The 72089-nt window shown below is 40.1% G+C and overlaps 1 protein-coding gene across 11 annotated transcripts; it reads right to left on the reverse strand.

Moving 5' to 3' along the window:
• Positions 1–26769: 26769 nt before the first annotated feature.
• LOC138852597 (uncharacterized) lies at positions 26770–36983 on the reverse strand. 11 transcript variants are annotated; one of them, XM_070084256.1, is made up of 6 exons: positions 36857–36957; positions 32881–33236; positions 31069–31186; positions 30799–30851; positions 30415–30635; positions 26770–30152 (listed from the first exon to the last, which is right to left on the reverse strand). In XM_070084256.1, exons 2-5 carry the CDS (start codon positions 32920–32922, stop codon positions 30429–30431), a joined length of 420 nt encoding a protein of 139 aa, XP_069940357.1. In that variant the 5' UTR covers positions 32923–33236; positions 36857–36957; the 3' UTR covers positions 26770–30152; positions 30415–30428. The 11 variants fall into 11 exon arrangements, 4 of the variants coding, with proteins under 4 accessions (XP_069940357.1, XP_069940356.1, XP_069940360.1 ...); XM_070084255.1 differs by having other exon boundaries at positions 30415–30668; positions 36857–36951; XR_011391902.1 differs by lacking the exon at positions 32881–33236 and having other exon boundaries at positions 31073–31253; positions 36857–36983.
• Positions 36984–72089: the final 35106 nt, after the last annotated feature.

The raw sequence follows: 72089 nt of genomic DNA on the forward strand, positions 1-72089 counted from the left end.
GTGGGGTTGCTCTGCTAGTAAAAAACAGATGGAAATTCGAGAAAATGGAAGGCATAGATGAGATGGGAGAAAGAGACTACATAGTAGGTACACTTCAGTCTGGGGAACACAAGGTGGTCATTGCAGTGATGTATAATCCACCACAGAACTGCAGGAGGCCAAGAGAGGAATATGAAGAGAGCAACAGAGCAATGGTGAACACACTTGCTGAGGTGGCAAGAAGAGCTCACTCCAGCAGAGCAAAGTTGCTGGTTATGGGGGATTTCAACCACAGTGAGATTGACTGGGAAAACCTGGAGCCACATGGGGGTCCCGAAACATGGAGAGCCAAGATGATGGACGTAGTGCTGGAAAACCTCATGCACCAACATGTTAAGGACACTACCAGAGTGAGAGGGGAGGATGAACCAGCAAGATTGGACCTTGTGTTCACCCTGGGCAGTTCAGACATTGAGGACATCATGTATGAGAATCCCCTAGGAGCTGGCGACCACGTGGTTCTGTGCTTTGAATATATAGTAGAGCTGCAAGTGGAGAGAGTAACAGGAGTTGAATGGGAAAAGCCTGACTATAAAAGAGGGGACTACATAGGGTTGAGGAACTTCCTGCGGGAGGTCCCGTGGGACAGAGAGCTGGCAGGAAAGCCAGTAAATGAAATGATGGAATATGTAACAACAAAATGCAAGGAGGCAGTGGAAAGGTTAATTCCCATGGGCAACAGAAACAACGGGAAGACCAGAACGAGCCCCTGGTTAACCCGACGGTGTAAGGAGGCAAAAACAAAGTGCAATAGAGAATGGAAAAAGTATAGAAGGCAGAGAACACGCGAAAATAGGGAGATCAGTCGCAGAGCCAGGAACGAGTACGCACAGGTAAGGAGGGAGGCCCAGCGACAGTATGAAAATGACATAGCATCGAAAATCAAGACTGACCCGAAACTGTTGTATAGCCACATCAGGAGGAAGACAACAGTCAAAGACCAGGTGATCAGATTAAGGACAGAAGGGGGAGAACTCACAAGAAATGACCAGAAGGTATGTGAGGAGCTAAACAGGAGATTTAAGGAACTTTTTACAGTAGAGACAGGAAGAGCTGTGGGAAGTCAGCACAGAAGGGAACATCAAGAGGGAATATACCAACAAGTGTTGGATGACATTCGAACAACCGAGGAGGAGGTGAAGAAGCTGCTAAGTGACCTTGATACCTCAAAGGCGATGGGACCGGACAACATCTCCCCATGGGTCCTTAGAGAAGGAGCAGAGATGCTGTGCGTGCCTCTAACCACAATCTTCAACACATCCCTTGAAGCTCGGCAACTACCTGAGAAATGGAAGACAGCAAATGTAGTCCCTGTCAGGTATTCCCTGTCAGGGAATACCTGACAGGGAGGCAGCAACGAGTCATGGTAAGTGAAGAGGTATCACAGTGGGCGCCTGTGAAGAGCGGGGTCCCACAGGGGTCAGTTCTAGGACTAGTCCTATTTTTGATATATGCAAACGACATGATGGAAGGAATAGACTCTGAAGTGTCCCTATTCGCAGATGATGTGAAGTTGATGAGAAGAATTAAATCGGATGAGGATGAGGCAGATTGGGGAGGGGCAAAGAAGACCTTAGACAGAGTATAGGCTAGGTGGACAAAGACTACAGACCTCACTCAGGGAGAAAGAACTCGGGGTGACCATAACACCGAGCACGTCACCGGAGGCACACATCAACCAAATAACCGCTGCAGCATACGGGCGCCTGGCAAACCTGAGAATAGCGTTCCGATACCTTAATAAGGAATCGTTCAAGACACTGTACACTGTGTATGTTAGGCCCATACTGGAGTATGCAGCACCAGTCTGGAGCCCACACCTGGTCAAGCACGTCAAGAAGTTAGAGAAAGTACAAAGGTTTGCAACAAGGCTAGTCCCAGAGCTCAGGGGAATGTCGTACGAGGAAAGGTTGAGGGAAATCGGACTGACGACACTGGAGGACAGAAGGGTGAATAGTACTGATACTTCTGAATAGGAGTGATACTTCTGAATGGGACTGATACTTCTGAATAGTACAGATACTTCAGAATAGTACTGATACTTCTGAATAGGACTGAATAGTACTGATACTTCTGAATAGTACTGATACTTCTGAATAGTACTGATACTTCTGAATAGTACTGATACTTCTGAATAGTACTGATACTTCTGAATAGTACTGATACTTCTGAATAGGACTGATACTTCTGAATAGGACTGATACTTCTGAATAGGACTGATACTTCTGAATAGGACTGATACTTCTGAATAGTACTGATACTTCTGAATAGGACTGATACTTCTGAATAGGACTGATACTTCTGAATAGTACTGATACTTCTGAATAGGACTGATACTTCTGAATAGTACTGATACTTCTGAATAGTACTGATACTTCTGAATAGGACTGATACTTCTGAATAGTACTGATACTTCTGAATAGGACTGATACTTCTGAATAGTACTGATACTTCTGAATAGTACTGATACTTCTGAATAGTACTGATACTTCTGAATAGTACTGATACTTCTGAATAGGACTGATACTTCTGAATAATACTGATACTTCTGAATAGGACTGATACTTCTGAATAGTACTGATACTTCTGAATAGTACTGATACTTCTGAATAGGACTGATACTTCTGAATAGTACTGATACTTCTGAATAGTACTGATACTTCTGAATAGTACTGATACTTCTGAATAGTACTGATACTTCTGAATAGTACTGATACTTCTGAATAGTACTGATACTTCTGAATAGTACTGATACTTCTGAATAGGACTGATACTTCTGAATAGAATACTGATACTTCTGAATAGTACTGATACTGAATACTTCTGAATAGGACTGATACTTCTGAATAGTACTGATACTTCTGAATAGATACTTCTGACTGATACTTCTGAATAGGACTGATACTTCTGAAAAGTACTGATACTTCTGAATAGGACTGATACTTCTGAATAGGATACTGAATATAATAGGACTGATACTTCTGAATAGTACTGATACTTCTGAATAGGACTGACTGATACTTCTGAATAGGACTGATACTTCTGAATAGTACTGATACTGGACTGATACTTTTGAATAGTACTGATACTTCTGAATAGTACTGATTCTGATACTTCTGAATAGTACTGATACTTCTGAATAGGACTGATACTTCTGAATAGTACTGATACTTCTGAATAGGACTGATACTTCTGAATAGGACTGATACTTCTGAATAGTACTGATACTTCTGAATAGGACTGATACTTCTGAATAGTACTGATACTTCTGAATAGGACTGATACTTCTGAATAGGACTGATACTTCTGAATAGGACTGATACTTCTGAATAGGACTGATACTTCTGAATAGGACTGATACTTCTGAATAGTACTGATACTTCTGAATAGGACTGATACTGATACTTACTGAATAGGATACTGAATAGGACTGATACTTCTGAATAGGACTGATACTTCTGAATAGGACTGATACTTCTGAATAGTACTGATACTTCTGAATAGTACTGATACTTCTGAATAGTACTGATACTTCTGAATAGGACTGATACTTCTGAATAGTACTGATACTTCTGAATAGGACTGATACTTCTGAATAGTACTGATACTTCTGAATAGTACTGATACTTCTGAACAGTACTGATACTTCTGAATAGTACTGATACTTCTGAATACGACTGATACTTCTGAATAGTACTGATACTTCTGAATAGTGCTGATACTTCTGAATAGGACTGACACTTCTGAATAGTACTGATACCTCTGAATAGTACTGATACTTCTGAATAGTACTGATACTTCTGAATAGTACTGATACTTCTGAATAGTACTGATACTTCTGAATAGTACTGATACTTCTGAATAGGACTGATACTTCTGAATAGGACTGATACTTCTGAATAGGACTGATACTTCTGAATAGGACTGATACTTCTGAATAGGACTGATACTTCTGAATAGTACTGAATAGGACTTCTGAATAGGACTGATACTTCTGAATAGGACTGATACTTCTGAATAGGACTGATACTTCTGAATAGTACTGATACTTCTGAATAGTACTGATACTTCTGAATAGTACTGATACTTCTGAATAGGACTGATACTTCTGAATAGTACTGATACTTCTGAATAGGACTGAATAGGACTGATACTTCTGAATAGTACTGATACTTCTGAATAGTACTGATACTTCTGAATAGGACTGATACTTCTGAATAGTACTGATACTTCTGAATAGGACTGATACTTCTGAATAGGACTGATACTTCTGAATAGGACTGATACTTCTGAATAGTACTGATACTTCTGAATAGGACTGATACTTCTGAATAGGACTGATACTTCAGAATAAGACTGATACTTCTGAATAGTACTGATACTTCTGAATAGTACTGATACTTCTGAATAGGACTGATACTTCTGAATAGGACTGATACTTCTGAATAGGACTGATACTTCTCAATAGTACTGATACTTCTGAATAGGACTGATACTTCTCAATAGTACTGATACTTCTGAATAGGACTGATACTTCTGAATAGTACTGATACTTCTGAATAGGACTGATACTTCTGAACAGTACTGATACTTCTGAATAGGACTGATACTTCTCAATAGTACTGATACTTCTGAATAGGACTGATACTTCTGAATAGGACTGATACTTCTCAATAGTACTGATACTTCTGAATAGTGATACTGAATAGTACTGATACTTCTGAATAGTACTGATACTTCTGAATAGTACTGATACTTCTGAATAGGACTGATACTTCTGAATAGGACTGATACTTCTGGACTGATACTTCTGAATAGTACTGATACTTCTGAATAGGACTGATACTTCTGAATAGGACTGATACTTCTGAATAGGGACTGAATAGTACTGATACTGAATAGTACTGATACTTCTGAATAGTACTGATACTTCTGAATAGTACTGATACTTCTGAATAGTACTGATACTTCTGAATAGGACTGATACTTCTGAATAGTACTGATACTGATACTGATCTGAATAGGACTGATATTTCTGAATAGGACTGATATTTCTGAATAGGACTGATACTTCTGAATAGTGACTGATACTTCTGAATAGGACTGATACTTCTGAATAGGACTGATACTGATACTTCTGAATAGGACTGATACTTCTCAATAGTACTGATACTTCTGAATAGGACTATAATTCTCAAAAGTACTGATACTTCTGAATAGGACAGATACTTCTGAATAGGACTTACTTCTGAATAGTACTGATACTTCTGAATAGTACTGATACTTCTGAATAGTACTGATACTTCTGAATAGTACTGATACTTCTGAATAGTACTGATACTTCTGAATAGTACTGATACTTCTGAATAGTACTGATACTTCTGAATAGGACTGATACTTCTGAATAGGACTGATACTTCTGAATAGTACTGATACTTCTGAATAGGACTGATACTTCTGAATAGGACTGATACTTCTGAATAGTACTGATACTTCTGAATAGTACTGATACTTCTGAATAGGACTGATACTTCTGAATAGGACTGATACTTCTGAATAGGACTGATACTTCTGAATAGGACTGATACTTCTGAATAGGACTGATACTTCTGAATAGGACTGATACTTCTGAATAGTACTGATACTTCTGAATAGGACTGATACTTCTGAATAGTACTGATACTTCTGAATAGTACTGATACTTCTGAATAGTACTGATACTTCTGAATAGTACTGATACTTCTGAATAGTACTGATACTTCTGAATAGGACTGATACTTCTGAATAGTACTGATACTTCTGAATAGGACTGATACTTCTGAATAGTACTGATACTTCTGAATAGGACTGATACTTCTGAATAGGAATGATACTTCTGAATAGGACTGATACTTCTGAATAGTACTGATACTGATACTTCTGAATAGGACTGATACTTCTGAATAGTACTGAATAGGATACTTCTCAATAGTACTGATACTTCTGAATAGGACTGATACTTCTGAATAGGACTGATACTTCTGAATAGGACTCATACTTCTGAATAGGATACTTCTGACTGATACTTCTGAATAGGACTGATACTTCTGAATAGTACTGATACTTCTGAATAGGACTGATACTTCTGAATAGTACTGATACTTCTGAATAGTACTGATACTTCTGAATAGTACTGATACTTCTGAATAGTACTGATACTTCTGAATAGGACTGATACTTCTGAATAGTACTGATACTTCTGAATAGGACTGATACTTCTGAATAGTACTGATACTTCTGAATAGGACTGATACTTCTGAATAGTACTGATACTTCTGAATAGTACTGATACTTCTGAATAGGACTGATACTTCTGAATAGGACTGATACTTCTGAATAGTACTGATACTTCTGAATAGTACTGATACTTCTGAATAGTACTGATACTTCTGAATAGTACTGATACTTCTGAATAGTACTGATACTTCTGAATAGGACTGATACTTCTGAATAGTACTGATACTTCTGAATAGTACTGATACTTCTGAATAGGACTGATACTTCTGAATAGGACTGATACTTCTGAATAGTACTGATACTTCTGAATAGGACTGATACTTCTGAATAGTACTGATACTTCTGAATAGTACTGATACTTCTGAATAGGACTGATACTTCTGAATAGGACTGATACTTCTGAATAGTACTGATACTTCTGAATAGTACTGATACTTCTGAATAGGACTGATACTTCTGAATAGTACTGATACTTCTGAATAGTACTGATACTTCTGAATAGTACTGATACTTCTGAATAGGACTGATTTGAATCTTTAAGTTTCTATTATTTATATGGAAGTTTGTGTAGATGTTATGAATATGATTGCTCTAAATGTTTGATAAAGCGAGGATCTCTGCTCTTCCTGGTGTACATAGAGAAATTATGTTGGAGGAAATCGAATCAGTTGTACCACTGCTGCAGATGATGTAAAAAGTATGAAGCTATAACAATAACAATAACAATAACTATAACAATAACAAGCAAAGAGGCTGGATACTGTTGCATACCTTGAGTTAGAAAAAGTTTTTGCATCAGGAACATCCACCAGTAACGTACCAAGGACTTAAGTCTTTCTACACACGTTTGCGAGCCAACCAGTTCCGTCTGCTCCGCCAGCCTGGGAGCAGTGATGCGTAACTCCGAACACAGAACACGTCTTTCATTATAATCTAATCATTCCTGATAAACGACGTAACACTACCAGTCAACTTCGTCCGGCTCCTCCAGTAAAAACAAAACAAAAGGAGAGTCGAAAACTTATACTGTCCCAGAACTTCATGGAAACTTCTTGCTCTGAAGCTGCAAGGTAAGAGAGATGTAACATTCCACAGTTAAATTCTTTTGGTGTCCTAGATCTATTTATCTGTCATAATTAAACTCCCATTCAAGACAATTTTTTGTGTCACAAGTTTTATTACCTTGAATCTTAAAAATATTCGAGATCTGAGTTGTTAGACATGTAAGCAGACTTGAGGGTCATCAGATCTTCATTAGTTCGTTAGTATTCACAAATTGTATCACTGTATGTCTTGAGTTATTACACAGTGCATTAATAATATATTCATGATTAAAATCCTTCTAGAAACAAATATGCTTCCATATCATTTAGCATTTTATTTACCTATGAAAACGAGAAGTATTTTTCGTCACTCAAATCCACGATTAGAATTTTATCCATCTTCAGTCAAGCTAAGCCAGGGAAGGTGACGTCAGTCTTCCGGAACACGTACACAGCTGGAGATAAATGGATCAAAGCTGACGAGTAGTGAGAAGACACATCTGCAGACTTTAGTATTGATGACTTAAATCTGTTCCACAGGTTAAATATCTCGATAAAGTTTCCGAAATTGTCTTTTTCATCGTGCAATGATTAATGATACATAGAGTTTAGCGTTTGTTTTCGTAATAAAGTGATAATAATTCAGAGCTTGAGTCTGGTCAGGGTAAGTCATAGCTGGGCAAGATAAACACACTTGTGAAAGATAACATCGGAAACAAGCCAACGTAGACCCTCAATTAATTTCATTGTTCGAGTCCCACTTGTCGTGGTCTGGTGCCTATTCTCGCGGCTCTTGTTAGGACAGGCCAGAATCCAATACTAGGAACGGGAGTTCGAGTCTTCAAAAAACTTAATTGCTATCTTGGTGTGGTAGAGTCATCTTGAATATACTTTAACCGGCTTGATCAACAGCCGAAGGAACAGGGTTCAGTCTCAGAGCGAGTGAAGACGTTTTGGCATGTTTCATTAGGCCTACATTATATACACTGCATTACTCAAGATCAGTCCATTTATACCAGAAGTTTACATCTACGTAGACTTAGTAACAAATGATCAGGGAGATTTCTAACACAAACACGGTTTGTAAGTTGTTTCGTGTTTATTAATATTTTGCTTATATTTTGTTGATTTATATTTCAGTTATTTTAAATATAACTATTGCACTGAAGAACAGGTAGAAAATATGGCTGATCAAAATAGTTCTGGTGCCTGGGTTACCACGGGAATTATTGCAGGTACTTGTGTTATAAGTAAGTAAGTAAGTTTATTCAGGTATACACAAATACAGTTACATATGTGTAGAGAACCTAGGATAACCCAAAAAAGTCAGACGAGTGACTTATTTCCATTGGGGTCCTTTTACCTTATTATTATAATGTAAAGGTTATAATATTTTCTTATTATTCTATAATGAAGATAACATCTTATTATCATACTAAAAAGACTATCTACTACACGAGGGTCATTAAGACTATCTACAATACGAGGGTCATTACTAGGAATAAGGTAAAATTTACACGTATGTTAGCTAAAAAATAGAAAATCATTCCCCTCCCTTTCTGTAGCTACATTCATCAGACACCTTTCGGCACTCTTCTTGAACTGGTTCATGTTATGACTGGCTTTGACATGTGCGGGTAGTCTGTTCCATTCCTTTATTGCTGTACAGTAAAAGGTGTTTGAAGCCTGGCCAATGACTGTGGATACTACAAAGTTGTGCTCTCTCCCCCTAGTACGTACTATGATTGCTTTGGTTTCCAGCCTTGACAGAATTGACAGCAAGATATTCTGGACACTGTTTGTGAGCAATTTTATAAACATGATTTAGCTTCAGTTGTTTTACTCTGTCTTCAATATTCAGCATATCCAACTGCTGTAATTCATCCTGGCCTACATGTTCTCTTGGTCCCAGCCCCAGGATGAATCTTACGATTTTGTTCTGGGTGATTTGCAGTCTATCTTTCAGTTTTTTTTGCCAAGGCAGAGTACCATGAAGAGCAAGCGTAATCCATATGGCATTGTATAAGGGCTAGACATAGGGTCCTGCGAGCCTCAGTAGGTAGACACTGCTTGTCTTTACAGGAATTTCAGTCTGGCATTCGCTTTCTTTACTACACTGTTCCCTATCAATTCTCCTGACATACATGGGTCAAAGGGGATTCCCAGATATTTTACTGATAAAACCAAAGTGATGGGCTCCCCATTACGCTGGACATTAAAATTATTTACCCTTCTCAGTTTATGCTTCGTGCCAAAGAGAATGACTTCAGTTTTCCCGAGGTGTAATGATAGTTTGTTGTCTACTAACCATTTGCTGCAGGACTCCAGTTCCAGTGTTAATACATTAGCTACATCTTGTGGGTCTTTACCTGACACTAACAGAGCACTGTCATCTGCATACAGTAGGAGTTTGCACTTGACACTGATAGGCATGTCATTGACATAACATAAGAATAATAAGGGACCCAGAATACTACCTTGGGGAACTCCACATGTTATCGGCAGGGGTTCTGATTCCGTTTTGTTGATTTTGACTATTTGTCTTCTGTTGCTAAGGTAGGACTTAAACCAGTCTACAGAACCTATACCGATAGCTTGAAGTTTCATACATAATATATTGTGGTTGACAGTATCGAAGGCCTTTTGCAGGTCTAAGGTTACCATACCTATGAGGTTCACCTTTGACATTTCAGTTCTCAGGTAATCCTTCAGATTAATTAGGGAGGTGTCGGTTGAGTAAGATCTTCTAAAACCCGATTGATAGCTATGGAGAATATTGTTGTCATTAAGGTACTTAACTACTTGAGAGTACACCGCCCTCTCTAGAATTTTAGATATTATACTGAGTATACTAACAGGCCTATAATTGCTGACATCAAGCCTACTATTTTTCTTGAAGATAGGAGTAACTCTGGCCTCCTTGAACCCCTCCGGTACGGTATTAGTGGTGATTTTTTTTTATATTTTTATTAAAAACCTTACATAAGTACAAAGGATACATAATAATAGTACAGGAATACAAAAACAGTCTTTTGCGCTACTAGTACCAGGTTATTCCTGGAGGTAACAAGTATTATAACAATATCCTGTTATAGCAAACAATACACGCTGAGACAAACCTCACTAAAGTATAACAGTCATTAATAGCTGCCGCCACGCCATTGTAACCAAAGAAAACACACCAAAATGAAACATTACATGGTTTAACAATATAAAATGAGTACCTGTCATGACCTATTACAACAAAAATATCGTACAAATGTACAGCATCACAAGATTACTAAAGTTGAAATTATCACACATGACTAAAACCATAACCACCTTTAACACACAATATATGTACTACACATATCATGTCAGTAAAGTAAAAAGACCCTAACCAAAGCTACCATAACAACTATAAAACAAGGTACAGAGTATTGGTTATGTTACATTATATCCTAACCAATAGGAATTCGGAAGGAACGAATGATTCCTTATGCACAATAACCATAGAGGAACAGTATTTTAATATTATTAATATGTTAAACCCTCAAGTACAATAATTCAGGTACAGAAAACAGAACAACATACATGTAACATACAATAATAAAATAACCCAAAACAAGGTTTTATAACAAAAACCTCGGCACATCAAAAGGGTTTAAAACCAAACCTTACACATAAATTAAACCTCCCACATATGTATGTTAACCGAAAATCTTGTCCACAAGACTTTTTTGGTATAACCCAGTAATAAACATGGTATAAACCCAAGACCTATACATACACTTAAAAATTACCACATAGAACCTCCAGTAGACAATAGAGGTTAAACATAATACAAGAAAAGTAGTAAGTATAAGGGCCGCTGTATTTTGCCGGTCCCAAAACAATAGACATGTACCTCAGAAATTTTTGTTTGTTGAAACCAACTTGCCATTCTGATTGCTTAAAAACGAGATCCTAAGGGCTCGGTATCCTGGCTATCAAGGAAATTTTTTAACACAGTGATCATAACCATCAGGTTTAAAAAAAATAATTTTGTAAGCTACACTTACATCTCACTATGACAAACATTCTCGTGAAACAGCGTACCATCCATACCAAACTGTTACTACCTTCCTCTTACACACCACAAACTCCAGAGGAAAACAAAAAAAACCATTCCCCCTTTACATCCGCCCATAAGGAGACCACCCCTTTGTCCATCCTAAGGGACCCCGACAAAGGGAACCCATAGTGAGGTTCCTATAACCTTCCGGGAAACTTTTTTCCCTGGACGCCCCATAAACCAGCATATTCCTACACTTCGTCCTATAGAATCTAGCCGCCAACGCTTTAATCCTCGTTTCACCCCTTAATCCCCTCATTCCCCATGAGATATCCAAATAATCTACTATGATATACATTATAGCCCTTCCCACATCCCTAGGCACTCCCTTTACATCTAGTAGTAAAGCCCTTAAAAGCGGCAAACGACCCCTCCCCAAACAATCTGATAACCCCAGCCATCCATGATCTCACCCCCTCCAAGGAGGTACAAAAGAACACCACATGAAACGCCGTTTCAACATCACCACAAAACTGACAAAAAGCCTCTTCCACAAACCCCATACAACGTAACACCTCCTTGGAAGCCAGAATCCCCATGATGAAACGATACACTAATTCTCTTACTCTAGCCGGTATCCTAAGCTTACTAAAATATTTCCAAATAACCCCCCAATCATACGTTGGATACACGGCTACCCCTTGCATAATTCCCTGACCTCTCACTAGCCTCACCAACCTTTTCACTTTGATGTTATCCACCTGTTACACTGTCAATAAAAATCTCAACATATCTTCACAAAACCTCAATTCCTTCCCACTCCACCATTTACGTGCCTCCTCCATAACTCTTCCTACTTTTGCTCCCCTCACACCCCCTTCCCTAATATACCTCCGCTTGATATATATAGTCATTACTCTCAGTCCTAAAGGCAACAAACCTAAACCCCCTCTTCGAACATCTGTCATAACTACCTCCTTACTTAACCATGCCCTCCCAAATCCCCACACAAACTTTAGCACCCTCCTCTGCATTTCCACAATGTCCTGTACCTCTAAGGGAAAAATCTCTGCCACCCCCCCATACCTTGCTATAGACAAGTGAATTTACCACCACTACCCTCTGATGTAAAGCTAAGTCCCTCGCACTTAAACCTCCTAGTCTACCTAACACCTTACCCATGACAGACTCCGAATTTACCCTTCTGCATGCCTGCACCTCCGCCATATACCATATCCCACATACCCTGATTCTGTCAACCACTATCCATCCTAACCTCATCCTCAAGCCCCCCCTTCCTTCCAATTTCCCACCTCTAGTAACCTTGATTTCACCGTATTAACCCGCATCCCCGTATTCATCCCAAGCATCTGAATCACTCTACCCACCCTCCTTAACTCCTCCTTACCCCGTAGCAAAACAGTAGTATCATCCACATACCCAACAATGCCCCCTTTGCACCCCTCCTCCATCTCCTGTTTGTCCATCACCCTCTCAACAGACTCATAAAAAGGATTCTGCACACATGCAAAGAGCAGCTGCGACAGGGGGCAGCCCTGCCTCAAACCTCTCTCCATCGGTACACTTTCACCCAACCTCCCATTGACCTGTACCCTCACCTCCGTCTCAGCATACAGTGTTCACCCACCTCACTACCCCCTCCCGAAACCCCAACCTCTCTAAGCAAACTCCTAAGAAATCTCTGTCCACGCAATCATATGCGTTCTCCCAATCTAAACCTAGTATTCCCCCTCCTGTACAACTCTCTAGAAAATCCCTAATAAAACCAAGTCCATCCCTCATCCTTCTCCCCGGAATTCCCAACTGCCCCCTATGTAACACTAAACCCAACACTTTCCTCATTCTGTTGCCCAAAATCTTAGCAAAAATCTTGTAATCCGAGCACATTAACGTAATTGCACGGTAATCATTCAAAATTCGGCATTCCTTCTTTTTGGGCACTAAAACTGTGACACCCGTTCTTTGCGATTTTCCCATCCTCCCACTACTTAACATAATATTCAAAACCCCCACCAGACAATGCTGTACACTCCCCCAATGACACCTATAAAAATCATTTGGTATGCCGTCTATGCCTGGGGTTTTACCCTGGCACAGCCCAAAAACTGCCTCCTCCACCTCCGCTACACTAATACTACTCTCGAGTCTGTCACTGTCCTGCTCACTTGTACCCTATTAAACCCTTCATCCCCAAAACGTCCCTCACCCACTCCCCTGCCAACCCTCCCCCATTTCTCCCTAAACCAAAAATCGGCATACAAACTAATATTTTCCATGGTGGATAGGCCTTGACCCTCCTCAAACCCCCTCCCCCTGTACCTGCCTCAATATACGCCAAGGTGGTTTTCGCCTGCCGTTCCTTAAACCTTCTTAGTACAAAACCCGATGGCCTATCCACCCTTAAAACATCCTCCAACCCCGCCCTAACTTTAATTGCCTCAAACTTTTCATTGTGAATTTCCGCCAACCTATTTCGCAAGCGTTCCATGTCCTCACTCCGCCCCACCCGTTCCCCTGCATAACAGTCATTTAACTGACCTTCAAGATAATTTTGTAGACCATAACTCCACCTCGCCATCTCCTTACCCCGTACTTTAAAAAAAATCCGTGATTCCAACTTTACCCCTCATTTCCCACCAATCCAGCAAATCCATCTCCATATTCCTAGTCTCCCAAAAGGATTTCCACCAATCTTCAAATCCTGTAGCGTCACCCTCGTCCCTAAGTAGCCTCACATTCAATTTCCAGTATCCCGCATAAACTCTCACTATACCATCTACCCTCAAATCTGCTATAACAGCACGATGATCAGAAAAACCCACATCTATAGTCCTCACCCTCTCCACATCTATTCCCTGCCTAACATAAATCCTATCTAACCGTGCCTCATATCCCCTACGAATAAAAGTGTGCTCTACTCCATATCCCCTACTCCCCACCACATCTACCAATCCTACATCTCGCAAAACATCTCTCAGAACCCCCAAAACACAACCCACCCCCCTCGGAACCACATCACCGTTCCTAATTACGCAGTTCCAATCCCCACCAATCACCGTTAAAGCAGGTAAACCTCTCAAGTGATATACCAAAACATCGCATACAAAATCCACTTTCACTCTAGCGTTACTAGTTGCTGTCATGTACACACCTACAAAACAAACCCTCCCGGCCCCCCAAAACCCATCCACCCTGACAACCCTCCCACCCACCCTCCTTCCAACCCAGGATACGCAAAGGACTGGTCTCCTTTACTGCCACAGCCACACCTCCTTTCAATCTCAAAGCATCACTGGTAAACAACCATAACCTTTCAACAACAACTCACATCCTAACCTATGGTTATGTTCCTGCAAAAAAACAAACATCAATAATAAATCTCCTCAAAACCCACTCTAACCATATCCTCTTGACCTCGGTTTTAAGACTGTTTACATTGAAAGTTACACACCTGAATTTTACTAGAAAGGCGGCTTACCCCTGTGCCGCTGAGGCTTACTTGGTCCTCCTTTCATAGGTCTCGGTCCATCTCTATCAATCCCTCGTTCCTGCCCTCCAACCCCTCCCTGTCCCTTCCTGCCGGTCTTCCCATTGCCCCCCCCCCCTCCTCCCGGTCTCGCCGTTTCCACCACAGCTGCCCAAATCTTCTTCCCAGGCCTCTGCGCTGGTGTGAGGACCTCGTCCATGTCTGATGCCCCCGCTTATCTCTTGCCGGAGCTTCCCTCTACACACACACATCTTCTTCAACCACATATTCTTGATGGACCTCCACCACCACATTGCTCTCCATTCGAACCTCACTCAAGTCTTCCTTACCCCGTTTCTGTTCGTCCATCACCTTGACATCACCTAACCTCACGTCACCTTCCACACCATGCTCCGACTCTTCCAAAAAATCCTTCAGCATAGCCTCCAACATCCCTTCTTGGGCTGAATCTGTAGTACCTAACGGTCTTTCTGGCAGCGATATTCCCTCCCCTTCCCCCCCGTTTCCACTGGTAGTGTAACACACATCTCCAAAACCACCTCTGCTCTTTCGACCTCCTCACTCCACAGGCCCTTACCCCGGCTTTCCACTCCACCCGTCACAACGCCCAAGGTTTCTAACTGCGTGTCTTCAGAAGGTTTCTCTTGACCCCTAGGGCCCTGTCTCCTGGGGCATTGTGCCGCCATGTGCTCATAAGAGTCACATAAACGGCACGTCTTCCTCTGCCCCGCATAGTGTACAAAAACCTGAGTTCTATGGCTATGCAATGTGACATATGATGGTATCGGCCTCCTCAGGGTCATTTTCAGTGTGAAGGATCCTTCCGGCATCCCCTCGTAAGGGCCGTCCCTCCACATTCCCATGCTCGCCGAGTGTACAGTCCCATAACCACTGAACACATCTTGTAGGCTGTATGCTGTTGCTTCAAAAGGTACATTCCGTACCTTCACCCAAGTAAAATACTTAGACACATCATGCAAGAATACTTCCACTGCTGAATTGATACTCATCCTCCTTTCTTGAAATTCGTCGACGATGGTAGAGTAGAAGTCAGCCCTCATGAACTTCAGGAAGACCCTTGACATACCATTCAGCGCCACCCCATACAACTCTTCATTGGGGATGCCATGACCATCCCTGATAATGCTTGGCAGGAGAACGTTTACTACCTTGGGGAACTCCACATGTTATCGGCAGGGGTTCTGATTCCGTTTTGTTGATTTTGACTATTTGTCTCCTGTTGCTAAGGTAGGACTTAAACCAGTCTACAGAACCTATACCGATAGCTTGAAGTTTCTTACATAATATATTGTGGTTGACAGTATCGAAGGCCTTTTGCAGGTCTAAGGTTACCATACCTATGAGGTTCCCCTTTGACATTTCAGTTCTCAGGTAATCCATCAGATTAATAAGGGAGGTGTCGGTTGAGTAGGATCTTCTAAAGCCCGATTGATAGCTATGGAGAATGCTGTTGTCATTAAGGTACTTAACTACTTGAGAATACACCGCCCTCTCCAGAATTTTAGATATTATACTGAGTATACTAACAGGCCTATAGTTGCTTACATCAGACCTATTATTTTTCTTGAAGATAGGAGTAACTCTGGCCTCCTTGAACCCCTCCGGTACGGTATTAGTGGTGATTGATAGATTTATTATGTGAGCAATAGGGATTGACAGTTCAGAAGCACCATCTTTTAGGAACTTAGACGGGATGTTATCAGGGCCTGTGCTCTTAGGTGGGTTTAACCTGCTTAGTTCTTTTTGAATGAAGTCATGAGATACACTTACTAGTTGACAACTGTTTGGGGTTACCCCTTTATTGGTATAGTATGTTTGAAACTTATCAGAGTCTGTGTTAAAGGTATTTGATGCAGCTGGTAGTTTACTTACTAGTGTTGATGCAACAGATGTGTAGTAGGAATTAAAGCAATTTGCCACCTTAGATGTTTCGTGGCATACCTCATTATCGATAGTGAGTACTATGTTAGACCTATCTACTGGCTTATCGCTATACCCCAACTGTTTTAGTTGTTGCCAGAGCTTTCTGGGGTTATGCTTATACTCTTCAATTTTTGAGCAATAGTGCTTTGCCTTTGCTCCTTTTATAAGTCTCTGTACTCTGTTCCTCACCCTTTGGAATTCATTTAGTGCTGCAATATCCTGTCTGCTTGCTTTAAATCTTTTTAGCAGCTGGTCTCTGAATTTCATATTATCTAATATCTCAGTAGTCATCCAGGGTTCAGTTCTTCGTTTAATCCTAGCCTCTTTAACTGGTGCAATATTATCAAGGATGGTAGTGAACATTGTTTTGATTTTTTCCCAGGCATCGTTTACGTCCGTGCAACTTGTTATCTCTGTCCAGTCACAATTGTGTAGCCTATTTACCAGTGTTTCTTTACTGTAGTTTCTAGTTGACCTCATTTTTATTGTCCTGTGTAGGCCTATCCTATCCCTAGTGATTTTCCTGGTGCAGTAAATGATGAAATGATCACTAAGACCTGTGGTAATGACGCCTGACTGACTAATGTTCTCAGCGCGGTTACAAAGTATGTGGTCAATTAGGGTGGCTGAGAACTGTGTGATCCAGGTTGGTGTATTAATTAGTTGAGTGTAACTATTTAAACCTAGAATTTGCTTATACCTTTTGCATAGCCCGTTATTTTGCTGCTGAAAACAGATATTGAAGTCGCCCAGTATTATTGTCTCGCAATTGTTTTCAACTCCGGACAAGACTCTGGAAAAGTCTTCTAAGAACTGGTCCTGGGTAGGAGGGCGATAACTAGTTCCTACTAAGATGGGTTTGGTCTTGGGCAGCAGCACTTCAAACCATAGAATCTCCAGTTTAATGTTATTTAAATCAGGTCTTGGGTTGTAAGCTAAGTCATTTCTAATGTAGGCACATACTCCACCACCCTTTCTGTTCCTATCTAAGCGTTTTATATTGTAACCTTCTATTTTGACCTCGTCGTCAGTCACCGTATCATCCAACCAAGATTCAGAGATGGTTATAACTGCCGCCTTAATTTTGTTAGCTAGAATCCTAATCTCTGCCAATTTAGGAAGAAGTGATCTTGCGTTGACATGAATAAAGTGAAGGCCTGTTTTCATAAAACAATCATAATCATCAATATATGGCAATGGGTCATTTGTATTAAAATTAGGTAAATCAATGTCATCATTGCTAAAGGGTAACTGTGCCAAAGTGCATTTGTTACACACAAAATGAATTCTGGCACCGTTACTATAATTGTACATACACCCATCATGCACCCACCCCTTACACATTTTACATAAGGTGCCTTTTCTGTTTTTCATGCGTACTTTACCTGGAGTTTACCTGGAGAGAGTTCCGGGGGTCAACGCCCCCGCGGCCCGGTCTGAGACCAGGCCTCCTGGTGGATCAGAGCCTGATCAACCAGGCTGTTGCTGCTGGCTGCACGCAAACCAACATACGAGCCACAGCCCGGCTGATCCGGAACTGACTTTAGGTGCTTGTCCAGTGCCAGCTTGAAGACTGCCAGGGGTCTGTTGGTAATCCCCCTTATGTGTGCTGGGAGGCAGTTGAACAGTCTCGGGCCCCTGACACTTATTGTATGGTCTCTTAACGTGCTAGTGACACCCCTGCTTTTCATTGGGGGGATGGTGCATCGTCTGCCAAGTCTTTTGCTTTCGTAGTGGGTGATTTTCGTGTGCAAGTTCGGTACTAGTCCCTCTAGGATTTTCCAGGTGTATATAATCATGTATCTCTCCCTCCTGCGTTCCAGGGAATACAGGTTTAGGAACCTCAAGCGCTCCCAATAATTGAGGTGTTTTATCTCCGTTATGCGCGCCGTGAAAGTTCTCTGTACATTTTCTAGGTCGGCAATTTCACCTGCCTTGAAAGGTGCTGTTAGTGTGCAGCAATATTCCAGCCTAGATAGAACAAGTGACCTGAAGAGTGTCATCATGGGCTTGGCCTCCCTAGTTTTGAAGGTTCTCATTATCCATCCTGTCATTTTTCTAGCAGATGCGATTGATACAATGTTATGGTCCTTGAAGGTGAGATCCTCCGACATGATCACTCCCAGGTCTTTGACGTTGGTGTTTCGCTCTATTTTGTGGCCAGAATTTGTTTTGTACTCTGATGAAGATTTAATTTCCTCATGTTTACCATATCTGAGTAATTGAAATTTCTCATCGTTGAACTTCATATTGTTTTCTGCAGCCCACTGAAAGATTTGGTTGATGTCTGCCTGGAGCTTTGCAGTGTCTGCAATGGAAGACACTGTCATGCAGATTCGGGTGTCATCTGCAAAGGAAGACACGGTGCTGTGGCTGACATCCTTGTCTATGTCGGATATAAGGATGAGGAACAAGATGGGAGCGAGTACTGTGCCTTGTGGAACAGAGCTTTTCACCGTAGCTGCCTCGGACTTTACTCTGTTGACGACTACTCTCTGTGTTCTGTTAGTGAGGAAATTATAGATCCATCGACCGACTTTTCCTGTTATTCCTTTAGCACGCATTTTGTGCGCTATTACGCCATGGTCACACTTGTCGAAGGCTTTTGCAAAGTCTGTATATATTACATCTGCATTCTTTTTGTCTTCTAGTGCATTTAGGACCTTGTCGTAGTGGTCCAATAGTTGAGACAGACAGGAGCGACCTGTTCTAAACCCATGGGGAGGGGGGAAGAAGGAGGGGAAGGGATAGCGGGAGCTAGACTGACCCTACCTTAACAAGCAGCCGGCAGTCAAACTATCACTTTCGGGGAGGGGAAAAAAGGCGGGAATAGTGGGAGTTTGACTTACCCTACCTTAACAAGTAGCCGGCAATGAAACTATTGTTACTATATACTCCCTCTCTACTCCTATCTATTGAACTTTTCCCTCACACCCATGTTGCCCTGGGTTGTGTAATTGATGGGTTTCTAGATGGGTGGTGATCTTGCTTCTTAGGACCCTTTCAAAGATTTTTATGATATGGGATGTTAGTGCTATCGGTCTGTAGTTCTTTGCTGTTGCTTTACTGCCCCCTTTGTGGAGTGGGACTATGTCTGTTGTTTTTAGTAACTGTGGGACGACCCCCATGTCCATGCTCCCTCTCCACAGGATGGAAAAGGCTCGTGATAGGGGCTTCTTGCAGTTCTTGATGAACACGGAGTTCCATGAGTCTGGCCCTGGGGCAGAGTGCATGGGCATGTCATTTATCGCCTGTTCGAAGTCATTTGGCGTCAGGATAACATCGGATAGGCTTGTGTTAACCAAATTCTGTGGCTCTCTCATAAAAAATTCATTTTGATCTTCGACTCTCAGTCTGGTTAGCGGCTTGCTAAAAACTGAGTCATATTGGGACTTGAGTAGCTCACTCATTTCCTTGCTGTCATCTGTGTAGGACCCATCTTGTTTAAGTAGGGGCCCAATACTGGACGTTGTTCTCGACTTTGATTTGGCATAGGAGAAGAAATACTTTGGGTTTCTTTCGATTTCGTTTATGGCTTTTAGTTCTTCCCGCGATTCCTGACTCCTATAAGATTCCTTTAGCTTAAGTTCGATGCTTGCTATTTCTCTGACCAGTGTCTTACACATTTTACATAGGGTGCCTTTTCTGTTTTTCATGCATGCTTTAGTACAGTGTATGTACCTGTTGGTAGTGTTTGAGATAATAATGGCTGTATTGTCTCACATTGACCTATGTATGCATTACATATGGAGTTAAGGTTATCATTCCTAGCTACTAGACCGTCATTATAAGAACATAAGAACATAAGAATGGAGGAACACTGCAGAAGGCCTACTGGCTCATGTGAGGCAGGTCCTTATCAAAACGACTATTGTGCCTCTGCACAATAGTTTGAGGTCCTGGATTAATTTGGATATCCCCACTTAAGAGCGCTACAATAAGAGCTGTGTGCCACTGTTTTTGTTTGGGTATGCAGTGTTGCCATACCTTGCAGTGATAGTGACATTTACTTTTCTGGTAGGATAGCAACTGTTGGGCTTTTACTGTCCAGGGCGCTGTTACTCCATTCACCTTTTCCAGCCCCCATGACTGATTTCCTTCTTCATGGAAATGAAGAAGAAAGATAAATATAATTATGGCAGCCTGTACCCCCCTAATGCCTGCCATTTTCACTCTTCCCTCTTTTACTCATATACAATAATATTTATTTCTCTTTTCCAGTCCCTAGTACACTTAGTATCTGCTTTAGCAATCACCACTGAATTACTAGTAAATTTTCTTCTTCAAAACCCTCTTCACTGCTCACTTTTCCCTTAACTTAACACACCCCTTTCAGTTAACCCCTTATTACACATTCCCCTTCTCACCTCACTTCACAGTCCGGCTTCACCAATTAACTTCTAACTCCTTTCCATTCTGGTAGACCAGAAAGGTTTAATTAATGGTTTTATCCTTCCAAATCCACCTCAATTCCATTTATCGGGGGTTGTGTCGTGTTGTTGACTCCTGACCTGGTCTGCTGACTTGGCCATTTTTAAAACACTGAGGGAAGTAAACGCCACCTACAACCTGACTTTCCTTGAGTTTATAGATATATTTGGCGTTTTCTGCTATGATTCTCTTACTGTACACTGGTCAGCTGAATATAGGTCAGCTGAATATAGGTCAGCTACTAAAACATTGACCTTGACTGTTTAACTATTCACTTCTTCCCCACGACTGGCACTGAGGGATAACCGTCCTATAACCTTGGAGATTTGTACTGTTGATTTGACGATGTCTCCTGTGTTTCCCTCTCGTTAGCACTGGTACAGGTGATATGATGGTGGTACAGATATGATGCTACTGTCAAGAGATGAACGTCAGTAAAGATGAAAATTTCATTTCGCTAGTTGTACGTCTGGCAGTAGCTGCTGTTTGGATGCCGGTCAGCCATGTTGAAATGCTCAATTCTTTCCCTCGTTTGGCACTGAGGAAAAAAGTCCTACAGACCTGTCATTTCTTGGAGTTTTGTTGATCAGGTTTTCTGCCATGTTGTCTTCCCGTTGAACACTGGTGCAGCTGATATGAAGGTCAGTTATTTCATTGTAGTGGAAAACGTCTCATGTCTGGTTCACGTCTGGCAGCAGGTCTGGTACTTGAATGCCGGTCTCTCTTTTGTCGGTGTACATGATAAAAGCTTCGTGTTGCTATTAACCTCGTGGCTGAAACACTTTATACAATACAAAGAAGGTACAGAATGTAAAACAATATAATGTTTATTTCACTGGAAATTAGACGATTAACCATTTATGCCACTAGAAAAAAACGCCTTTATCAGAATACAGTGTATCGACACAGCTATCCGTTGCATCATTCTTGTCATCCTTGATAATTGTAATGCATTACCTACATATCGAGTTATCAGCTTATATGTTTGTGCTACGCTATATACAAAGTTTACTCGTCTCTCACATCGCAAATTTATTGTTTTGTCTTCACTTGAGCTTGTATCTACTTGATAATTCAAAAATTTCTTTCTTATATCAGTGAGAAACTTTGTTTGGATATTAGCTGTTAACTGGTACCTCAACAGACTTTCTTAATATAAACCCAGAGTTCAGGATGCATCATCATTGTCCTCCACGATATTTTGTTGGTTAAGACAAACCCTCTAACCTCAGACAAGTCAAGACAGTCACCTTCACTCAAGACAGCAGTCAAGACACGTTAGTGTGTATTCTGGTGTTAAAGTTATATCCGTCAATTCTTCCATAAGATTATTAGTATTACAGTCATAACTAAAAGCTAAACCCATTTTTACTTAAAAGTGACGAAACTTTCATAAAATTTATAACATATTTAGTCAACCTTAGTGTGAAATTATTGTGATTTTCAAGCATTATATGTGACCCCATTTTTTGCTATAAGCAAGTGATCACTCTCAGCAGGTTATACTGAGCTCAGGCAACTGCAGCAGAACACAGCGATGAACATCAAACCTGTTATATTTACTCGTGAATATTTCTTAAATGGTGAGGTCGCAGCATTCCCAAACGTCGCTGCACCTGTTCCACCATCCTATTCGAATTATTGACGCTTGCAGCACTCAGGTCAGCCTCATATATGACCCCACAGATTTTTTAGACTCCCAGTCCGACGCTGCACGACATCACACCCCCATTCTAATCTCCCTGCCCACTCTCCCAGCCCCATTATCATTGACTTCTCCAGATTTACCTTCATCCCAGTAGCTCTCCCAAACATATGTACAACTTCCCCTAAAACTTCTAACTGTGTCTCCTCACACACCAAAATAGTTGTATCGTCAACATAGCCCACCAAGCCAGGCCAAGGCTTCTGCACACCGTCCCCCCCCCCATTCTGTAGACGATCCTCCACCATCCTATAAAAAGGATCCTGAACACATGCAAATAAAAGTTGCGATACTGGACAACCCTGTCGAAGCCCCCGCTCCATGTTGACTCCCTCCCTCACACACCCATTGATTTGCACCCTTACCTTCGCTCCTAAGTACAACGTATCCACCCACCCCACTATTTCTTCGCCAAACCCCTGACTGAGGAGAATATCCCGCAAAGCCCCTCTTTCCACCCTGTCATAACCCCTTTGCCAATCCAATGCCAACAACGCCCCTCTGCTCCCTTCCACGTCCTCCAGGAACCCCTTTATGATCCCGTGGCCCTCAACCATTTACCTACCCGGCAACCCAAACTGAGACTCAAACACCACCCTCCCCACAACACATTTAAGCCTATTCCCAAGAATTTTCGCGAACAGCTTATAATCAGCACAAAGCAACGAAATGGCTCGGTAATCCTGAAGGGTACTCTGCTTTTTACCCTTCGGGACCAACACCACCACCGCCGTTGCCTGCGATTCTCCCATCTTACCTCCGTCTTTCATGGCATTCATTAACCTTACTAGGAAACCCCTTAGCAGACCCCAGTGTTGCACATAAAATTCGCTTGGTAAACCATCTATCCCAGGCGCCTTTCCTTCCTCATGTCCATAAGGGCTCTCCATACTTCCTCCTCCTCAATGACCCCAGCCAGTGCCTCCCGATCACTCCTCCCTAGTTTGCATGGCACATACTCACATACCTGCCCAAGAACCTCGCCATCCACGGCACTACTTTTCCTGTACTCCTCAAACCATCTATCTGCATACACACTCATCCCCGTTGTTTCCCATAATACCTCGCCCTCTCGAAAACCCCCCCACCGAAGAAATGACTTGCAATCCCGGTATTGTAGTTGTTTGCTGTCGTACCTCGCAGCACGAAAGCCGATGGCTTGTCGCCCCAGAGTACTTCGTCCAGCCCCACTTGTACTCGTACCACTGCAAAACGCTCTTCTTGCAAATTCTTTATCCTCTCCTTCAACATTTGTATTTCCTCCACAGGGTACACCCCCGCCACCGCCCCCCCCCCCCCGGGTAGCAATCCCGTAATCTAGATTCTAAATAATTTGACAAACCACACCGCAATTGATTAATGCGTTTGCCCTACCTCACATAAAATTGACGTATTCTTACCTTAGCCACACTATCCCACCAGCCAACCACATCCTCCTCAGTCCTTCTCTCTGCACAAAGCTGTTCCCAAAATACTACAAAACCTTCCACTCCCTCCCCATCCCCCAAAACCATCGTATGCAGTTTCCAATAGCTTCCCTGCCTACAAGCCAAAGCATCCCACCCCACCTTCACTATTACCGCCCTATGATCGGAAGACACCATCTCAATAGATTTAAAAGACTCTACCAAAACCCTCTGAGATAAATACAACCTGTCCAAACGAACCGCGTATCCCCGCCTTATAAAAGTATGTTCCACCTCCCACAGACCTCCCCCAAAAGCATCACGTAACTGAAGATCTCTAAACAGGCCCCCTAAGACTGAGGAAAAATATCCCGCTCCTCTGGGTTCCACGTCTACCCTCTTAACTACACAATTCCAATCCCCCCCCCACACACAATCGCCACAGACGGTAACGTGCTTAGGAAGTACACAAGTTCCTCCCACACAAAATCCGTCTTTACTTTCATGTCACTTTCTGCTGGGGCATACACACACACAAACGCCACTCTCTCTCCCATCCACCATCCTTCCACATGTAATACTCTCCCCCTCCCCCCCTTCTTTCCTGTCCAATACAAATGGGCTCACCTCCTTGATCAACACACCCAATCCTCCTTTTAAACGCTCAGACGGCAATGCATAAGCCTGGTACCCAGGCACCACTAATTCACGACCAAGTTTAAAATTGGTTCCTGCACAAAAGCTACGTCAACCTTGTATCTATTCAAAAACATCCGGAAACACTCACGTTTAACACCATCACACAGAACATTAATATTTATTGTTACACACCTGAGGCCGGTTTAAGGTTTCCCTCTCCGCCTCATTTCAAGACTCTTCCCTTTCTGACCATTCCCCTGGGCATTGCCTTTGCCACGTACTCCGCCCTCCTTCCCAACCATCCCCCCGCCTTCTGTTGTGGCCCTCTCTTAGAGTCACTCTGGGTACCATAACCCCATGCCTTTTTCCCAGGCCTTTGCGCCGGCGTCAGAACATCGTCCGAATCTGACGCCGTCGCCCTTTTCCTCATAGCTCCCTCAGTCTCCATATCTGTGTCCTGGGAGTCCTCACAATGGATTTCCACCTCTACCACCCTTAAGTCGCCTCCATGTCCTTCCATGGCACTCGCACTGCCCATCACAGGTGCCACCTGGTCCTCCCTCCTCCCGCACACACCTCCTTCCGCCCTGATCCCAGGTACCTGCTCACTGCGACTCTCCACCTCCGTAGACTGTAACATAGCCTGTATCACCGTCTCCAACTCCTCCTCCATAGCTTTCACTTCTGCGCCCACTTGCACCTCCTCACTCGACAACTGTACTGTTAATGGGCTGGTTGATTCATGAATCACCACTTCTCCTTCAGATTCCACAGGAGGAGCCACCACCTCTTCACTATTCGTGCCACCATGCCCTCCTCCTTTCCCTCATTCTTCCTCAGGCATCGTTTTCTCATGCGCAGGTGCTCCGCCCCTTGCTGGCCCAGGAGCCATATTCTGCTTGCCACAATCTGCCGCTATATGGTCATATTCGCCACACAGTCGGCACGTACGCCTCTGCCCAGCATACGCCACCATTACCTGGGTTTTAAACTCTTCGAGATATACATACGAGGGTATAGGATGTCTCAGCGTCATCTTGAGATTGAAAGTACCCTCAGGAAATCCTGCGTAAGCTCCTTTTACCCATTTTTCAGGTTGGGCTAGATGTACAGTCCCATATCTTTCGAAAACATTTCTAATATCTGCTTCATCAGCCTCAAAAGGCACGTTGCGGAGCTTGACCCACGAATAATGTCTTGATACATCCGTCAACCTGACTATCACTGCCGGTGTTACGTTAATACTGACATCTGGGAAACGATCCATCAACGCCTCGTACAGTTGAGCAGTTAGCACTTTCACGGATATTCTATAAACACCATTCAGTGCCACTCCATACAAATCCTCGTCTCTGATGCCGTATGTCTCTCTTATAATTTTGAGCAATAACACATCGACTGACGTAGGCGTTAAAGCCCCACTAGTGAGCTCAATGCCCACATTATTCACTCTCCGGCGCACACCTAGCGCCGTTGTCTGAGTAGCTCGTCTGGGAAAACAGTAGAGGGGTGCAAAGCACAACCGCACTCTACCTCATCCAGGCAGCGAATGATGATATGATGTAAGTGTAATGAAACATGCCAAAAGACTTCACCTGCCCCCGGATTGAACCCGGGTCCTTCGGCTGTTGATCATGTCAGGTAAACTCTGCACTAGATGACCAAGTTAGCAAAAGATCCACAACAACAACATCACACCACAAAACATTTCCATTCCTGGATGTTAAAAAAAAAAAACTAAAATATATATCTTGGGACATTGTTAATATTTTACATAAAACAGCTATACAATACATCCTAAAATAATACCTTAAAATAACCTAAAATAATGCCCTAAAGTGTATTTTATACTATGACTTTTAACAACCCTAAATCTTTTCATCATAAATTTACTTTTTATAGTAAGGTAATTAAGGTTGTGGTGACTTTCTGGTTTTCAAGGGTTCTTGGTCCATGGAACTGGAGCTATTGTCCCCTTCCTCGGATCAAAACTGACTACCTTCTATTTTATAAGTACTTTGTGGCTCCTATGAGTTTAGTACTTCACAAAATTAATAATAATAATAATAATAATGCTATAATAATAATAATAATAATAACAAAAACATTAATAATAATAATAATAATAATAATAATAATAATAATAATAATAATAATAATAATAATAATAATAATAATAATATTAATAATAATAATAATATTAATAATAATAATAATATAACAAAAACAACAACAATAATAATAATAATAATAATAATAATAATAATAATAATAATAATAATAATAATAATAATAATAATAATAATAGTAACTATACGTTCTCTCCACTTAAACAACAGTTCGATTTTTGACATAAATTGCAGCAGAATGTACGTCATTTTATATTCCAGTACGTCGTATTACAATCCGGTATATTATTTTCTAATCCAGTACATCATTTTTTAGTCCAGTACATCATTTTTAAATTCAGTACATCATATTTTAGTTCAGTACATCATTTTTTAATCCAGTACATCATTTTTTAGTTCAGTACATCATTTTTTAAATCCAGTACATCATTTTTAAATCCAGTACATCATTTTTAAATCCAATACATCATTTTTTAGTTCAGTACATCATTTTTTAGTCCAGTACATCATTTTTTAGTCCAGTACATCATTTTTTAGTCCAGTACATCATTTTTTAATCCAGTACATCATTTTTTAGTTCAGTACATCATTTTTTAAATCCAGTACATCATTTTTAAATCCAGTACATCATTTTTAAATCCAATACATCATTTTTTAGTCCAGTACATCATTTTTTAGTTCAGTACATCATTTTTAGTCCTGTACATTATTTTTTAGTCCAGTACATTATTTTTTAGTCCAGTACATCATTTTTAGTCCAGTACATCATTTTTAGTCCAGTACATCATTTTTAGTCCAGTACATCATATTTTAATCCAGTACATCATTTTTTTAGTCCAGTACATTATTTTTTAGTCCAGTACATCATTTTTAGTCCAGTACATCATTTTTTAGTCCAGTACATTTTTAGTCCAGTACATCATTTTTTAGTCCAGTACATCCTTTTTAGTCCAGTACATAATTTTTTTTAGTCCAGTACATCATTTTTAGTCCAGTATATCATTTTTAATCCAGTATATCATTTTTTAGTCCAGTACATCATTTTTAGTCCAGTACATCATTTTCTTAGTCCAGTACATCATTTTTTTAGTTCAGTACATCATTTTTTAGTCCAGTATATAATTTTTTTAGTCCAGTACATCATTTTTTAGTCCAGTACATCATTTTTTTAGTCCAGTACATCATTTTTAGTCCAGTACATCATTTTTAGTCCAGTACATCATTTTTTAGTTGAGTACATCATTTTTTAGTCCAGTGCATCATTTTTAGTCCAGTACATTATTTTTTAGTCCAGTACATCATTTTTAGTCCAGTACATCATTTTTAGTCCAGTACATCATTTTTTTAGTCCAGTACATCATTTTTAGTCCAGTACATCATTTTTAGTCCAGTACATCATTTTTTAGTCCAGTACATCATTTTCAGTCCAGTACATCTTTTTTTTAGTCCAGTACATCATTTTTAGTCCAGTACATCATTTTTTAGTCCAGTACATCATTTTTTTAGTCCAGTAGATCAATTTTTAGTCCAGTACATTATTTTTTTAGTTCAGTAGATCAATTTTTAGTCCAGTACATCATTTTTTTAGTCCAGTACATCATTTTTTTAGTCCAGTACATTATTTATTAGTCCAGTACATCATTTTTTAGTCCGGTATATCATTTTTTTAGTCCAGTGCATCATTTTTTAGTCCAGTACATCATTTTTTTAGTCCAGTACATCATTTTTAGTCCAGTACATCATTTTTAGTCCAGTACATCATTTTTTAGTCCAGTACATCATTTTTTAGTCCAGTACATCATTTTTAGTCCAGTACATTATTTTTTAGTCCAGTACATCATTTTTAGTCCAGTACATCATTTTTTAGTCCTGTACATCATTTTTAGTCCAGTACATCATTTTTTAGTCCAGTACATCATTTTTAGTCCAGTACATCATTTTTTAGTCCAGTACATCATTTTTAGTCCAGTACATCATTTTTTTAGCCCAGTACATTATTTTTAGTCCAGTACATAATTTTTTTAGTCCAGTACATCATCTTTTTAGTCCAGTAGATCAATTTTTAGTCCAGTACATCATTTTATTAGTCCAGTAGACCAATTTTTAGTCCAGTACATCATTTTTTTAGTCCAGTACATCATTTTTTTAGTCCAGTACATCATTTTTTAGTCCAGTACATTATTTTTTAGTCCAGTACATTATTTTTTAGTCCAGTACATTATTTTTTAGTCCAGTACATCATTTTTAGTCCAGTACATTATTTTTTAGTCCAGTACATTATTTTTTAGTCCAGTACATCATTTTTAGTCCAGTACATTATTTTTTAGTCCAGTACATTATTTTTTAGTCCAGTACATTATTTTTTAGTTCAGTACATTATTTTTTAGTCCAGTACATTATTTTTTTAGTCCAGTACATCATTTTTTTAGACCAGTACATCATTTTTTAGTCCAGTACATTATTTTTTAGTCCAGTACATTATTTTTTAGTCCAGTACATTATTTTTTAGTCCAGTACATTATTTTTTAGTCCAGTACATCATTTTTTTAGACCAGTACATCATTTTTTTAGACCAGTACATCATTTTTTTAGACCAGTACATCATTTTTTTAGTCCAGTACATCATTTTTTTAGTCCAGTACATCATTTTTTAGTCCAGTACATTATTTTTTAGTCCAGTACATTATTTTTTAGTCCAGTACATTATTTTAGGTCCTATTCCTAATTTTCTTACATTCTACATCATTTTCTTGTTTTACATCATTTTCTTGTTTTACATCATTTTGTTTTTGTTTACCTGAGCTACAGCTGTGAGTGAAGGTCCTCAGGTCAGCCGATGTTTACTGAAACATTCTTTCACTGTCAGTTTATTCATCTTCATTGTTGTCATATTCCTCGTCTGCTTATTCTTCCTCGTCTCTGTCATGTTCCTCGTCATCTTCATTTTCGTCTCCCTCATAATGATCGTCATTTAATTCATCTTCATCGCCGTCACATTCCTGTGAACATAAACATGAGAAACGTGTACCGAATGGGACTTTTAAGCAATTTATTAGTCAAACCCTGAGTTAAGGTTAGCGAGAGAAAGTGTGTGTGTGTGTGTGAGAGAGAGAGAGAGAGAGAGAGAGAGAGAGAGAGAGAGAGAGAGAGAGAGAGAGAGAGAGAGAGAGAGAGAGAGAGAGAGACAGACAGACAGACAGACAGACAGACAGACAGACAGAGAGAGACAGAGACAGAGAGAGAGAAATGTGTGTTACTCACCTGCGTAAGATATACTACTGAGGTGTTTCCAGGGCAGCGTGTGGGTGGGAATGATGGCGAGGAAGGCCGTCATAAGCAATATGGAATCCTGTCTTTCCAAAGTCGTGTAAACGATAATGTGTGGCACCGTAGTGCCTCTCACCGGGATAATGCCTATGCCATGCAGTCCCCTGCGGTGCCGCCGACACCATTCCCAACACCAACACTATCACCAACAACACCTGCCATTGTAGGAAAGAGTTCCAGATAGCAAACTGTGATAGGTGGAAAGCAATAATTGAATTTATTTTAATAACAAAAATTAGAACAAACATTTTGCCTCTAACTTATATTCTGAAATATTCACGAGTAATAAAACATTTTGGAACTTGAGAGATAACTTACAGGTTTGATGTTCATCGCTGTGTTCCGCTGCAGTTGCCTGAGCTCAGTATAACCTGTTGAGAGTGATCACTGCTAATAACAAAAAATGGGGTCACATATAATGCTTGAAAATCACAATAATTTCATACTAAGGTTGACTCAACATGTTATAAATTTTATGAAAGTTTAGTTACTTTTAAGTAAGAATGGGTTTAGCTTTTAGTTATGACTGTTATACTAATAATCTTATGGAAGAATCGACGGATATAACTATAACACCAGAATACATACTAACGTGTCTTGACTGCTGTCTTGAGTGAAGGTGACTGTCTTGACTCTTGTCTGAGGTTAGAGGGTTTGTCTTAACCAACAAAATATCGTGGAGGACAATGATGATGCATCCTGAACTCTGGGTTTATATTAAGAAAGTCTGTTGAGGTACCAGTTAACAGCTAATATCCAAACAAAGTTTCTCACTGATATAAGAAAGAAATTTTTGAATTATCAAGTAGATACAAGCTCAAGTGAAGACAAAACAACAATAAATTTGCGATGTGAGAGACGAGTAAACTTTGTATATAGCGTAGCACAAAAATATAAGCTGATAACTCAATGTGTAGGTAACGCATTACAATTATCAAGGATGACAAGAATGATGCAACGGATAGCTGTGTCGATACACTGTATTCTGATAAAGGCGTTTTTTTCTAACGGCATAAATGGTTAATCGTCTAATTTCCAGTGAAATAAATATTATATTGTTTTACATTCTGCACCTTCTTTGTATTGTATAGAGTGTTTCAGCCACGAGGTTAATACCAACACGAAGCTTTCATCATGTACACCGTGAACACAAGTACCTGCAATAATTCCCGTGGTAACCCAGGCACCAGAACTATTGTGATCAGCCATATTTTCTACCTGTTCTTCAGTGCAATAGTTATATTTAAAATAACTGAAATATAAATCAACAAAATATAAGCAAAATATTAATAAACACGAAACAACTACAAACCGTGTTTGTGTTAGAAATCTCCCTGATCATTTGTTACTAAGTCTACGTAGATGTAAACTTCTGGTATAAATGGACTGATCTTGAGTAATTTACAGAAAATCCTAGTACAGACATAATAAAACTTTCTGAAGACTCGAACTCCCCTTCCTAATATTGGATCCTGGCCTCTCCTGACATGAGCCGCGAGTATAGCCACCAGACCACGTCAAGTGAGACTCGAGCAATGATTTAATTGAGGGTCTGAGTTGTTTCGATAAATTAGGCTGTGATGGATATGTGGGGCTTCGGGTCACCACCACCAGCAGCCTGGTTGAAAAGGCTAGCACCAAACGAGCCTGGCCCATGGCCGGGATCCGGGAGTAGAAATACTCTTGAAACTCATAAAAGGTATATCAAAGGTATCAAAGTGTGTTTATCCTGCCCAGCTATGACTTATCCTGACCAGACTCAAGCACTGTAAGGGAGCAACATATATACCTGAATCATTATCACTTTATTACGAGAACAAACACTAAACTCTATGGATCATTAATCGTTGCACGATGAAAAAGACAATTTCAGAAACTTTATCGAGATGTTTCATCTGTGGAACAGATTTAAGTCATCAATACTAAAGTCTGCAGTTGTGTTTTCTCACCACTTATCAGCTTTGAGCTTTTTGTCTCCAGCTGTGTACGTGTACCTGAAGACTGAGGTCACCTTCCCTTGACTGAGGATGAATAAAGTTCTAATCCTGGATTTGAGTGATGAAAAATACTTCTCGTTTTCATAGGTAAATAAAATACTAAATATTGTGGAAGCATATTTGTTTCTAGAAGGATTTTAATCACATATACGTTATTAATACACTGTGTAATAACTTAAGACATACAGTGATACGTTACGTGAATACTAACGAACTAATGAAGATCTGATGACCCTCAAGTCTGCTTTGATGTCTAACGACTCAGATCTCGAATATTAATAATCTTCTAGGCAAGAAAACTTGTGACACAAAAACTGTCTTGAATGGAAGTTTAATCTGACATAAATAAAAAGATCTAGGGCCCCCAAAGAGAATTAGCTGTAGAACATTCTATCTCTCTTACCTTGCAGCCGCAGAGCTGCCATGAACTTCCGGGACGGTACATGTTTTCGACTCTTTCCGTTTTTTGTTTTTACTGGACTAGCCGGACAAAGCTGACTGGTAGTGTTACGTCGTTTATCAGGAATGATTAGGTTATAAGGAAAGACGTGTTCTGTGTTCCTAGTTACGCATCACTGCACCCATGCTGGCGGAGCGAACATTACTGGTTGGCTCGGAAGCGTGTGAAGAAGACTGAAGGAAGTCCTTGGTACGTTACTGGTGGATGTTTCTGGTGCAAAACGGTTCTCCAGGAACAGGTATGCAACACTCTCGAGTCTCGAGCTTCCTTTGTTATATTCCTCCACTTTTTTACATCATCTGCAAGCAGTGATACAATTGATTTGATTTCCTCCAACATTTCACATACTGTATGTACATCAGGAAAAGCAGAGGTCCTCGTGTTGATTGTTGGGGTCTTCACTAGTGACCGACTGGGACTGCTGTCTTCTCATGTGCACGTGAAAATAAATGTGAATACCCAATAAAAAGAAGGCTGAGGGGCAAATGTAAGAAATGAATTATCTAAGTAGTCATGGGTGACGAACGAAGTCCTAAAAATCATTGATTGCACCTCTGCCATTTCTTTATACGCATAAATGACCTGTTGAAGGAAATTGAATTCTATATATCACCGTTTGCGAGTAATGTAAGAAAATGAAGATTGTATCAAGTGGAGAGGACAGTGGGAGGTTCAAAGATGAACTGAGCGGTCTGCTACCGTGTTCACAAGATAACTGCTTGAGTTCGACCCTGAAAATTGTAACGTAATTAAAAAGGACAAGTATTAAGAGAATTTTTTTTTTTTTTATTATCACACCGGCCGATTCCCACCAAGGCAGGGTGGCCCGAAAAAGAAAAACTTTCACCATCATTCACTCCATCACTGTCTTGCCAGAAGGGTGCTTTACACTACAGTTTTTAAACTGCAACATTAACACCCCTCCTTCAGAGTGCAGGCACTGTACTTCCCATCTCCAGGACTCAAGTCCGGCCTGCCGGTTTCCCTGAATCCCTTCATAAATGTTACTTTGCTCACACTCCAACAGCACGTCAAGTATTAAAAACCATTTGTCTCCATTCACTCCTATCAAACACGCTCACGCATGCCTGCTGGAAGTCCAAGCCCCTCGCACACAAAACCTCCTTTACCCCCTCCCTCCAACCCTTCCTAGGCCGACCCCTACCCCGCCTTCCTTCCACTACAGACTGATACACTCTTGAAGTCATTCTGTTTCGCTCCATTCTCTCTACATGTCCGAACCACCTCAACAACCCTTCCTCAGCCCTCTGGACAACAGTTTTGGTAATCCCGCACCTCCTCCTAACTTCCAAACTACGAATTCTCTGCATTATATTCACACCACACATTGCCCTCAGACATGACATCTCCACTGCCTCCAGCCTTCTCCTCGCTGCAACATTCATCACCCACGCTTCACACCCATATAAGAGCGTTGGTAAAACTATACTCTCATACATTCCCCTCTTTGCCTCCAAGGACAAAGTTCTTTGTCTCCACAGACTCCTAAGTGCACCACTCACTCTTTTTCCCTCATCAATTCTATGATTCACCTCATCTTTCATAGACCCATCCGCTGACACGTCCACTCCCAAATATCTGAATACGTTCACCTCCTCCATACTCTCTCCCTCCAATCTGATATTCAATCTTTCATCACCTAATCTTTTTGTTATCCTCATAACCTTACTCTTTCCTGTATTCACCTTTAATTTTCTTCTTTTGCACACAATACCAAATTCATCCACCAATCTCTGCAACTTCTCTTCAGAATCTCCCAAGAGCACAGTGTCATCAGCAAAGAGCAGCTGTGACAACTCCCACTTTGTGTGTGATTCTTTATCTTTTAACTCCACGCCTCTTGCCAAGACCCTCGCATTTACTTCTCTTACAACCCCATCTATAAATATATTAAACAACCACGGTGACATCACACATCCTTGTCTAAGGCCTACTTTTACTGGGAAAAAATTTCCTTCTTTCCTACATACTCTAACTTGAGCCTCACTATCCTCGTAAAAACTCTTCACTGTTTTCAGTAACCTACCTCCTACACCATACACTTGCAACATCTGCCACATTGCCCCCCTATCCACCCTGTCATACGCCTTTTCCAAATCCATAAATGCCACAAAGACCTCTTTAGCCTTATCTAAATACTGTTCACTTATATGTTTCACTGTAAACACCTGGTCCACACACCCCCTACCTTTCCTAAAGCCTCCTTGTTCATCTGCTATCCTATTCTCCGTCTTACTCTTAATTCTTTCAATTATAACTCTACCATACACTTTACCAGGTACACTCAACAGACTTATCCCCCTATAATTTTTGCACTCTCTTTTATCCCCTTTGCCTTTATACAAAGGAACTATGCATGCTCTCTGCCAATCCCTAGGTACCTTATTCTCTTCCATACATTTATTAAATAATTGCACCAACCACTCCAAAACTATATCCCCACCTGCTTTTAACATTTCTATCTTTATCCCATCAATCCCGGCTGCCTTACCCCCTTTCATTTTACCTACTGCCTCACGAACTTCCCCCACACTCACAACTGGCTCTTCCTCACTCCTACAAGATGTTATTCCTCCTTGCCCTATACACGAAATCACAGCTTCCCTATCTTCATCAACATTTAACAATTCCTCAAAATATTCCTTCCATCTTCCCAATACCTCTAACTCTCCATTTAATAACTCTCCTCTTCTATTTTTAACTGACAAATCCATTTGTTCTCTAGGCTTTCTTAACTTGTTAATCTCACTCCAAAACTTTTTCTTATTTTCAACAAAATTTGTTGATAACATCTCACCCACTCTCTCATTTGCTCTCTTTTTACATTGCTTCACCACTCTCTTAACTTCTCTCTTTTTCTCCATATACTCTTCCCTCCTTGCATCACTTCTACTTTGTAAAAACTTCTCATATGCTAACTTTTTCTCCCTTACTACTCTCTTTACATCATCATTCCACCAATCGCTCCTCTTCCCTCCTGCACCCACTTTCCTGTAACCACAAACTTCTGCTGAACACTCTAACACTACATTTTTAAACCTACCCCATACCTCTTCGACCCCATTGCCTATGCTCTCATTAGCCCATCTATCCTCCAATAGCTGTTTATATCTTACCCTAACTGCCTCCTCTTTTAGTTTATAAACCTTCACCTCTCTCTTCCCTGATGCTTCTATTCTCCTTGTATCCCATCTACCTTTTACTCTCAGTGTAGCTACAACTAGAAAGTGATCTGATATATCTGTGGCCCCTCTATAAACATGTACATCCTGAAGTCTACTCAACAGTCTTTTATCTACCAATACATAATCCAACAAACTACTGTCATTTCGCCCTACATCATATCGTGTATACTTATTTATCCTCTTTTTCTTAAAATATGTATTACCTATAACTAAACCCCTTTCTATACAAAGTTCAATCAAAGGGCTCCCATTATCATTTACACCTGGCACCCCAAACTTACCTACCACACCCTCTCTAAAAGTTTCTCCTACTTTAGCATTCAAGTCCCCTACCACAATTACTCTCTCACTTGGTTCAAAGGCTCCTATACATTCACTTAACATCTCCCAAAATCTCTCTCTCTCCTCTGCATTCCTCTCTTCTCCAGGTGCATACACGCTTATTATGACCCACTTCTCGCATCCAACCTTTACTTTAATCCACATAATTCTTGAATTTACACATTCATATTCTCTTTTCTCCTTCCATAACTGATCATTTAACATTACTGCTACCCCTTCCTTTGCTCTAACTCTCTCAGATACTCCAGATTTAATCCCATTTATTTTCCCCCACTGAAACTCTCCTACCCCCTTCAGCTTTGTTTCGCTTAGGGCCAGGACATCCAACTTCTTTTCATTCATAAGAGAAGTGGACATGAAATATATATAACCTTGGAAATGTGATGCTTCAGACACCAATCATAAAGAAAGACTTTGAAGTAAGCATCACATCAAGCTCATCACTAGAAGATGAGTAAAACACATGTGCAACACGCCTCGTCCATCTAGGATACACTCATTAACGCACGACCACCACCAGTCCACGAAATATATAGCAGCGACCCCCTCCTATCCACCATCAAATCCCGAACCCAATCCCCCGTCCACCCACCTACTCACCACTCATCTCCACACCAAACTAGTTCATTTTCTCTCCCTCCTAGCCCCGTGTGGGCGGGGAATGGGGCTAGGCCTGAGGACAGCTGGTCCCAGAAGACGAGGAGGTACTTGTACCGCCTCCCATGGCAGACATTGGTCTGAGACACTCCCTCGACAGGGAGCCAAGGCCGAACTACCTCCTGGAAAAGGCTCGCACCGGGCGATTATACCGGCGAATCTACAACAGAACAACGTTTACTTGCTGATGTATCCAGTTTTGATAAATGCACAAAAAAAAATTCTTCGAGGCCAGCCTACATGGAATGGTTATTGTGTAGGACTAAAGCAGTTTGTGTCAAGATCTAGAGGCTGACTGTGACCAGGCTTGTGCAACCATGAATTGACGCTCTTGGTGTATAAAGTAGTATAATGTCTAGAGGTTATTTCAACAATGAGATTCCATCGTTGCTCCATGCATGTATTCTCAGATATGTGACGTATTCTTTCTCTGGGAGGTCCACCTCTAGTGATAAATGGGGGTCCAATAAGCTCGGAGAAAAGGATAAAAAGACTTCAAGGGAAAAATGTTTGGATTTCTTCCTGAAGCCATTTCAATATTTCACTTCCCATACCACTCCATCTTTAATTTTTTTTTACCCATAGGTATATTTTATTACTTAATATGGTACACAAGATTTAAAAGATACATTACTGGTACAAAAGATAGCATATACAGCACATGAGGTTTGAGGAATACATTTCAAGTGCTTAATGGAAAAATCACATCCAGATCTTCAGAGCTGGGGCACGTACCCAGATTACAGCGGACATTACCCCTCTGAACCGCAGCGCTGTGCTTAAAACATCTTAAAAAACAATATTTACAGTTCGTAGGGGTCTGGAACGAATTAATCGTATTTACATTCAATCCAATGGGAAAATTAGGTTCAGGTCACAACCAAATCGGGTTGCAACCAGAGTTTTGGAACGAATTATGGTCGTGACCAGAGGTTCCACTGTACATATATATATATATATATATATATATATATATATATATATATATATATATATATATATATATATATATATATATATATATATATATATATATATATATATATATATATATATGTATTATATATATATATATTATATGTTTGTGATTGTGATATCTTCACAAAAATTCTGTTTCTTCTGTATATAGTATAGGCAATCTTGTGACATAGTAATTCTAGGTGATTGTGACTCCAGCTTTCCTGGAAGGAAACCTATGAAACTCCTGTAGCCGATGAACTTTTAATGGAATACTTGACGATATCCTCTTTGCTCTTCTGCAGTCTACCAGCGCAGGTTGACAGATTTCAACACCGTGTACGTAACCCATCCTGAGTGATGGAATATGACAAGAATATGGCAGTTTAGCTGTCATATAAAAATAGTGTAGCAGCAGCACACTGTGGATGCATCCAGTTTCGTTAAAAGAATAAAATTTCTGCCTCGAAGAAGTCACCAACACAGTCCTTCTCCTCCTCGTTATCATTCTTCTTCCTTTTCATCATCATCATCAACATCTTTTCTTAGTTTTCATTATTCTTCTTTGTCACTCTTATTCATGACTTCGGCCTCTTATACGAGGCAAAAGGGACTCCACTACTCTGAGACTATGCTATCGGAGCCTATAATCCTTGGAAGAAAGAAACACTAGTAGTACCCCGGGCATCAGTTGTTGACACGGTAAAAAAAAAAAAACCCTGAGTGCTTGTTGTAACTCCTGGGCCACGCTATGAACCTCCGGGTATCTAAGGGCTTGTTGTAACACCTGGGCCACGCTATGAACCTCCGGGTATCTAAGGGCTTGTTGTAACACCTGGGCCACGCTATGAACCTCCAGGAGCCTTAATTATTCCTTTGAGAACCTACTCAGTAGCTCGGTTATTTCTTTTAATTGCGTTTAATCAGTCTTAGTGAATTTCTTCAGGTGATTTTCACTCATAATGTTTTGGAACTACTTCGTGTAATCCAGATACTTCCTGGTAGAGCGGACATATACACTACGTCCAGCTGCATGAACAATGGGATTCCTCTCCGTGACAGCATACAGATAGAGCTCCTGGCCACCAGTACTCTCGGCACGATCATGGACACCACCACGATGCAAAGGAATTCGACTGCCTAAATAATTTGGCTCTTGCTTCCCACGGTACAAACAATGTTTGACTGTACAGCATTTGTTCCATCACAACTATCTTTCTACCCTACTCTCTTTTTAACTATGGACCGAGCTTCGGACCGAAACGTCGTGGTCAGCTCCTCCTCTCTGCTACGTGCGGGTTATTTGTGTATTGTATCAGTCAGTATTGTGCCCTTTTGTTATTTAAAGAGGAAAACACTTAACCGGCATTTATTCAATCACTGTTTTGTCAGAAGAACGCTGACATTACAGTTCCGAGGATGCTCCTAGCCGCAACATCCCTACCGCTCCTACAGTCCAGGCACTGTACTTCCCACTTCCCCAGTGGAAATAAGTCACTCTGACTTTTCTGGGTTATCCCAGGTTCTCTACACAAATTCTTCTATGTATGATAATTCTATGTAACTGTATTTGTGTATACCTGAATAAACTTACTTACTTACTAGGACTCAAGTCCGACTAACCAGTTTCTCTGAACTCCTTGATAAATGTTATATTGCTCACACGCCAACAGAACGTCAAATTATAAAAACCACTTTCCTCCACTCACTCTTATCTAACACGTTCACACAAGGCTGTTGGATGCCCAAGCCTCAAGGTCTCCTCCCTCTAACCTTTCCTAGGACTACTCCTACCTTTCTTTGTTTCAACCCCAGATTTATACACCCTCCTAGTCATCCTATTTTTCTCCATCTCTGTAAATGTCTAAATCATAATAATACTTTTGATAACCCAGCACTTACTTCTAATCCGAATTCTCATACATGATAGTCACGCCACAAATTACCCCCAAACACATCTCCACTGCCTCTAGCCTCCTCCTCGCTACAACGTTTAAAACTCATGCTTTACACCCATATAACAGTGTTGATATATTTTCCGTTTTTTTTTTATACATGGATAAAGTTCTTGGTCTCTACGGACGCCTCAATACACCACCCACCTTTTCCCCTTCGTCAGTTCTATACTTCACCTTATATCTAACACATCCATCAGTCCACTCCCAAATATATGAACACATTCACTTCCTCCATACTCCCTCCCTCCGATCTGATATCCAGTGTCTCATTGCTAGATTTTTTTTTGTTACCCTCATCAGCTTGCTCTTTCCTATGTTCACTTATAATTTCTTTCACACACCTTCACAAATTCGTCCACCAGCCTCCGCAACTTCTCTTCAGAATCTCCCGCCAAGAACATTACCAACATTATAACTGCCACGTAGCAAGCGCTCTCAGCTCATACAAATAACTGATTAAAGAAAATCTTTATACGTCGTGGCGTCGTATGTAAATAAATGTTGCATCAGTAAACCGTGGTGTAGTATACCAGTGTTGCACCAACACACCCTGGTGTAGTATACCAGTGTTGCATCAACACACAGTGGTGTAGTATACCAGTGTTGCATCAACACACAGTGGTGTAGTATACCAGTGTTGCATCAACACACAGTGGTGTAGTATACCAGTGTTGCATCAACACACAGTGGTGTAGTATACCAGTGTTGCACCAACACACCCTAGTGTAGTATACCAGTGTTGCACCAACACACCCTGGTGTAGTATACCAGTGTTGCACCAACACACCCTGGTGTAGTATACCAGTGTTACATCAGCACACCCTGGTGTAGTATACCAGTGTTGCATCAACACACAGTGGTGTAGTGTACCAGTGTTGCGTCAACACACCCTAGTGTAGTATACCAGTGTTGCATCAGCACACCCTGGTGTAGTATACCAGTGTTGCACCAACACACCCTAGTGTAGTATATCAGTGTTGCACCAACACACCCTGGTGTAGTATACCAGTGTTACATCAACACACCGTGGTGTAGTATACCAGTGTACCATCAACACACCCTAGTGTAGTATACCAGTGTTGCATCAGCACACCCTGGTGTAGTATACCAGTGTAGCATCAACACACTGTGGTGTAGTATACCAGAGTTGCATCAACACACCGTGGTGTAGTATACCAGTGTACCATCAACACACCCTAGTGTAGTATACCAGTGTTGCATCAGCACACCCTGGTGTAGTATACCAGTGTAGCATCAACACACTGTGGTGTAGTGTATCAGTTTTGCATCAACACACCGTGGTGTAGTATACCAGTGTTGCATCAACACACCGTGGTGTAGTATACCAGTGTTGCATTAACACACCCTGGTGTAGTATACCAGTGTTGCATCAACACACCCTCGTGTAATATACCAGTGTTGCATCATCACACCGTGGTGAAGTATACCGGTGTAGCATCAACACACTGTGGTGTAGTATATCAGTGTTGCATCAACACACACCCTGATGTAGTATACCAGTGTTGCATCAACACACACCCTGGTGTAGTATACCAGTGTTGCATCAACACACCCTGGTGTAGTATATCAGTGTAGCATCAGCACACACCCTTGTGTAGTATACCAGTGTTGCATCAACATACTGTGGTGTAGTATACAGGTGTTGCATCAACACACTGTGATGTAGTATACCAGTGTTGTATCAACACACTGTGGTGTAGTATACATGTGTTGCATCAAGACACCTTGGTGTAGTATCCCAGTGTTGCATCAACACTCCCTGGTATAGTATACCAGTGTTGCATCAACACACACCCTGATGTAGTATACCAGTGCTGCATCAACACACCGTGATGTAGTGTACCTGTGTTGCATCAACACACCGTGGTGTAGTGTACCAGTGTTGCATCAATATACCGGGGTGTAGTATACCAGTGTTGTATAACATACCATGGTGTAGTATACCGGTGTTGCATCAACACACCGTAGTGTAGCATACCAGTGTTGCATCAACATACCGTGTGTAGTATACCAGTGTTTCATCAACACACCATGGCGTAATATACCAGTGTTGCATCAACACACCATGGTGTAATATACCAGTGTTGCATCAACATATCGTGTGTAATATACCAGTGTTGCATCAACACACCATGGTGTATTATACCAGTGTTGCATCAACACACCATGGTGTATTATACCAGTGTTGCATCAACACACCGTAGTATAGTATACCAGTGTTGCATCAACACACCGTAGTGTAGTATACCAGTGTTGCATCAACACACCATGGTGTAGTATACCAGTGTTGCATCAACACACCGTAGTGTAGTATACCAGTGTTGCATCAACACACCATGGTGTATTATACCAGTGTTGCATCAACACGCCGTAGTGTAGTATACCAGTGTTGCATCAACACACCATGGTGTAGTATACCAGTGTTGCATCAACACACCATGGTGTATTATACCAGTGTTGCATCAACACACCGTAGTGTAATATACCAGTGTTGCATCAACACACCGTAGTGTAGTATACCAGTGTTGCATCAACACACCGTAGTGTAGTATACCAGTGTTGCATCAACACACCATGGTGTAGTATACCAGTGTTGCATCAACACACCATGGTGTGGTACACCAGTGTTGCATCAGTCTAGTATCAACGCAAATCGTTGTGTAGTACACAAATATTGCAACAGTGTTGCGTCAACACACATATCGGGATTGTATGTTGAGACTCACCTCTTGGCCCCGCCCCTCCGCTGGGTTCTCTCTGCCGTGTCTGCGTGAATCTTGTTGCACCTATTCCTGAAACTACATATGTTTTCTGCCTCTACCACTTAGTTGTCGAGGTTATTCCACTTCCTGACTACTCGAAGGCTAAAGAAGTATTTCCTAACATCCGCATCTCTCATCTGTTTTCTTTTTTTCCTTGCTGTGCTCGTGTCCCTGAAACCCGTCTCTGAAACAGACTCACAGAGGCCCGGGAGCCAGAGTGTTACACGTCACAGGCTGGTACTCAGGAACCAGAGTGTTGCACGTCACAGGCTGGTACTCAGGAACCAGAGTGTTGCACGTCACAGGCTGGTACTCAGGAACCAGAGTGTTGCACGTCACAGGCTGGTACTCAGGAACCAGAGTGTTGCACGTCACAGGCTGGTACTCAGAAACCAGAGTGTTGCACGTCACAGGCTGGTACTCAAGAAACAGAGTATTGCACGTCACAGGCTGGTACTTAGGAACCAGAGCATTGCACGTCACAGGCTGGTACTCAGGAACCAGAGTGTTGCACGTCACAGGCTGGTACTCAGGAACCAGAGTGTTGCACGTCACAGGCTGGTACTCAGGAACCAGAGTGTTGCACGTCACAGGCTGGTACTCAGGAACCAGAGTGTTGCACGTCACAGGCTGGTACTCAGGAACCAGAGTGATTGGCTGGTACGTCACACAGGCTGGTACTCAGGAACCAGAGTGTTGCACGTCACAGGCTGGTACTCAGGAACCAGAGTGCTGCACGTCACAGGCTGGTACTCAAGAACCAGAGCGTTGCACGTCACAGGCTGGTACTCAGGAACCAGAGTGTTGCACGTCACAGGCTGGTACTCAGGAACCAGAGTGATTCCTCTCAAGGGAGGTTCCATGATGCTGCTGAGGATGGGTTCTTCATCTTGGGAACTGGACCTGTGCTCCAGCTCCTTAAATCGAGCCCGAATACCTTGTTTTCCGACAGATGCTATATGACCCGTACGGGTTTACCTATCCCCCATTAATGTAGAAGTAGTATTAGTAGTGGGAGTAGTAGTAGTAGTACCACTAGTATTACTGTTACTACTACTACTACTACAAATAATAATAATAATAATAATAATAATAATAATAATAATAATAATAATAATAATAATAATAATAATAATAATAATAATAATAATAATAATTATTATTATTATTATTATTATTATTATTATTATTATTATTATTATAATCATAATAATAATAATAATAATAATAATAATAATAATAATAATAAGAAGAATAATAATAATAATAATAATAATCCACCGACCACCATGCTACTACCCAAGGCAGGTACGGGAAGGTCGACACGCGTAGGTTAATAGAATTACACTTACCCAGCTCACATACTGAGTGTCGACGTTTCGATCCCTGGCACGGGTGGAAACGCTGGGAAAGTTTCGCTGCCCCTGTTCACCAAGCAGTAAGTAGGTACCTGGGTGTTAGTCGACTGCTGTGGATGACATCCTGGGGGTGGTAATATACCTTGGATAGGGCTAAGCATTGAAGTGAGCTGAGGTTGGATAACAGCTCTTGGCCTTGAAAACTGATTTGCTTAATAAAGGCGTATTATTCGCATATTAAAATTTATAAAGTTGATTATTCTTCTATTAAAATTCTAAAACCACTTTATTTCGTGTTTATAACACCCCCAGTTGAAATATAACAGAGATTTATTTAAATGTATAACATACAATTATACTTAACGATTAAAATATAACATCCACAGATATGTAAGGCGAGTCATTGACTACGTCATGCACAATGTTACACTCACCCCTGAGCCAGACCAGTCTCCAGCACCAGGGTTAGAGCTCCGAGCTTAGAGTGTGCGCTTTGTAAGCTCCCTGGTCCACAGCAGCGGTTATCTTATTTCCTCAGCTTCATCAGCCTAATATATCCTCTGGGTACTGGTCTGTATTAGCTTGATGAAGCTCCTGTTTCTTTTGACCTAAGGCTTTACCTGATTTTTTTTAATTCATTGAGATAGAAAGAGAAGCCCCATGACGAGGTTTCGGTCAGACCTGGACCATTGTCAGGTCAGAAATGGATCGAGAAAATTAGAGATGGGTCAGGATAACACAGTAGGGGGCGGAGGAGGGAGCTGGAGTAATAGTAGTTGTAGAAATGCAGTAGTAGTAATAGTAGCAGTAGAAATACGTAAGAGGAAAAGAACAAAAAGAGAGAGAGAGAGAGAGAGAGAGAGAGAGACAGAGAGAGAGAGAGAGAGAGAGAGAGAGAGAGAGAGAGAGAGAGAGAGAGAGAGAGAGAGAGAGAGAGAGAGAGAGAGAAAGAGAGAAAGCCGAGAGAGACAGTCATGGGATGTTCTCATAGTACCAAGTACTATGAGAACATTTTGAGTTGTTAGAGTGAAATCTTCCATCACAGTATACGTGAAAACATACGTTGAAGAACGGAATCTGTGACATTTTGTTTTGGCTTGAAATAATTCTGAGATCTATCGGATTATTTCCCATGTCTCCAAATTAACGGAAATTATTTCTGTTGTTTGCATTGATCTCAGTTAGTGATGAGTCTTATCAACATTTTCCAGCGAAGAGATGAGGTAAGATTCAGATATTATTACAATGCTTCAAGGATATATACACTGAGAGGTGCATTTATCGTATATGTGCCGAGAGTTCACTTTAATCCTTATTTTAGGGATAAAAGTATTCTCGTCTGGTGGTGAGCAGCTGATACGCCGCCATAATGACCTTCGTGCAGTCGACACGCTTTGAACCAAATTAACCAGCCATCGTACACAACTTTTATACTGATGAACGCTGGACAATATAGTTATCACTAGACCTGCTTCTAAAACTTTACACTCTGGCTTTCTAAAATGAACACGGCTTTAAGAATTAGTTGGCTTACAAATGTCTTCCCATAAGAATATATTATTTTCCATACCAGATAATATGTATCAACACAAACTGTTACTCCTGTTTATCAGTCCTGGCGGCCACTGTACATCATATATGGCTGGATGTACATTACTGGTTGTAACACCGTCGGTGCACACAAAAACACACAAAATGCACAAGTTTTTTATTGCTACTACGTTTTGCTCTTTATTTAGATTTATCATATGATGACTTAAGAATACACTACCCTGAGCGAAACATAATACCAATAAAAGCTTTTTCCTATATATAATCATTATAGCTGAATAGGATGCGAGTAGTTAATTATATAACATAAAGTACTCCATGTGTACCTCCTGCCGTGGCCTGGTAGGCAACGATTTTGCTTCACACGCTGAGTGTCCGTGGTTCGATTCCCGGCAAGGGTGAAAACATTGGGAGTGTTTCCTTACACCTGCTGTCTCGTTCATATAGCAAACAAGTAGGTTACCTGGGTATCAGTCGACTGGTGTGGGTCGCATCCTGGGAGACAAGATTGAGGACGCCAATGGAAATAAGACAGTCCCTCGTTGACACACTGCCTTTCTTGGGTTATCCGGGTCGGCTTACCCTCCGGGGTTAAAAATCCGATCAAAATTTTATCTTCTATCCGCTTAACTTAGCCAGAGGCGGTGAGTGCTGGAGAGGTTAACTGCCCGACTGCAGTCCTTCTGTTAACTAAAAATAATGGTGGAATTACCCAGAAAATGTATGCTAAAAGGACACAGATGCAACTAATGTAACATTTTATTGTGGTAAAGCTCCTGGAGAGCGAAACGTTGCAACAATAATATATTACATTAGTTACTCTTACATCCTTTTATCTTCTAGGAATTGTGGATGTGCAATTGTCGGGAATTATCCGGGAAAATTCCCCATGAATGACACAAAAACGCATCCTGTCCTGGAAGAGTATTTAATATGACTGCAGTAACGAACAAGTGTCTTCAGACCAAAACTATAAATATATACTTAGGAGACAGAGGAAAGAGAGTGGATAAGTGAAAAGGAATCGGGATGTTATAATGTCTAGACGGTGATCGCCGGAGAGTTTACTGCGCGACTGGAATCCATCCAAAAACTGTGGATACGCAAGTGTCGGGAATTAACCCAAAGAACTGAAAGTGAGTAACGCAACACCTGCACACACCTACCTACCCTGGGAAAATATTTGGTATGTGTGCCGCCACCTGTGGCGTTGAACTCCTGAATACAATACTCAAGTGTCGATTCATATTCCTGTAATTCATTGTAATTCATTGTTACACCGTAGATGCTCAGTATCGTTCAGTGATACACTAAGAAGTTATCGACAACAACTGTATTCCTTTATCTGCCTTATCAGTTTTCCCAGCGAGGTGAACTGCTATGTTTAGTAAAACATAAAGAATTTCATTTATAATATTAATCTAGCTCTGGAGACGGCGACACTTTCATGCAGCCGCCTACGAGACATCACCTGACACCAGACAATGTGAGACATGGTAATAGTCACGTTGATATATTCAGGATTGTTTACCATATATTTTATGGAATATTTAAATAACTTAATAGTTCAGAAAACAAGTGTTAAACTGAAACTTTTAATACTTCCCTTCTCACACACACACACACACACACGCACACACACACACACACACACACACACACACACACACACACACACACACACACACACACACACACACACACACACAACACAAACACAAACACACACACACACACACACACACACACACACACACACACACACACACACACACACACACACACACACACAAACAAACACAAACACACTCACACACACTCACACACACACACACACACATATATGCAAAACAACCACTCTTTCACAGTGCTTGTTTTGCATATTCTAAAATAAATAAATATATATATATATATATATATATATATATATATATATATATATATATATATATATATATATATATATATATATATATATATATATATATGCAATAAGATCACAGTAAACAGGTGATTTCAGAATATGCAAAACAACCACTGTGAAAGAATAGAGAAATTCCAAGCGCTTTCTTGACTACTCACATTATCAAGGAACTATGAAAGTAAAGCATCAAAGGAAGGTATATAAGGCGTCTAGCGAACACCTCACTATCAGATCCCACAACACCAGTCGCGCGTCAGGTGTTTAACTGTTGTGGGATCTGATAGTGAGGTGTTGGCTAGACGCCTTATGTACCTTCCTTTGATGCTTTACTTTCATAGTTCCTTGATAATGTGAGTAATCACGAAAGCGCTTGGAATTTCTATATATATATATATATATATATATATATATATATAAATATATATATATATATATATATATATATATATATATATTGATAAGCATCCCTCTTGAAGAGAATTCCTTCACCAGCATCACAGTAACTTTCCCTTGAAAGGAGCCAATCTATGTTATATTTACCCAAATATAAAAACATGATAGTTAAAACCTATCTAACTATTAGTGAACCACCCACCAACACTGGCTTACATTATTAAACACAAGATTGTGAAGCCAAACCACCAACAGACACAAATCAGTTTGTTTTTTACACACTTCAAATACACGGTACACAAACCAAAACTTTATCTGCTGCCACCATAAAGTGGCTGAATTAAATACGAAAAATTCTTGCATTATTAAATTCAAGATGGGAACATTATTTAACACTTTTTTGTGGTTCATGGTTCATTAGTAAGAAGTCTGAACTAATTGCAAAGTGAAAGAGCAATAATCACCGGTTATATACACTTACCAGTGAAGTAAACTTGTGTGACCAACAACTTCAAGATACGTGCTACATGCCATGGACACATCCAGTGTTTGCCAAGCAGATCAACGTACGCTAATCGAAGTGCGCAGTGTGCCATGAGCTGTACTCGTGTTGCAACACAGCCAACCTACACAGATGCATAGTGACACTAGATGAAGTTGGCACACAAAATCTCACACACACACACACAGCTCAAATACGTACGACACAAAATACACTCAAACACAAAGCACATCCAAACACAAAACAATATAATTGTTGTTATACAATCTGGTAATATAACAGATTACCATAGGTACTGAAACATAAGATACGGACCCATAATGCTGCTAGTACTACGTCATCATCAAACAGTACTCGAAAGATTACGTAACATTAAAAAAAAGGTCAGGCGACGTACAATTATTGCTAATTAACATTATCAGGTTTATGCTCAAAAATTATGTCATTTGCATATAAATCAATGCTAAATATATATATATATATATATATATATATATATATATATATATATATATATATATATATATATATATATATATATATATATATATATATATATATATATATATATATATATATATATATATATATATATATATATATATGTATATATATATATATGCAAAACAACCACTCTGAAAGAATAGAGAAATTCCAAGCGCTTTCGTGACTACTCACATTACCTTGATAATGTGATTAGTCACGAAAGCGCTTGGAATTTCTCTATTCTTTCAGAGTGGTTGTTTTGCATATTTTGAAATCACCTGTTTACTGTGATCTTAATGCATATATATATATATATATATATATAAATATATATATATATATATATATATATATATATATATATATATATATATATATATATATATATATATATATATATATATAGAACCATAAATGAAAACTGAAAGAAATCAGGTACCCCCCCCCACCTTACTGAACCAGCCACACTAGACACTGTTCACAGGCACATTTCAGTACCCATGCTACCCAAAACTGTGCCACATTCCAGTTCCCCCTCCCACCCACCCTCCACCTGAGCCCCCCCACCATTAACGCTGATTTTCAAATACCCTGTCATGTAACAACACTTAAATGACCCACTTGGTAGGGGCTTATTCCTACAGATCTTCCTATAAATCTTCGCTGCAAGATACGACACCTGATGCCCGAATCAAACACAGCATCCCTTAACACGTGTATTATGTTAATATAGTCAACAGCTTTATACGATGCTGATCGCTCCTTTACGTCCAATAGTCCTTATAGTAGTCCATTCTCAAGGTTCTTAACACTCCTACTTCCCGTCACTACTACTAATATTAACTGAGCCAGCCACTTACGCAACTCGTGTCTGCCTCTTCACAGGCCCTTTAAAAACCATCAAGCACCACCTTCCGAAGCAATAGCACTTCTCTAACCCAGAGAATATCGTGCATCCTTCCGAGGGACCTCTCATTCCCTTGGAGTGATGCGCAACCTGACAAATTCTCCCAAATGCACCCCGGTCATACAAGGAGTATATAGACTACATTTGGGCCATGACACATTCTAATAAAAAATTATACATATCCAGGATCTCGTTTGTGTACATAATCCCACAAATACGTAAATACTTCTCCACCTGCGTGGTGATTCGGCTACCCCAATCCTCACGTTAAACCCACTCCCCAAGTTTCAAAAGTCTGGATTTGTGCACATTGACTCTCATCCCTATCGTCCTTCCAAACACCCCTACCAGCCCTTCCAGCTCTTTCAGTCTACTCTGCTCATTCATCAAGATCGTTGTATCGTCTACACAACACTACTAAAATACCCCTCCATCCTGTGTTTATCGTCCTACAGGAAACTCTGTCACTCAGAAATCTACAGAACACGTGGTGCACACATGCGAATAGCCACTGAGACAAGGGACCAACTGATTTAATCCTCTACACATGGGAACTGCATTCTCCACTCTTCCTGGACGCTAGCCACAGTCCTCCGACACAATGTTTCTAACTATACCTGGAGAGCATTCCGAAGGTCAACGCCCCTGCGACCGGGTCCATGACCATGCCTCACGGTGGATCAGGGCCTGATCAATTAGGCTATTACTACTGAACACACGTAAACCAACGTACGAACCATAACCCAGTTGGTCTGGTACTAACTTTAAGTGTCTGTCCGGCTCCCTCTTGAAAGCAGCCAGGGGTCTATTGGTAATCTCCCTTATGTATCCTGGGACGCAGATAAACCCTCTTGAGCCCAAGACACCACTTATTGTGTTGTCTCTTAGCGTACTCATGGCGCCCCTGCTTTTCATTGGGGGAATGTTGCACCGCCTGCGGGGTCTTTTGCTTTCGTAGGGAGTGATTTCGGTGTGTAGATTTGGATTAATCCCTTTTGGATTTTTCAAGTGTATATTATCCTGTGTCTCCTTGCATTCCAAGGAGAACAGTCGAGGGCCTTCAACCGTTCCCAGAAATTTAGGTGCTTCATGGTACTATTACGTGCAGTAAAGGTTCTCAGTATATTCTCCAGGTCTGCAGTTTCGCCCGCCTTGAAAGAGGCCGTTAGCATACAGCACTATTCCAACCTAGAGAGAACAAACAATTTGAAGAGAATCATTTGCTTGGCATCCCTAGTTCTGAATCTTCTAATTATCCATCCTATCATTTTCCTAGCAGATGTGGTAGATACATTGCTATGATGTTTGAAAGCGAGATTTTTCTGACATTGCTACTCCCAGGTCTTTCACATTCGTTTCTCGCTCTATTGTGTGATTAAAATTTGTATTATACTTCGATACAGTTTTTGCTTCCTCGAGTTTTCCATAGCGGAGTAAGTGAAATTTATCTTCATTGAACTATATATTGTTTTCTGAGCCCCATTTAAAGATTTGATTAATGTCTGCTTGGAGATTTGCAGTGTCCTCGATGGATGACACTGCCATGCAAATTTGGGTATCGTTATGCAAATTCTGGTATCTCACAGTTTACTCCGCAAATTCTTGCAGAAGGAGACTACAACTGACGGTTCCCGCTCTACCGAACAATCAAGGGAGAAGAAAGCACATCTCTACCTCCCTCTCCTTCATCGGCTCTACATAATCATCAATACGGGAATGACCGACTATCATAGATCATCTCGGAATATACTAGAGTGGTGCGACCATCAAACTCACGACATACTTTAACCGGTTACGTAACACCTTAGCAAAAAAATTTATAATCTGCATTTAAGAGCGACATGGACTGATAATCACGAATCCCCAAATGCATATTATCCTTCGGGGCAACGACCGTCTCTGTTGTCGATTGAGCTGGTCCGTCGGATCTTTCCCCCTCCTTCACAGCGTTCATAAGGCGCACCAAAAATTCGTTCGATAAACCCTAATGCCTCCTCAAAATCCCCTCACAACGTCAATATATCACTCGGATTACAACGAATCCCCGTACAGACCTGAAACCCTTACCACTGTAACTGTCATACCACCTGCACGCATACAGTCACAGTGCACCTCAAGACATGAAACAGTAGTCTCCCGCCTACGCTGCGCTCTGGTCACCACACATACACAGGTTATTAGCACAAATGAGAACCTAATGGATGGTGTATAATACCATTATCATGTTAATAAACAATAATTATTCAGTGTGTTTTACGGTGCAATGAGTGGACCTGTTGTATAAATATTCTTCTTTAGGAATGAATTTCCTCACTGGATTATCAGGTTATTATGTTGTTAAATTAAAGTGGCATTTTCCGCAACGTTTTGCAACGTTGTGGTATGACTTGGCACCAGTGTGTTTAGCAGCGGCATCCTGTCTCGTTGCTATGGTGACGTCAACCCACACACGGACACACTAGTGTGCAACCAAACCCTTTCTCCTACACCACACATACACACACACACACAGGATCCATACATAGCTTTAAGAAGAGTTATAATAAGGCTCTTGGAGCGGGGAGCGAGTGGACCTGGTAGCAACTAGCGAAAATGCGGGACCAGGAGCTAAGAAGACTCGACCCTGGCAACCACAAATAGGTGAGTGAGTACACACACACGCACACAGATGTCTCAAAGTGGTGTAGAACATCACTTGGGGAACCTTGCCAGCCTCCCCTGATGTGCTTTCGAATCTGCTGACTGCGATTTTTCTCTGTATATACCTCTTGTTTCTGCATGGTGCTCTGATATATATATATATATATATATATATATATATATATATATATATATATATATATATATATATATATATATATATATATATATATATATATATATATATATATATATATATATATATTTATATATATATATATACATGTATATATATATATATATATATATATATATATATATATATATATATATATATATATATATATATATATATATATATATATATGTCGTGCCGAATAGGCAGAACTTGCGATCTTGACTTAAATAGCAACGCTCATCTTGCCATATAGGACAAGCGAAAATTTGTGTATGCAATAATTTCGCCAAAATCATTCTGAACCTAACGAAAAAAAAATATTTCACTGTGTTTGTTTAATATTAAATTATTGCAAACAAATCTAAAATATATTTAGTTGGGTTAGGCTAAAATAAATTGTTCTTGTTATAATAAGGTTAGGTAAGTTTTCTAAGATTCTTTTGGTGCAAAATTATAAATTTTTACATCAACATTAATGAAAAAAATATATCTGTAAACGTATAAGAGAAAATTTCAGAAAGGAGTTCTTGCTAACTGACCAGTTTTACATATTCGGAACGACATATATATATATATATATATATATATATATATATATATATATATATATATATATATATATATATATATATATATATATATATATATATATATATATATATATATATACATATGTGAATAGGGACGTGTAGCAGACGAGGGCATAGTCACTGGTAGGCGGGATTCCCCAGTGGAAGTAGGTCCTACCCAAATTGATGGGTTAGTTGCAGTAGCCGTGAAGAAGGTGATGTAGATGTCCTCTGAACCAAGATTCCATGATGTTGCAGTGCCTGACAAGTTGTGTAAGACAGGTATATAATACCTACTGCAACTAACCCATCAATTTGGGTCGGACCTACTTCCACTGGGGAATCCCGCCTACCAGTGACAATGCCCTCGTCTGCTACACGTCTCTATTCACTGACGCCTATATAAGCGCCAGTCTCCTTGCCTGTGCTTCAGAATCTCTACAACCACGGTGCTCAAAACACCACCTCCAAGGCTGAGGGACTGATTACCTCATCTTTTGTATATAGTTCTTCTGTTTTCTTATTATGTCCAAGAATCTGTATTGATAAAGCCACTGGATGGCGAAACGTCTACAATAAAGATAACCAGATATTGCACAAGTATCTTAACTTCCATCTTGTCGGTATTGTATACCTGTCTTGCACAACATGCAAACATGTATAAATTTATGTGCGTAAGTATACTCTTCCTTTTCGCGAGTATTCAAGTGAAGAAGGAATTCGGGGATCCCTTTCTCGATTTGGCAGCGAGTGAAATATATCTAGATTTGCTTTCGTGTAATATATTCCCATACGAACATTTCTGCTCCAGCCGTGAAGATGTATAACAAGCGTTGGACAATTACCGCTGTCCCTCCTCTCCATGACCCTCCCTCACCTGTTAGTCATTGTTCCACCAGCAGTCCTTGTCTCATTAGCAATATAAAAACCTGGTTTTCATATTTTATCTGATTTCATGATTTTTTTGCCCTTTCCCTCATGCGTCATACTAATTATTTATGGCTTGTAATAAATATGTTAAATCAACTATTATATTTAACCTTCTTATTAATATGCTTATTTATTTATTTTCCTAAAAGTGATTTTCTTGAACATAGAGGTGAAATCCTTTCAAAGTTTATTCTCTATAAGGATTACAATGCTGAGTTCACAGAAATTTGGTTATTGTGTGGTTTACATGTAGTAAAATTGTGATTACAGAGTGTACCACTAGAACGCTTAGCATGGCTAGGCATTTCGGGCAGACTTAGTTTTATTCTTAATTGTAAAATATTACAAATTATGAGGTAAGTTGGTATTATGGCTAAGTGACTAAATACTAGTTTGTGAGTTTAGCAATGTGAATGCTTTTGTTTTGGCACAGTACATAGTTTCAGTATTGGAGTATCACAGGATTCATTATTTTAAGATTGAGATTAATATTTCTGTTTATGGTCAAATGAGTGAGTGTAAGTGTGAACCACCAGGTGGTATTCGTGTAGTTAGTTGACGGGGTGTATCAGGGAGATAAGATGTTTTCTAATGGTAGTTTTGAAGGTGATGAATGTGTCTGCAGTTCTAGAGTTCTCAGGTAGGGTATTCCAGATTTTAGGGCCTTTGACATACATTGAATTTTTGTAAAGGTTTAGTCGGACACGGGGAATGTCGTAGAGATGTTTGTGTCTGGTGTTATGCTTGTGGGTTCTGTCACAACTATCAAGAAAGCGTTTTAGGTCAAGGTTGATATTAGAGTTTAAGGCCCTGTAGATGTAGATTGCACAGTAGTAAGTGTGGATGTACTGAACTGGGAGTAAGTTTAGGTCTATGAAGAGTGGGGGGGGGGTGTTGCCAAGGATGGGATTTAGTGATTATTCTTACTGCAGCTTTTTGTTGGGTTATTATTGGCTTTAGGTGTGTTGCTGCAGTTGATCCCCAAGCACAAATAGCATAGGTGAGGTATGGATAAATAAGTGAGTGGTATAGTGTGAGAAGGGCATTTTGCGGCACGTAGTATCGTATCTTGGAGAGGATCCCAACCGTTTTGGATACTTTTTTGGTTATATGCTGGATATGGGTGCTGAAATTCAGGTTGTTGTCAAGGTATAAGCCTAGGAATTTACCCCCATTATTTCTGGTAATTAGAGTGTTGTCAATCTTAATGTTAATTTGTGCATCTCCTGCTCTGCTACCAAACATAATATAGTAGGTTTTGTCAGTGTTAAGCGTAAGTTTATTGGCTGTCATCCAAGTCGATATTTTAATCAGCTCCTCACCCTCCTGACAGAGGGTACAGAGGGTACAGAGGGTACGGGGACCCCATTCCTGATAGAGGGTATTGAAGTCAACTAAGTTCGTACGATTGCTGAGAAACGAACAATATGCAGAAATACTCAGAACACTCGAGCTTTCAGATAATGGAGACTTTTGATACACAAAACACGAAGAATTATTTTAAGTGCGAAATGAGTCAATAACTCGAAAGAATGGGAGGAAATTTTCTGGAAATACTACGATCCACTATATAGAATTTTAGCTAAATATAATTTTAAATAAATGGAATAAACTCCCTGCTGAATCTATTAACAAAATGATACACGAATTTAAGAAATAGTTCGACAAGCATTTTCCAAACATAATTCAGTTAGGTACTAGGCAGGGACACAGGTAGTCACGCAGGGACACAGGTAGTCAGGCAGGGACACAGGTAGTCAGGCAGGGACACAGGTAGTCAGGCAGGGACACAGGTAGTCAGGGCGAACAGTTTACAAGGTAGCTATCTAAATTAATAATAATAGATATCCTAGAAGTAGAAGTTGCGGCGGTTACTTGGGGGTTTCCTGAAGATTAATTGGAGTAGGTATCGGAGGTTATCACCCCTGCGACCCGGTCCCACACCAGGCCTTGTGGTTGATGGCTGGTCAGGAATTGTTTGAAAACTCTTTCAAGTTCCCTCTTGAAGTGTCTATTAGTTTGTTGGCAAATTTTCATTAAGCATGAGACCGTTGAATTGTTATCCTTTACATTCACCGAGTTCCTTCTTGTGTAGAAAAGTAGTAATTTAAGAGAGCAAGGTGAGCAGCAGTCCCTGCAGGACCTTCCAGGTGTAGAGTGTGATACATCTTCCTCGCCTACATTATTAGGAAGACATTTCTAAGGACTTGAACCGATCTGAGAAGGTTCTCTGAACATTTTCCAGCTCATCATTTTCATAGCAATATTCCAATATTGAGAGAACGAATGATTTTCTTTAAATTGCAATAACATTTTTGTGCTCCACGAACATGAGAACTGACAATCACTCCCAGGTCACTCACGTTTGACTTACGTTCTTATTGGATTCAGTTAGTCTTGTAGTCTGACCAGTTTTATATTTCTCAAACCTCCCGAAATGTAATAAACAATATTTTCCTCATTAATCATCATATTATAGTTGTGGTATTTATAGCAGTGATTGTAACTAGAAGTGCATCCACTGGTACCCACAGGAAGTGCATCCACTGGTACCCACAGGAAGTGCATCCACTGGTACCCACAGGAAGTGCATCCACTGGTACCCACAGGAAGTGCATCCACTGGTACCCACAGGAAGTGCATCCACTGGTACCCACAGGAAGTGCATCCACTGGTACCCACAGGTTTGTGGGTAGCAGAGTAGTGACCTAATAATTGTAGTAAGATCACTACCAGAATGTAGTGGTGGTTTGTAGCCCGTGGCTCTCAGCCATATCTAGCTCGGGTGTAAATTCCGTGTCGTTGTTGCAGTATGGTACAGTATTTTATCCCTCCTGTACCATGACGGCAGTGGCAGAAGAAAGTGGCCGGGGGAGGGGGGGGGGTTATAGCCTTTTACTTCACTGGCGTTCCCTTAAGTCCCCGTATATTCGCAAATACAAATGAAGTCGTATTGCATGTTTGTTTGGTTAATTTTGTTGCTGGCATCGTAGTCGTGGTTCTGGAGGGTGGCACTGGCTGTGCCTTCAGTCCAACAAGGCTCCAAGGAGGTGGAATATTTTGGTTATTTCTTTCCATTTCCTTTTCTCGTTTCCTGCCACTACAAAGCAGTTGAAGTGGGATCGTCGTAACTATTTTGGTTTGTTTTATGGGGTCTGAACCTCCTGGTCCTTTTTAAATGGTATGCGGGGCAGTTGGTGTCGTAGCATTGTTTTCTGATAACTGATGACTGGCACATTTCAGGGTGGAAGAATTTGCAGGAGGTAGAACGACACTCTTTTTGGGGCGCTTAAAGTTGCGCGTTCCATTTGTTTTCCCAGATATTCCATGTTTACAGATACCCCAAGCATAGAATTTGCACCTTTTTGCTTTTTGTTGGCTAAAATTTGTATAGTTTCTGGATCTGCACTATCTTCAGTATCCTGGACACAACACCACCAACTGTTTCTAGTAGACCAACATTGTCCCTCGAAGCAGACTCTTCGTCTCCTACATCTGCAATGGAGACTTTGGTTTTGTGTAATGGTGCCTTTTTATTTGCGGCTGAAGTGGTGGCCGAGGTGTAATCTTTAATCCAGTTTGTATCAGCACTACGGCTGGGGGTTGAGCTTTGCTTTCTTGTACTTTTTTTTTTTTGGTGGGTCTCTATTTATTTCCGAGTCATCTGTTTTAATATGGGCATTTTGTATGTAAAATTTTGCTCCTCTCTCACATTTAGATCAGTGGGGATCGCCGCTTGCTCTTCCTCCCATGTTCTATATATCTTGGGTAGACTATCCAAGAGAGCATCTTTGTTTTTCTGTTTATTATCTAACCTCCTTAGTACTTGTCTGAATCCTGCCCAAAGTCCCAGGGCCAGCAGACAGGGACGGGACAAGAGAGGTAGTAGGAAAGGAAGAAAAGAGGTAGTGGTAGACGTAGTAGTAGTAGTAGTGGAGTCAAATACTAAGACAGAGGAGCACTGCAAGGGAGCTAAGGGCCCACAAAAGGTACGAAATAAAACACAGGGGGGAAAAATAATAATGGACTAAATACTCAAGGCAGAAGAAAGAAAACCCTAAGGAAAAAGAGGCAAGAGGAAACGGGAAGAGGGAGAATAGAATCACTGGTCTCTCCTTCTTGTTAGTGTGACTTTTGTAAGTAAATGGTCCGACTCGGACCGAAACGTCGTTGTAAGCTCCTCTCTCCTATGTGCGGGTTATTTGTGTATTATTCCAGTCACGGTATTGTGCCTTTTTCTTAATTATTTAAGAAAACTTCAAGTTTATTGGCAGTGTCTGCAGGCTGGATGCGAGGTTCATCTGGTTCAGTTTGTTCATATTTCTGTTTCTGGACGGTTTTCGAGAGCCCAGTGAAAAGGGCGACATGGCTGCTAAACTACCATTGACTCTTGTATGGTACTGAAATAAATATTTATGCCTTGTATGTAAAAAGGAACACGAGCATTTTCTGCTTTTATGCACCTATCAGAGGAATTCCTACTGATTTTATATATTTTCTTGTGAATTCTTTAATAAAAAGGGAAACAAGAACTGTGTGTAGTGAGAAAAAAAGTTTAAGACAAGGTGACATCCTCTCACCATTTCTATTTATATTATATATTGATGAAGTAATGAAATAAATATCTTTGATGAATGTGGAATGTAAGGTCTGCTTTCCTGGAGTAAATGTATTTTGTATATGCTCGTACAAATAAACGCATTTCTAAATTAATTTATTAATTTTGTTAAAAATGCGTTGAAGTGGTAATCCAAGACACCACTCCCACGAGCCCTGCTAGGGCGGGGATGGTGCCAGAGCCAGAGCTTACTGCCACCTGTAGCTCACAAGACTGCCACTCCCACGTACCCCGTCCTGGGGCGGGGCAGACCAGAGGCCTAGCTTCTCCCTACGATCCCCGTGAGGGGGGGGGGAATGGGGCTAGGCCTGGGGACAGTTGGTCCCGTAGCTGAGGAGGTAATTGTACCTCCTTCCATGGGAGACATAGGTCTCAAGACACTCCCTAGACAGGGAGCCAAGGCCGGGTCACCATCTAGAAAAGACCCGGGCCGGGAGAGTACCGGCGAATCAAGAACAACAACAAAGTGGTAAATTAACACAGGTACACCAAAATATTACGTATTTAGTGAAAATCTTTTAATTTTGGTAATATTATTAGCAGCATGAAATCGTTGAGGATTTTAAATACTTGTTTTATGCAATATTTAAATATTTTTATAAATTTTGAAAGGATTAATTCTGATCTTTTTTTAATTTAAAACATACTGCATACCTTATCATGGCTTCAATTCTAAGTATTTTAGCATTTTTTTTTTCATATGCTCTGATAAAAACATTGCTGATAGGCTTTATTACTATTCTTCGGGTTTCTCTAGTAGTGCAGTAGTTTGCTGGTTACAATTACTGACATATGTAGACTGAGATATGCTCATTCAATTTGATGATAAATTAGACACATGTGCAACTCTTGGGTATCTTTATTGAGGAAACGTTTCGCCACACAGTGGCTTCATCAGTCCATACAAAGGAGAATCTCGAAGAACTGGAGGAAAAAGAGGTAATCAGTCCCTCAACCTTGAGTCGATGTGGTCAGTCCATCAATCTTGAATAGAATACGGCATACGTGCGGAGAAGGAGCTTACAAACCGTAGGTAGGAGAGGTGCAGCAGTCATAGGTGGTGTCGGTTCTCTGAACCATTCATCTACAAACCTGTCAGACACTGCAACTTCTTGGGATCTTAGTACTTGGGAATTCTTCGCTTGCCTAATTCTTGGGCGCGACCTACTTCCACATTGAACAAGTGTGACACCAACTATGACTGCTGCACCTCTCCTACCTACGGTTTGTAAGCTCCTTCTCCGCACGTATGCCGTATTCTATTCAAGATTGATGGACTGACCACATCGACTCAAGGTTGAGGGACTGATTACCTCATTCTCCTCCTGTTCTTCGAGATTCACCTTTGTATGGACTGATGAAGCCACTGTGTGGCGAAACGTTTCCTCAATAAAGATGCCCAAGAGTTGCACATGTGTCTAATTTATCAACATGTCGGTTCTCTGAACCATTCATCTACAAACCTCATTCAATTTGGTGACTGCATATTTCAGCCTAATCTCTCTCTCTTTTCTACTTTTCTTTCCCTGTAACTCAGCGAGTCTTGCCTATTTCTTCTCCCTGAGCTGATGCTGCCCATCCCAAAGGTCTTTCTGAATCTCAGGTCCCCCACTCCTCAAGGAAGGTTCCTTGATGTTGGTGAGGGGCTCTTGATTTAGGGAATTGGATCTGTGCTCCAGTTCCCCGAATTAAGCCTGAATGCCTTCCACATCCCCCTCCCCAGGCTCTGTATAATCCTCCGGGTTTAGTGCATCCCCCTTGATTATAATAATAATCAGATCCCCCAGACGTGCTGGTGTTGTCATATTGGTGAAACTGACGTGAAACGAGTGCAATTAAGGCTACCGAGTAGTAATTCTACACTATTCGGCTACAGTCATCTTTTATTTCAGTCAACTTACTTTAGGATTCGTCGATTGTGGCAGCGTTAAGTGGAACTATCTACTACTGCCTACCTACCGCTTGCTCTTGACACCAGCCACCGCTCCCCGACTTTCTCGTAAACTGAGAACTGCACCGCCGTCGCTTGTTCATACAATGATCTAGCCACCATCCTTACCTTCCATTTTACCACCACCCTCCTGGTACTGGATCGTATTTCCATCCATGGTTTTATGCATCCACTGGTTTTAATTGGATGTATGTAAACGTGTTACTCCTAGAATTCCAGTTATTCCTCTGTTACCTGAAAAATTACTCATGTTTGATTTATGATTATTCATACTTTCATTAATAAAGTTAATGGCACTTATTCAATATCTTCATCATGTTTATCTTATGGTGTTAATTTTTTTCTGTTTTTCATTTTCCTGAGCAGGAAAGGTGACTCCTACCTTTCATTGACAACTGGAGACCTTACCAGGATATACAGGATTAAATAAAGTAACACGATTAGTTGCTGTGTCTTTTTCTTGTGTAGTTAGAAAGTGTTGCACTGTTAAATGGGCGAGTCATGTGTGGTTTTCCTTCATGAGTTTGTGAGAAGTCGATACCGTCAACTTTTATAATTTTATGGCTCAGTGTAACTTAGACTTTGGTGTTAGTTCTAGGTTTCCACCTTTGGCTCAGGAGAGTACCTATGATAAACCTTTACTATAAGTTAGCTTTAACTAGGAATTTCACCTAATCAAAATTATACACAATTTTTATCCTCTCTCGCCAGGTTATTTTATGATTGAATTCGGAATACATATATTGATCCAGACACTAATTCACTACGTGACTTCTTGGTGGGTAATCAAATCATCTTACGACTCCCTAATGAAATCAGAATGTTTATTTGAGATTAAAAGATAGTTTCTACTGATGAGATGGTTTAAGCCGAGGATTTGTACGCCCCCGGCTCTTAATTGTTATCCTAAAGACAGTGTAAAATCTAAGATTAAACAGCAGAAGCTCTCTAAACCCTGAGGGCACAAGGAACGTACATGATTTAGGGCTGTAAGTGGTTCCATCGTCACAGTTGGAGGATTAGCCTCATAAGCACACGCGGAAGCAGACGGCATTGAGACTCTCTAATCGCGGGTTCTATCCCCGCCCGTGGAATGGCATTAGTTCTTTGATTGCTCCAAAAGCTGCTATTTTAGCAAACGACGCTGTGGATCGTTTATCCTCGTCAGGGACAAAGGCTGTGGACTGGACAAGACCCAGTAGTGCACACACAGTTATGACAGGCATTTGACTGATTTAAATTTTTAAATTACTAAAATATATTTTTGTGTTGAAGTTTGCTAGATAAATTATTGAGTTCGACTGATGTTGGTTGTGAACCAAGATGAATATTGAGTTCGAATGTTGTTGATTGTGAACCAAGATGAATATTGAGTTCGACTGATGTTGGTTGTGAACCAAGATGAATATTGAGTTCGACTGATGTTGGTTGTGAACCAAGATGAATATTGAGTTCGACTGATGTTGGTTGTGAACCAAGATGAATACTGAGTTCGACTGATGTTGGTTGTGAACCAAGATGAATATTGAGTTCGACTGATGTTGGTTGTGAACCAAGATGAATATTGAGTTCGACTGATGTTGGTTGTGAACCAAGATGAATATTGAGTTCGAATGTTGTTGATTGTGAGTACTAGATGAATTATTGAATTATTGGTATATTTACTCCTTCGCAGTATACGACTGGAAGATAAAATAATACCTCGGTAAACTAATTTTCTTAATACTAAAATAGTTATTATTTGTACTTGCTATATCTTCATCATCATTATTACCATCATTGGCTGTTTTTATTCTTCTTTATCACCATCTACAACTAATTCTTTGGCGCTTTCTTCCTTTTCTTCTTTTTCTTTCATTTGTTGCTTTTCTTATTTTTTTTAATTTTCTTCTTTTCGTACTTTCTTTTTTATTTTTTACTTTCTTCTACTTTCATATTTCTGTTATTAAATAGTCTTTATATATTTATCCCTGGGTAGTGTTATCCAATGTATAGATTTCTGGTGTATTTTATATTACTTATAAATATGAACAATGAAAGATACATCCATCTACTTCTACTTGTACGTGTGCATGTACATATAAGTGTATACAAACACTTCCGAGTTCTCTTCTAATCTCTCTTAGTTCTTGTTCTTATTGTGTTTCTTTCATCCACGTAAAGAACAGATAGGGAATTCTTCTTTCGTAACGCATCACTGTCTTAAGAATTGATTAAAATAACTGGAATTAAGAATAGGTAACTCCTTCTCATGTAAAAATTATTGGAAGGGCAATGGAGAAAATTTTTAATGTAGGTTGTCTGAATGTTCGAAGTAAAGTATGGAAGTGAAGCAAGAACTGAGAATGTTATGAATGAAAAGAATCTGGATGTGCTGTGTTTAAGTGACACAAAGTTAAAGATGAGATCACTCATTGTCTTTTTGTTAAAAATTCCGAGAATAAATAACCGGTGTTTTGTTTGATGGTGTTGTTGGTAACTTTAGTATCAGAGTCCAGACAGCGACGTTCACATAAATTTTCTTAATTGATTACATTTCTAGTTTCATCAAGCTACATAAGGTAGTTAGTTGTATGAATTAATGTGGTTAAAACAGACTTTGTTACGCTCATGTATATATCATGCTTATTTGTGCACTCTTTAAACGCTGCTCAAAGCCACAGACACTTCGCATCCTCTACATGGGATTACATGCACTACTGGTTGAGATTCGTTTTTTTTAATAGAATCTTGTGGTAGACGTAGTGGTGGTTGGTGCTGCTCCTGGTTTGTGTTAGCTGTGCCGTAAGTTACTTCGCAAACTAGTAGGAAAATAAATCTTCCAGTTCAATGTTTTTGGTCTGGCCGTTAGAGTGCTCCTTACTGCTCACCCTCTGCTGTCGGGTGAATAAAGACACAGTCCTGGTCGAGAAAAACATGACATGAGGTAGATTCTGATGGTGACTCCACATTTGATTCTTGGGTCGGAGAGTGAAAAATAATACAAGAAATTGTCTTTGTTAGTTGGTTTCTTATAGATCCTGAAGAATTCCTTATCTGTATACCAGCAGAGAAAGACATCAAGGAACAGAAATCGCTTTTCAGCTTGTCTTCTACAATTAATTTGAGGGAAGGGTCTTTGGAGTTAAGCTTGGAGAAAATATTGGCTGTATTGAGTTGAATGAATACAAACACTAGCACATCATCCACTTAAAGCAGTCACATTCTACCACATGGGATAATAGCCTTTAATCCTGAATGCGCTCCATGTACAGACTGGCCAAGACCAAACTGACTGGTGACCTCATGGCAATCACAAATAGTGGTCTGGACATGTAATTGCTTAAGTAAAAGTTACTGAAGTTGACACACAACTGCATTAAGTGGATGACTCTTGTGGCTGGTTAAGAGCGGTTCATTCTTGAGAGTATGTAGGATTGCCAGTCCACAGTTTCTCGAAGAGGATTGCCGCTACATTATACAGCCGCCTTCAATTCCCACCTAATGTTATCTTATACAATAAATAACGCATCTACCTTCTGGCAAGAAAAAGGCCTAAGTTGTTTTGTTCTCACTTTCAATACAGCACCCTGACACCTCTGCAGAGCGTGAAGCTCCACCGCCATCAATAGAGATTTGATGAAGAAACAAGTACCCAGAACAGTTGAGACTGGAACTGGTGAGTGCAGAATCCATAATGGGAGAGGGAAGGATTATGCGTTGCCGAAACAGCAAAACAGTATACAGCTGAATCAACCAGAATAATGCAAGTGTGATACTTCGTAGAACACATTGGCATTTAGCGAAATGGGATGAAGACGATCTGCTTAAAATGAGGATTATCAACAAAGGCAGCATTGTTTAGCAGCAGCCAATATAGCAGTATCAAACAATTGAGCATTTCACAGAAAGATTACAGTATTTGGAGAACCTATGAAGATGAACAATCCTTAGCAAAGACACTGTAATGAAGTAACCTGACATATTTTTAATTAATCTCACTTTTGTTGGCTATATAATTGCTGTTTTCAAGTCAATCTTTTTAAGACTGACAGAACTTTCGGTGAGCGAAATGTTTCTGTAATAATTATACTAAATGTTGCATAGTTTCTGCTAATTAATATACCTAGCACCAGTATTGTGAACAAATTTCTAGAAATAGTATATTATCTTTTTTTTCAAAGTCCCAGAAATTAATTCATTGCTTGACCCATATTTCAAAGCATTTCTAGCTGTTGCTCACGATTCTTTGCAATTAAATTAACGTATAATTTCTCAAGCAGATGTAGGTATGTAAGTTAATGTATTGGTATAAGGCAGCAAAACAAAAATAACAAAACAGTGTTTTTCCAACTAGTTTTACTGAGGTGCCATTAATAGCTTGCTGTGCTGACAATTAACTAAGGTTTCCTCTTCACAGTTTCGATTTTACTAATTGATGGAACTGTTAGTTAGAAAAATGTTAACGCCCCATCACTTTCCAGTAAAAAATAAAGCTAAATTTAAAACAATTATAATGCATAACATTTTTGGGAGGTGATAAAAGATACAGCCAGAGGTAACGTTTTCTCCCTCATTCTCTTTTTTTCTTTTCTCTCTCTCTCTCTCTCTCTCTCTCTCTCCTTGTTTACTTTGTTGAAATCGCCTGTTTGCAATTTGTATGAATATATATGTTGTGCCGAATAGACAAAACTTGCTATTTTGGCTTAATACTAACTCTCTTCTTGCCGAATAAGGCAAAGGAAAATTTGTGTATGCAATAATTTCTCAAAAAATCATTCCGAACCTAACAAAAAAAGAACATATATTTCATTGTGTTTATTACTAAAATATTGTAAACTTATCTAAAATATATTTAGTTGGTTTAGGCTAAATTAAATTGCGCTTATTATAATAAGATTCGTTTTGTACAAAATTAGTAATTTTTACATTAACATAAATGAAAAAAAAAATATCTTTAAAAGTGCAGGAGAAAATTTTAGAAAGGACTTAATTTTAAATGAGTTCTTGCTAATTGACCAGTTTTACCTATTCGGCACGACATATACACACATACAAACACACATATGGAAAATAGAAGTAGGAATCGGACTCCATACTGCCAAAGCTGCAGTAACAATGGTGTGTGTCAAGGCTGCCGCAGTGTGAAACCAATACAACTCAATTTTGGTATTCAATAAGGCTGTGCCCATGCAGGAAGGTATACAGGCCTAGCTGACATACTACTATATAGAAAGCCCCTTGTTATGCAGAGCATTTCGGGCAAATTAGGTCAGTGTCCCAGGATGCGACCCACACCACCCGACTAACACCCAGGTACCCATTTTACTGATTGGTGGACAGACAACCGGTGTAAAGAAACTCACACAATGTTTCTGCCCTTACTTGGAATTGAACGCAGACCCAGTAAGTTTATTAACGTACAAGTACATATAAATATAGTTACACAAATTATCATACATAATAATATGTGTAAATTACCTAGGATAACCCAAAAAAGTCAGACAAAGGGGCTTATTTCCAATGAGGTCCTTGAACAATTGTTATAAGGATATGTTAGTTATTTTACTGAATTAATGGATAGCCATGGTGTGCCAAGCATTTCGGACAGTCTTAAAATTAATTTATAACTAGTGGCTAATATTTAATCAATAGTTAGGTTATTAGATATGTAAGTTTATATGGGTACAGTTCCACAGCTTAAGATGATTACACTTGTCTTACATAAGATACTATGTGAGGCCTGGTAGGCAACGCTCTCGGTTCATAGGCGAGAGGGTTGGTTTGATCCCCGGCATGGGTGGAAACATTGGGCTTGTTTCCTTACATATGCTGTCCCGTTCACCTAGCAAGCAAGTAGGTACCTGGGTATTGGTCGACTGGTGTGGGTCGCATCTTGGTGAGACAAAATTGAGGACCCCAATGAAAATAAGACATACTGCGGAGCTTAAAATCGAACAAAATCTTATCCTAGGAGTTTATCAATAGCTGGTTGGTTAATGGGGTTGAAATCCTATTAACTACACTATGGTCATGAAGGCTGCATGTAACTTCTTAACCATCAGCAAAAATACTTTAATCCCTAAAATAGAGATTAAAGGAAACTTTCAGCATATATACCCTGACACATATGCAACAGTTAGGTATCTTTATTTCGAAACGTTTCGCCTACACAGTAGGCTTCTTCAGTCGAGTACAGAAAAGTTGATAGAAGCAGAAGAGACTTGAAGACGATGTAATCAGTCCATCACCCTAAAGGTTTTGAGGTGGTCAGTCCCTCAGTCTGGAGAAGAGCATTGTTCCATAGTATGAAACAATATGGAGATGAAGTGACAGGATGGAGCCTTATATAGCGCCAAGAGGTGAGACGTAGGTCACTAGTAGAACGCAGACGTTGGGAGGTCAGGTCCCTCTCAAATCCAGCCGTTCTCACTAGTAGAGGTTGTCGAAGTTGATTTCAGGTCTGTACCAGGATACCCTTGTGTTGCAGTGTCTGACAGATTGAACATTAAAATGGTATAAAATACCGACAGGTTGTTAGGTAAGACACATATGCAACAGTTAGGTATCTTTATTTCGAAACGTTTTACCTAACTGTTGCATATGTGTCTTACCTAACAACCTGACGGTATTTTATACCATTTTAATGTTCATATATACCCTAAGAGAAATACATCTCTCAGGGTATATATCCTATGTTAATAGCTTTATTGTGTATCCCAGACCCCAAAAAATCAGAACGACTCATTTCCGTTTTATGCAACTCATTAGTGTAACATTTCTAATAGTTAATACTGAAATGTAATTAAATTTTGGTTTTAACGTACGTAGAAAAATAGTAATGATAGTAGATAAATAAACATAAATGCTGATTTGATTTGGATTAATATAGTTAATCTATGGAGAAATTACCCCTCAAGGAAGGTTCCTTGATGTTGGTGAGGGGCTCTTGATTTAGAGAATTGGATCTGTGCTCCAGTTCCCCGAATTAAGCCTGAATGCCTTCCACATCCCCCCCCCCAGGCGCTGTATAATCCTCCGGGTTTAGCGCTTCCCCCTTGATTATAATAATAATAATAATATGGAGAATTTACTTCAAATTAAGGTGGTGCTTTTTTAAATAGTGGGCAGATAAGGAACTTTTTTGCATCTATGGTATAGAGTTCCAAATTTTAGGACCCTTTATTTGCATGGAGTTCTTAAGTAAATTGAATAAAAAACGTAGCATATCAGAGATTCTTGTTTCTTATAATGTAAGAATGTGTTGTGTTGCAGTTGTACAGGAGTCGGAGTCTTGGGTGGATACTTGTATTAACTGCTCTACATAAATAATATACATAGTAGTAGGTGTGAGTATTATGTATTTTAAGTAAACTTTAGACTTTTGAATAGTGGTGTGAGAGAGAGAGAGAGAGAGAGAGAGAGAGAGAGAGAGAGAGAGAGAGAGAGAGAGAGTTGTCAGGACACCTGACCAGGTCATTATTCTAACAGTTGATTTTTATTGGGTAACAATGTATTTTAAGTGTTTGCCCTTGTAGATCCCCATTGTAGTACACTTAAATTACTGTATTCCCTGGAACGCAGGCGAGAGAGATACATGATAATATAAACTTGGAAGGTCCTGGAGGGATTGGTACTAAACCTGCACACGAAATCCCCCCCAGGCGCTGTATAATCCTCCGGGTTTAGCTCTTCCCCCTTGATTATAATAATAATAATCGACAGGAGATGCAACATTCCCCCGATGAAAAGCAGGGGCGCCATGAGTACATTGAGAGACAACACAGTAAGTGTCCGGGGCCCAAGACTGTTCAACTGCCTCCCAGTATACTTAAGGGGAATTACCAATAGACCCCTGGTTGTCTTTAAGAAGGCACTGGACAGGCACCTAAAGTCAGTACCTGACCAACCGGGCTGTGGTTCGTACGTCAGCTTGCGTGCGGCCAGCAGTAACAGCCTAGTTGATCAGACCCTGATCCACCATGAGGCCTGGTCTCAGACCGAGCCGCGGGGGCGTTGACCCCCGAAACCCTCTCCAGGTAAACATAACGTATTTTTTTAAAAGAATGACCAAACTCTTGCCCGACATGCACACACATGTTAGTGACTTTCTTTGTGTTTATCAATATTTTATTACATGTAAACTACGTGCAATAAATTATTTATTTATATTATTATTTATCTATTTGTTGGAAGCGAGTTTTAAATTTTGTGCTGCAAAGTATAAACCTGGGAATTTACCTCTCGTCTCGTCTTTCCATAGATGAATTATTTATATATATGTTAATGTTGAGAAGAAAATGCAACAGTCAGGTTTTTATTATGAGAGTATTGAGACAGAAAAGTTTAGAAGTAGAAGATGTTAATCAGTCATGAATGGTCAGTCCCTCAGTCTGGAGAAGAGCATTGTTCCATTTAACCAGCTGTTGCAGTGTCTTACCTCGTCTACTGTTCATATATATGTTGACTATATTTAGAGCACAATATGCAGGAGTATTGAGAGAAAGTTTGTTGTTAGTCATGAAGGCAAGTTGTCTTTACCAGCAGCTCCTCGTCTACTGTGTTGTTGAGCACAACAGGACCTGGATCTGTTGTATCGAAGATTGTGTCGTCTGTAACTACAAATGGTTTAAGTTTTTAGGAGGCATTAGGAATGCTCATGTCTATGTCATGCCTAATAAGCAGTCAAACATTTTTTTTTTAATAAAACATAATTGGATACATCCGCAATATGATACAATATTCTTCTATATTATAGTTACATAGGAGAAAGAAAACTAGCTATATTTCCCTGTCATATTCCGTCACACAGGATAGGTTTTATACATCAGACACAGGATATTTACTCCCAGAGATCCATTACTCTTGGCGTAATATACAAAGAGTTTACTTAAACCTATTTTAAGGATCAAAATGCTCTTGTGATTCCTATTTTAAAGCCTCTTTGTCTGGTGGTGAAAAGGTTCACTGCGGCCTTAATGATCATAGTGCTCTTTCTCCAAGGTCTTATGGACTGATTACATTATCTTTCTTTCACTACTACACCTGCTGGCCTCTATATTTGACTGAAGAAGCCTACAGTGTAGGCGAAACGTTTCATAAATAAAGATACTCAACTGTTGCACATGTGTCTTAGTCTTCAACTTGTCGGTATTTTATACCATTTTTCAGTCTGTCTATTCTAATATTTTCATTATGAATCACACAGCTATCCAATGGACGGTAGTCAAGGGTCCAGGGACTTGACCCCAACATTTGTGACTGCTAAGCAAGTTACAAAGTAAGTTACAAACACAGGAAATGAACGTTAGTGCTCGATTGTTGAGAATTCACGGACTTATTTCATTCAGTAATTGCTATATTTTGGTGTTATTTTGATACACGGTATTCACTGGTATTTATAATACAGTCTACATAATACAGTCTATGTAATACAATCTACATAATGCAGTCTACATAATAGGTATCATTATTGGGATCTCATACCTTGAATAATATCAACGAGTCTAAGAGGGAGGTTCCTTGATGCTAGTGAAGGGTTCCTGATCCAAAGAACAGGAACTAATCCCTTTCCTTGGATCTACTCTGACTCTCTCATTGTCCAGATGTTGTATGATTCTTACGCATTTAAAGCTTCCCATGAATAATAATAATAATAATAATAATAATAATAATAATAATAATAATAATAATAATAATAATAATAATAATAATAATAATAATAAACAAGAACAAAAAGAACTCAGGCTGGACAACAAGGTTTTGTTGGGTCAACGTTTCGCTCTTTGCCGAATTGATATTTGCATAATTAACTCATTACGTTTGTGACCAGATATAAACAAGAAAATAGTTCACTACCACTGTAACTAGTTCAGTTATCATAACTGCGGTACAGTCCCTGGACCCATTATGTACCTCTGTAATGTTGAGGTACAGTCCCTGGACCCATTATGTACCTCTGTAATGTTGAGGTACAGTCCCTGGACCCATTATGTGCCTCTGTAATGTTGAGGTACAGTCCCTGGACCCATTATGTGCCTCTGTAATGTTGAGGTACAGTCCCTGGACCCATTATGTGCCTCTGTAATGTTGAGGTACAGTCCCTGGACCCATTATGTGCCTCTGTAATGTTGAGGTACAGTCCCTGGACCCATTATGTACCTCTGTAATGTTGAGGTACAGTCCCTGGACCCATTATGTGCCTCTGTAATGTTGAGGTACAGTCCCTGGACCCATTATGTGCCTCTGTAATGTTGAGGTACAGTCCCTGGACCCATTATGTGCCTCTGTAATGTTGAGGTACAGTCCCTGGACCCATTATGTGCCTCTGTAATGTTGAGGTACAGTCCCTGGACCCATTATGTGCCTCTGTAATGTTGAGGTACAGTCCCTGGACCCATTATGTGCCTCTGTAATGTTGAGGTACAGTCCCTGGACCCATTATGTGCCTCTGTAATGTTGAGATACAGTCCCTGGACCCATTATGTGCCTCTGTAATGTTGAGGTGCAGTCCCTGGACCCATTATGTGCCTCTGTAATGTTGAGGTACAGTCCCTGGACCCATTATGTACCTCTGTAATGTTGAGGTACAGTCCCTGGACCCATTATGTGCCTCTGTAATGTTGAGGTACAGTCCCTGGACCCATTATGTGCCTCTGTAATGTTGAGGTACAGTCCCTGGACCCATTATGTGCCTCTGTAATGTTGAGGTACAGTTTCTGGACCCATTATGTGCCTCTGTAATGTTGAGGTACAGTTCCTGGACCCATTATGTGCCTCTGTAATGTTGAGGTACAGTCCCTGGACCCATTATGTGCCTCTGTAATGTTGAGGTACAGTCCCTGGACCCATTATGTGCCTCTGTAATGTTGAGGTACAGTCCCTGGACCCATTATGTGCCTCTGTAATGTTGAGGTACAGTCCCTGGACCCATTATGTGCCTCTGTAATGTTGTGGTACAGTCTCTGGACCCATTATGTACCTCTGTAATGTTGAGGTAGAGTCAGTGGGCCCATTATGTACCTCTGTAATGTTGAGATACAGTCCTTGGACTGCATAATCAAGATATTAAACTAACTCTGTGTAGAGCTGTATCAAGCTTGATCAAGCTCTACGCAGGGCAAAACGTTGCCACAGTGAAAGCTAATTTTGCCACCTCCATTTTTCCTTCATTCTCTGCAATGTTTCGATACACTTGTCAACACTTTGAATAAATAAATAACATTATAACATGATTCAAATATGCAAAAAAAAAATGAGTTAA

The sequence above is a fragment of the Cherax quadricarinatus genome, chromosome 12 (genome assembly GCF_038502225.1).
Source record: "Cherax quadricarinatus isolate ZL_2023a chromosome 12, ASM3850222v1, whole genome shotgun sequence".
Lineage (NCBI taxonomy): Eukaryota > Metazoa > Arthropoda > Malacostraca > Decapoda > Parastacidae > Cherax > Cherax quadricarinatus.

What these genes read in the sequence shown, in the direction of transcription:
- LOC138852597 (XM_070084255.1), bottom strand. Translation starts at nt 32,922, where the DNA reads ATGTACCGTCCCGGAAGTTCATGGCAGCTCTGCGGCTGCAAG. An exon ending in GGCAGCTCTGCGGCTGCAAG is followed by an intron (nt 31,187 to 32,880) that starts GTAAGAGAGATA and finishes ATATAAACCCAG; the next exon opens with AGTTCAGGATGCATCATCAT. An exon ending in ACAGCAGTCAAGACACGTTA is followed by an intron (nt 30,852 to 31,068) that starts GTATGTATTCTG and finishes CACTCTCAACAG; the next exon opens with GTTATACTGAGCTCAGGCAA.